Source organism: Orycteropus afer, unplaced genomic scaffold, assembly GCF_000298275.1.
Source record: "Orycteropus afer afer isolate SDZICR_OR568_19922 unplaced genomic scaffold, OryAfe1.0 scaffold00116, whole genome shotgun sequence".
In the NCBI taxonomy this organism is placed as follows: Eukaryota; Metazoa; Chordata; class Mammalia; order Tubulidentata; family Orycteropodidae; genus Orycteropus; species Orycteropus afer.
Genome location: NW_006921703.1, coordinates 9,542,815 through 9,594,859, shown reverse-complemented (window position 1 = coordinate 9,594,859; position 52,045 = coordinate 9,542,815). Strand labels below are relative to the sequence as shown.

Genomic DNA, 52,045 nt, shown 5'->3' with positions numbered 1-52,045 from the left:
AAACCCAAGGAGGGGTCGCTATGCGTCGGGTCTGACTCCACGGCACATAACAACAACAACAACAATTAATTCTTTAAGAATCATTATGATTTTGTGTTCCTATAGTACAAAATTCTCAGAAACTAGATGCCATCCTATTGGGTAGCTCCCTTTCTACTTTGGAACTGATTGGACCACAACAAAAAACTTCTCTACTTAGTGATCTAAGAGCTGGATCTCTTTGATACATAAAAAAGTTGCCATTTCAGAGATGAGACAGAAAGCTACATCAAAATAAGTAAAAAAAAAAAAAAACATAAGAATTTGGCTGTGATTGACAATAAAGAAAAATAGAACCTCAAAACTTCAAGAGAGATAGGTATTAACTTCCAAAAGTGATAAAAAATCAGGATTTGACAATTATCTATTTAGACTAAGCTCTAAAAGTAAGTTGTTTGGTAACTATTTAGGAATTTTTTTTTTTTTCCACACTAGTGTGTAAGGCATTTGACTGCTAACCAGAAGGCTGGCGGTTCAAACCCACCAGCCACTCCTTGGAAGGAAGGTTGGGCAATCTACTTCTGTAGTGATACTGCCTCAGCAACCCAAGGAGGGGTTGCTATGAGTCGGATCTGACTCAATGGCAGTGAGTTTTTACTCTTATTAACACCACAGGCATTGTCTAGTAGGAGAGAGTATACAGTAGCAATAAGACTTTTTTTCATTTTTCTTCTGCATCTGCTTTATTACACATGTACGTATAAATTGGCAGTATCAGTGCAAAAACAATGAAAAGCTATCCAGCACAAAATTCTAAAAATATATTCAAATGAAAACAATAGCTTTTGTATCATATCAATTTATTTAAAATTTCTTAGAATGACATTTCAAGTTGACATTAAAATGAGTTTTTATAAGATGTTACAATCAAATGTTTTATTTAACAATTCAACAATTAAACAGGGACTCCAATATCATTCTTTTAATTGTACTCCTAGAAAAAGAAGAATAATTGTTTGGATTGGGAAGGGTCAATAACAAGATAGTTTCCAATCTATAGACATAGGTTTACTGTCTCAAACAACACATAACATAACTAACAATTTTATGTAGTGTTTGTTAGACAATCTTGAATATGCTTTACAGATTTTAACTAATTTGAACCTCACAATAACCATGTGAAATAAGCACAACATTTCACAGATGAGGAATATGATACAAGTGCTAACTTGTCCAAAGTCACAAAACTAAGATGAGATAGAGGTGGCACCTCATGTACTTAATCAGGATGCTGTTGTGTCAGGTGGGAGCATATAAAATTTATCTTTGACTAGATGTTCTCACCAGAAGAGTTTGGGAACCATTATGACACATATTATATCAGTATCTCCATTTCAGCTTTCATAAACAAAATAAAAATAAAAAAATAAAACCAGAGTGTCTGTCATTTGATTTTAGGAAAGAAAATATTTTGGAGGAAGAAGACAACCACAATAAATTATACAGCCAAAGGATTGCTAGTCTCTTTAAAATTTCTTACTCTGATAAGCTAGCAATTTGCTTGTCATTCTATAAATTTTCCCCCAATTTGGAACAGTACATATATATACATATATGTGTGTAAGTATGTGTATATGTATGTATATATATATATATGTATGTGAGTATGTATATATTTATATATACACATAAGTATGTATGTAGGGAATAATAACCATAAGCCTGCAAGGAAGACCAGTTAATACTGCTATTATTCAAATTTTTGCACCAACCACTAATGCCAGGTATAGAAATTGAAGATTTTTACCAAATTCTGGTGCCTGAAATCAATCAAATACGCAATCAAGACAATCAAGATGCATTGCTAATTATTGGAGATTGGAATGTGATAGTTGGAAACAAAGAAGGAAAAGGAGTTGGATAATTGACCTTAGTGGTAGAAATGACTCTGGAGATTGCAGGATAGAATTCTGCAATACCAATGTCTTCCTCATTGGAAATAACTCTTATCAATGACATAAATGGTGATGATATACATGGACCTCATTACATGGACTGCACGGGAATCAAATAGACTACATCTGTGGAAAGAGATGATGGAGAAGCTCAGTATCATCAGTTAGAAAAAGGGCAGGGGCTGACTGCAGAACAGAAAATCAATTGATCATATGCGATTTCAAATTGAAGTTGAAAAAAATTAAAACAAGTCTGTGATTACAGACTTTACAACCCTGAGACCAGAATAACTTGGTGACCAGTACCATTGTTGACCACTTTGAAAGGGATCACAGTAGGATGTCCTGGATAAAGTGGGAGAAAATGTAGAACAGAACACAAAATAGTGAAAACACCAGCCTTACTGGTCTTATAGAGACTGGTGTAAAGTCTGAGACTATTGCCATTAGACACCCTTCAAGCCTGAAACTGAAAGCAACCCTGTGGTTCAACTTTCAGCTAAACAATAGAAAGGCCTAAAGGTGAACAATATCACTAGGGAGGTGTGCACTTATTAGAACAATCAACCACAGGAGATTAAAAGGGCAGCATTTGCCTAAGGATAAAGCTAAGGCGGCAGAAAGGGATAGGAAAGAAAAAGGAAGGGAAATGATAAACCCAAGGAAGAAGTGAGAAGAGTACTGTTACATTGTGGGGATTGCAATGAATGTCACAAAACAAAATGTGTATGAATTTTTGAGTGGAAACCATTTGCTCTATAAAACTTTCACCCTAATCACATTTTTTTTTAAAAAAGAATAAAAACAAGTCCACAAACACCAAAGTATGACCTTGAGTATATCCCACCTGAATGTAGAGATCATTTCGAGAATAGATGTGACACATGAAAAGGTCATTAAAAAGGCAAAAAAAAAAAAAAAGATTAAAAAATATATAAAAGAGACTCTGAAATTTGCTCCTAAAGATAGACTAGCAAGCAAAAGAGAGAAATGATGAAATAAAAGAACTGAGCAGAAGATTTCACAGGGCTGCTGGGGAAGAAAAAGTAAAGTATTATAAAGAAACATGAAAAGACGTAGAGTTAGAGAATAAAAAGGGAAGAATGATCTTGGCAATTCTCAAGCTGAATAAACAGAAGACAAAATTCAAGCTTGGAGTTGCAATACTGAAGGGTTCTATGGACAAAACATTGAACAATGCAAAAGTATCAAAAGAAGATGGAAGGACTACACAGAATCACTGTACCAAAAAGAATTGGTCAATATTCAACCATTTCAGGGGGTAGCATATGATGAAGAACTGATGATACTGAAGAAGAACTCAAAGCAGCACTGGAGGCTTTAGCAAAAAATACAACTCCAGGAATTGACACAAAACCAACTGAGATGTTTCAACAAATGGATGCAATTCTGGAGGCACTTAATTTGTGTATGTTAAGAAATTTAGAAGACAACTACTTGGCAAACCGACTGGAAGAGATTCATATTCATGCCTATTCCAAAGAAAGGCAATCCAAGAGAATTTGGAAATTATCAAACAATATCAATAATATCACATGCAAGTAAAATTTTGCTGAAGATAATTAAAAAATGATTTTGGCTGTGCATTGAACAGGAGCTGCCAGAAATTCAAGCTGGACTCAGAAGAGGATGTGGAACAAGGGATATCATTGTTGATGTCAAATGGATCTTGACTGAAAGCAGAGAATACCATAAAGATGTTTACCTGTGCTTTATTGACTATGCAATGGCATCAACTGTGTGGCTCATAAAAAATTATTGATAACATTGCAAGGAATGGGAATTCCAAAACACTTGATTGTGTTTATGCTGAACCTGTACATAGACCAAGAGGAAATCATTTAAACAGAACAAGGGGATACTGTAAATTTTAAAATCAGGAAATGTTTATGTCAGGATTATATTCTTTCATCACAGTTATTTAACTTGTATGCTGAGCAAAAAATCCAGGAAGCTGGACTATATGAAGAGGAACATGGCATAGCATTAGAAGAACCCTCACTAACAACCTGTGGTGTACAGATAGCACAATATTTGCTGAAATTGAAGGGGTCTTGAAGTACTTACTGATGAGGATCAAAGACTACATACAGCCTTCAGTATGGATTACACCTCAACATAAAGAAAATAAAAATCCTCACAACTGGACCAATAATGAAAATCATGATACATGGAGAAAAGATGGAAGTTGTCCAGGATTTAGTTTTACTTGGATCCACAATCAATACCCATGGTAGCAGCATTCAAGAAATCAAACAACATATTTCATTGTGCACATTTGATGCACAGGACCTCTTTCTAGTGTTAAAAACAAAGATGCCACTTTGAGGACTAAGGTGCTCTTAACCCAACCCACAGTATTTTCAGTCACTGCCTATCCTTGCAAAAGGTGGACAACAAATAAAGAAGACTGAAGAACTGATGCTTTTGAATGATGGTGTTGGCAAAGAATATTGAATATACCATGTAGTGCCAGAAGAATGAACAAATCTGTTTTGGAAGCAGTATAGCCAGAATGCTCCTTAGAAGCAAGGATGGTGACACTTCATCTCACATGCTTTAGCAATGTTATCAGGGGGCACAAATCCCTCGAGAAGGACATTGTCTTAGGCTAGGCCCTCTAAGAAAGCAAAAAGCAAAACCAGTAAAGCTTATATATATATATAGAGAGAGAAAGGGAGAGATAAATTTATCTTAGGAAAATGGCTTACACAGTTATAGAGGCTGGCAAGTCCCAAGCTGCTGGATCAAATGTCAAGCTGGAGGCTTTTCCCAACTCACACAGCTGGAGGGGCTCATGAGCTCAAGATTGGCAGACAGTATAACAGGCTGCTGACCTTGGCAGATGATGAATCCAAGATCAGCAGGCAAAATGGTGGAATGTTGGCTCACAGGACAGTTGTAGGCAGCACAACAGAATCCAGATCCACAGAAGGTTCCTGAATTTTTCCATGAGGTTCATTTATATATTGGAAGCAGACCACACCCTTAAGGAAACTCCCTTTCAACTGATTGGCTGTTCAAAGCATATACAACAGATCTCATTATGGGAATAACCACATCACAACTGCTTAAACCGCTCAGAATCATGGACCAGCCAAGTTGACATACAACCCCAACTATCACAGACATCATGCTTAGCAATGTAGAGAGTCAGTGACAAAGAGGAAACATTTAAAAGATCGATTGACTCAGTGGCTACAATAATGGGATCAAACATAGCAAGGATTGTGGGGATGGTGCAGGACCAAGCAGTGTTTTGTTTTATTGTACTTAGGGTCACTATAGGAGCTCTGGTGGCATAGTGCTTAAGGCATTTGACTGCTAACCAGAAGGCTGGCAGTTCAAACCCACTGGCCACTCCTCAGAAGGAAGATGGGGCAATCTACTTCCATAGTGATACTGCCTTGGAAACCCAAGGATGGGTCGCTATGAGTCAAAATTGACTTGACGGAATATTATAACAACAGGGTCATTATGTGCCAGAACCAACTTGAAGGCACTTAATAACATATGTGTGTATATATTATACACCTATCCTCAATGATGGGAGTTCTGGTAGCATAGTGCCTAACGCATTTGACTGCTAACCCACCAACCACTCCTCGGAAGGAAGGTTGGGCAATCTACTTCAGCAGTGATACCACCTCAGAAACCCAAGGAGTCGCTATGAGTCAGATCCGACTCAATGGCAGTGAGTTTGGTTTTTGTTTTATGGTATCCTCAATGATGAGAAATTTTTATTCTCTGAGGATGGATTTTATCTGGAGATAATCAAAAACAATTCAAAGTAAGATGGTGGATGAGGTAAGTGGGCAATACTAATTTGAAGTAAAAACGTTTTTACTAAAAAGAGTGAAATAAAAGTTTTAACATGCAATAACCAAATTTGACATTTTCTTTATTTAGCAAGGATTCAGATGTCTTTAGAATCAAATTCCATTATTATGTTGGTCTCCTCCTACCCCCAAAATGTATTTATCTATCTTTATTAATGAGGGCAATAAGTTGGAAATACAGACTGGAAATGTTTGTATATGGACCTTATACAGTTTTCTAGAGGCAATGCTAGTTACAATAATGCTAGAAATATTGTAAAAAGAACATTCTCAGATATAATGCTATATGAATGTAGACTTTTAGTCATCCAGAAAGTCCTATCTCCTTCATATGCAGGTCATCAGAAGAACTTTTTCCTTTTAGACTTGACTGAAATTCAGTTTTCCTTCATTATCACATTGTGGGAATAAAAATTAATAATTTACACACTTGAAGAGTGTTTGATCCATTTTGCAGCATGCACATGAACTTTCTCTGTTCTCAGTATTGTCTCTTTAGGCTTAAGCAGAGGAATTCTCTTACCCACTGCTGCCATCTTCTGGTTTTGTGACAGTTAGATTTTAGAAAAAGCAGTGCATAAAGCTCCAGTCAAAATGATGCAAAATGCAAGTATCATTAATAAGTAGTTTTGTAGACCCTGCATAAGAAACATAATAACTTTAATTAAAAAACAATTAAATATACAAAATTCATAGACTCAAAATTGCTGGGAACCTTACAGATCATCTGATCTAACTACCTGTAGTCTTTTTTTTTTTTTTTTTTTCGCTACCCCTCCAGGTAATCTTGCAAACTGTCCCTGGAAACTCACAAGATCCTTACTAGTTCACCTATCCAATAAATACATGTGGACACCCTCTATGTACTAACACGTGCTGGGTTAAAATGATGAGCAAAAGTGGGCATGGATTATGTCCTTCTGCAGCTAACCTTCAGAGAGACAAGAATTAAACAAATAATCTAAGAATGTTACAAAGTGAGAGGGATGCTAATAAGCAAAGGACCATAGATGTTTGAGAGTATGTTACAAAGAAACATTAAGTAGGTTGGTTTGAGGGATGGGGGCTGAGCTTCTAAGTATTAACAAATCAGGCAAGAGAAATAGGGTAGCAATTAGAGATACTAGGTAGGAGGAATTTTATGTGCAAAGCCTTTTTTTGTAAGAGAAAGCATGGTAATTCCCAGGGACTGTACAAAGGCCAGTGTGACTGCAGCAATCAGAGTGAGGCAGAGTAAAATGAGGTTGAAGGGCCATGGGCCGGAACATACTGGGATCTTACAGGCCATAATATGGCTCATGATTTTTTGTTTGTTTGTTTTTTTCTTTTTTACAAGTGAAGACCTTAAAGAAAAGGCTAGCTGGGTGTGATGAAAATACCAGATCTGAGTTTTGTAGAGCCCTCACTCTTTTGCCTGTGAACTGAGTGGATGCAAGGAAACCAAAGGAGGAAACTACAATTCTCCAGGGGGATGCACGGTGAAGTGCAGGTGAAGAGATGAGACAGGTTTAATGAATGAGGAAGAAACAGAGAGAAGTATCAAGAATAACTAAATCTGACTTGCCCTGCTATGTGTGAGAGCCTTGGCCCTAAAATGGAAAACACTGAGGACCATTTTTCAATTCAGCCCAGTTCATTTTTAAATTAACAAGGAAATATCTCCCTGTTTTCAGAAATATTTCATTCCCTTCAATTTTATCTCTAGGAATACAGACAGATCACTTCTAGTATCTCTTCCACAAGATAAGCCCTGAAATGTTGAAAAGTAGCTATATCCCTAGAGGTATCTCTTTTCCTGGTCGGTATTCCAGCTCCTTTGATCAGTTTTCATATGGAATGGTTTCCAGTTCCTTCAGTGTCTTGTTTGCAGGTTTGTCTGTATATTTTTTTAAATATAGACTCCATTACTTGTTACTCTAAGCAAGAACTCTTGGTGGTGCAATGGTTAAGTGCTTGACTGTGAACCAAAATTTGGCAGTTCAAATTTACCCCATTGCTCTGAGGGAGCCAGATCTGGGGATCTGGAGATCCATTTCCATAAAGATTACAGTCTAGACAAGCCTATGGTGCAATTCTACTCTGTCACATTGTGTCTATAGTTTTCAAGGCTGACCTTTCAGAAACAGATTGCCAGGCTTGTCACCCTGAACATATCAAGGTAGGTTCAAACCTCTAACCTTTCAACTAAGTGTGTTAATTTGCCTCTGTGTGATAAGCAAAGATAAGTCTTAGTACGTTATGTTGGGGCCAGGTAAATTGATTAGCTGATGCACTTTGAGCCTCCGCACCACAGGTTCAAATCTAATCACATGTTCCACATCTGAAAGTTAGTATCACAAAGCTCAAACAAACAAAAAAACCAAACTCGCTGCCCGTGGAGTCGGTCCCCACTCATAGTGACCCCTCCTTGGGTTTCTGAGGTGATATCTCTATGGAGTAGATTGCCCAATCTTCCTTCCGAGGACTGGCTGGTGGGTTTGAACTGCTAACCTTCCAGTTAGCAGTTAAATGCCTTACGCACTGCGCCACCAGGGCTCCCATCACAAAGCTCAGAGCAGCTTATTTGAACTCTCTCTTCTCTCTCGTACTTTAATCCTGCAGTAAGACTTTAGGTTTCCTAACATGTATTTAGTTTTTAAGACTGCATCTTTTCCATATATTCTAGTACTGTTGCAAAGTAGGCACTCAAGAAATATTTGTTCATAGAATGAATATACTCAGCTGTTTTCCAAATGTACATTGTGAATCAGTCAATTGATGTACTTATTTATGTAAGAAAAAGACAATATACTAGGCTTCAGTTATTAGCACTTTATGACCTAATTATGTGAATACTTTGCTATTCTATTTTATTATCTGTGTAGACAGATGAATAATGTTCTCAGGAAATAAAATATTTTTTTCCACTTTAAGGATAAAAATCTGCTAGAACTGTTTAGTCTCATAGCTGAGTGAGCTCTAGATTACTCTAGAGAGAAAGATTGATTATGTTTGGGCAAGAGAAATTGTTTTCCTTTGTCAAAGATAACAGTTAACTTTTGGAAAGATTATGATAACCTTTTCCCTGAAGCAAAACATTTTTAATTTGGATTTTTGAAGCAGCTACTAAGATGATATAGATCATTTCATTCTTCATTTGGGAGTAGCTACTGACCTATAAATTTTTGTGGTAATAACTCCTTGTGTTGGTGACATATTGACTAAAGTGCGATGCATATAATTTATAAGTAGCTTAAACTAAATGTAAAATTCTAAAACTTCCCAAAGAGTGACAGATACCAGATATCAAGAACATCAACAGTGTAATGAACCCAACTGATGCATTGATGGCATTAAAATTAAACAATGTCAGTAAGCTCTTTAATACAAAATGTGTCCATGTCTCTGCCTAGTTCCTACTGCTATGAATTGTACACTTGGAGGCCTGCTTCAAGACACGGAACTGATAGGATCTAAAACTCATAAAGATAAAGGTTTTGCTGTTGTTTCCTTCTTTAGAGCTTAGTTAGAGGGTTTTGTTTTGTTCCTAAAAAAAAAATATTTAAAAAATGTTCTGATAGGATTTTGGATTTAGTGTTTAGTTTATGACTCTTAAACTTGTTGGAATGTAAAGTATTTAAAGCTTTCCTTTAATCAGCTCTCAAGAGGCAATTAGGTATCTGTGCTGAATGATAAATACCTCTGGATATTCCTTAAGTTGTTTGTAGATAGACTTGTAAGTTGGTTATTTTTTTTTACTCTAGAAAGGTCAATAATTTATTCTTTGCTTTCACCTCAGCCCTCTCTCTCAATACTTGTGATTGTATCAGAGACAATTTTTCCAAAATAGAAAAGAGGAGATAAGCAATTCTAGTGTTTAAAAGTCTTTATTTTATAAGGAAACTGCTCGAACTTAAATTACATGTTTTAGGAATATGGGGCAATTTAGACTGTCATGTTTTATTTTGTTTAATTTTGGGGGTCTATATTTACTTAGTCAAACTTTAGAACCTACTCTCAGTGTTCCAAAAGTGACTTCTCTAGGATTTTATAGGATTCACACTGAATGTGAATGGTAGAACTGCCCTGGGCTTAATAGTGCACAATCCATCTGTCACTATGAATAAAACACTATTACAAAATACATTTCACGTATACTCCTCAAGTGAAGACTTTTTCCACCAATAAAAAAATATGGAAAATACTTTGTAACAATTTTTAATGAAAATATACATGTATACATACATATTTCATAGAACTATCTGATGAATGTAATTAAAAATTATCATCATCCCTAGATATGGGGTTTTTAGGGGAGTAAGAAGTTTTGGGATGTTGTAGTTGTCACCTGCTACCATGATGTTTTCTTATAAAGCTGTTGGCTTGATAAAAAGGCCTTTGGGAAGCAAGAAGACCATTAGAAAAATCTATTCCATAATTTTGTTTGCCTCAGGGATATTTTAACCTTTGGGATAAAATAATCTTTTGTCTTGCTTATCTTATACCTTGCTTGGGAGCTCTGGTGGCGTAGTACCTAAGGCATTTGACAAAATACCAGAAGGCTGGCAGTTCAAACCCACCATCCACTCCTCGGAAGGAAGGTTGGGCAATCTACTTCCAGAGATACTGCCTTGGAAACCCAAGGAGAGGTCACTATGAATCGGATCCAACTCGATGGCAGTGAGTTTACTTTTACAATAAACAAATTTCACTGTGTCATATTTTATTGAATTATTTGACTAAAATCAGTTAATGAAAATTAAAGTCAACTAAAGAATTTTTTTTTTAAAACTAGTGGGTAGGGAGAAACATGGTGTTTCATAATCATCATAAACCAAAACAACAAAATCAGTTGCTGTGCAGTCAATTCTGACTTACGGCAACATATATGCACGGTGTAGAACTGCTCCATAGGGTTTTCAAGGTTGTGACATTTTGGAAGCAAATCATCAGGTTTGTCTTCCAAGGTTTGAAATGACAGCCTTTTGTTTTCCATTTGTGCTACCCAGGGATTCCAACAATTAGCATAGCTCTAGTATTTTCTTTCCTAATTAGAGATAGTAACATTTTGAACATGAGGCCTATCAAATCTATGTGTTGTCTGCTCCTAGCTTAGGAGTCACATGCAGTATTCAGAAAATAAATAATATTAAATAAACATCATATTAAAAATCCATCTGCCTGGATTTACTCTATTTTCTAGATTTGCCCTTTCTTGTACATACCTGTATTTCCTTAAACATGAAGACACCCCACATTGCAGCTATAAATCCTGGACCCTTAAAGAAAAATAAAAATGTTAACTAAACTGTATGTTTTTCTATGAATACACTCTATATAAATATAGTAAATTGAAAGTTGACCTTTTAAGTAGCTTGCTATTCTAAAAGCAATATAACAATATTTTCAAGCAAAAGCACTCATAATCTTAACCTAACTCAACATTAACTATCACATTAAATAACATTAAGTAAAAAAATAAATAAAAAAAAAGACTTTTCTTCATTTTTCTTTATGCTCTCCAGTTTTATTATTTTGATGGTGCTATAATATTTTAAAAACTAGAAAAGGCTTTTCCTTAATGTGATATATTTATAATAAACTATATTTTAATGATGAGATAGCTTATTTTTTTCTATCAATCTAATTAGTTTCTTGTTGTTGTTGTTGTTGTTGTTATTTGCCGTCGAGTCAGCCCCGACTCATAGCGACCCCTCCTTGGGTTTCCGAGGCAGTATCACTACGGAAGTAGGATTGCCCAACCTTTCTTCCAAGGAGTGGCTGGTGGGTTTGAACCGCCAGCCTTCTGGTTAGCAGTCAAGTGCCTTAGCACTATGCTACCAGAGCTCCCAATTAGTTTCTTAGGATACTCAAAATGAAATTAATAAGAAAAAAGGATATGCGTAAACTTTTAGCTTTCTTTGGTATGAGATAATCTCATAACCGAATACATTTTAGTATGTTCTTTTGGGCCTGATAATTAATGTGTGCATATGGAAGTAGCACATGCACTTTATTCATTTGTTTCCCTTGACAGATGTTACCACAGAGTAATCAACTATGTCTTACATTACAAACCAATCAATATTAAAGGTCCTATTCTGGGAAGATAGAAAAACCATGCAAAGCAAAACAATCATCACAGGGTTTAGTGGGTTAAAACAAACACAAGCATGAAACAATATAGGACAAAGGAAATGAGAAAAAAATGAGATGAGGAAAATGAGTGATTCTATAATTTGAAAATGATGAGCTACTCAAGCTGAGTGTTATGTATTTATATATATGTATTTTTAGCTGAGAAGGAAAAGAAAATTGAATTTGGATTGATCTTGGCCTTTGCAGAGAAGGTATATTATATCAACATTTTTATGATTCTTCCTCAAACTCTGCATGAACTGTGGAAGAGTTTCAAATCAATAATTCCAAAATGTTTTTTTCCCATTTCATTATTCCAACTGTCTAAATGACTGGGTCAACAAAGTTTGATTTCACTCCTGGCATATAAGTGAAGCAATAAAAATATATTAGCTCTCTGTTTATCAACATCTGGAAAAGTCAACACCAAAAGAGCCAGACAAATAGTCAAAGGAACTGCCTTTTACCATGACAGAGTGTCCTAAGCCTCAAAGTCTAAATCAAATGAGAAGCAGCTGGATCTTTCAGGAAACCCCATCCTGATTTACAAAGAAATGACAGGAAACAATAAAAAAGAAGATATAATTACCATCATGCTAATCTCTCATAACATTTTATCCTCTGAAATCTGAAAATTCATCTCCCTTTTCATAGTGCATGGTAGAAAATAATACTAAAAAGTATCATTGGCCTTTAAAGATGTTCGTCTGATAATTTTCTAATTTTCAGTTTAGAAAGAATCTACGAGTTATTGCAAGGAGTAAAATGGTGGTGATGCTTTTCCCAAAGTAATGCAAGCATAGGTCAAAGTGGTACAGACTCTTTGATTCAGACTTTGTCCTAAGTCTTTATCAAAATCCAAGGTAAGAAACAGTCATGCAACAACCATTTGTGTATTATAAAAATTTGTGAAGAATATAATTTATTTGCTATCCTCTGACTGCTGCCCTTTATCCTCTGTGGTCCTCTATCTTCCGTTCAATGACCTTATATGATAAATTCTGTTAAGAATTGGTATTTTCTGAGGAAATAACATACTACCAGTAAATAAGAATTAGCTGTTTCATCATATTACCCTTTGGAAGCAGCAAGCAACATTTAATGTTTAATCATAGTAACTGTTCTCTTTTTGCGCTATTTGCTTCCTTCCTCTTTCTTGCCATGACTTCCACTGTCTGCGTTTGTATTCTTATTAGTCTCGTGTAACCTAATTCTTCATGTACATTTTACTTTAAATTGCCTCAAGATCTTTCTGGAGAATCTATATTTGTTCAAAGATATAATAAATAAAAGAATAAATTACTACAACATGATAGATAAGGCTTAAATATGGCACAAGAGTTCATCACTCGGCTGCTAACTAAAAGATTGGTGGTCTGAATTCACCCAGCAGCTCTGTGAGAGAAAGACCTGACAAGCTGCTCCCATAAATTTATTGACTAGAAAATCCTATGGGCCTTTCTAGTGTGTCAATGACAATGGCTTGATCTACTTTAATAAATACTATTCCTTTCTATATAGTGGGAGCTCTGGTGGCATAGTGCCTAAGCATTTGACTGCTAACCAGAAGGCTGGGGGTTCAAACCACCAGCCACTCCTCAGAAGGAAGATTGGGCAACCTACTTCCGTAGAGATATTGCCTCAGAAACCAAAGGAAGGGTCGTTAAGAGTGAGTAGACTCAACAGCACTAAGTTTTGTTTTTCTATGTAGTAAGATTTAACACTGTCAAATATTTGTGTTGCTCAGCAATAATGAAGAATGTAAAAATGTATGTTCTTTAAATTGGGGATGGGTGAAAAGAAACTGTTATTTTAATTTAGTTGTGTTTGGAAACTGTTTTATAAACACAGTATAAATGTCAAAAATTCATTATTTTGAAACCCAGAATTTATATTACAATTTAAATATTTTTCAAACTTTTCTGCAATGTGTTTTAGACCAGAGAACATTTCCCAAAAAAAAATCAGTTTTCAATTGCACAACTGAGCCACTCAAATTTTGTTGGCAAATGTTTTTTGTGGTAATGAATTAGGTAGCAGAGGATACAGTGAAGAACCACTGGTCAACAATCAAACATGGCTAGAGATGCAAGAGCCCAAGCATTAAATCAATTCCTTGGTGTGTATATATTAGCCGTAGTCCCACAATGAACCTAAGGCAAACTTTAAATTGGATTTTATACTGATGGCAGAAAGTAGCACTGTGCACTGGAAAACTTCCAAACTCAGAAGTCTTGAGATTTCCAAACTAGCTACGTAACTTTAGACAATATTCTTAGCTGACTAAACCCATGGCCATCCAGTCAATTCTGACTCACAGTAACCCTACAGGATAGAGTAGAACTGCCCTATGCTCTATAGGGTTTCTAACGATAGAAATCTTTATGAAAAGTGAATTGCCTCATCTTTCTCACACAGAGCAGCTGGTGGGTTTGAAATGCTGACGTTTTGGTTAACTACTATGCCACCAGAGATCCTTCCTAGCTGACTGTGCCTCGATTTTCTCATTTTCAAAATGGGGTTAATCCTTGTCTTGCCTCTGAAAATGGAATATATATATATATATATATATATTTACTTATGTCTCAAATAATTGGCACCTAAAAAATCAGATGGAGAAAACTCCATTCTCTATGTCATGATAAATGGCATTTTCCAGATATGAAAACCCACTGCTGTCAAATCGAATCTGACTCATAGTGATCCCTTCTTGTGTTTCCAAGGCAGTATCACTACAGAAGTAGATTGCCCAACCTTCCTTCTGAGGAGTGGCTGGTGGGTTTGAACCACCAGCATTCTGGTTAGCAGTCAAGTGCATTAAGCTCTACACCACCAGAGCTCCTTTTCCAGAGAAAATATCTTAAAGATATTGTAATACCATTTCAAGCAGAGTCTGAAGTACATACCAGCTCACGTGGTTGCTATGAGATTCAAATGTGATAGTATGCACAAAGCAATTTTATATTTATAGACTGTTATGAAAATAGGAATTAATATTATTATAAATAGAAAATTAAAATGTATCAAAACTAACATCAGGTAAAATAAGAAAAATTAAAAAAAAAAAAAACCCGCAAGGACATTAAAGCTGAATGAACTTGCTAATATGAGTTGATAAATGTTCCTTAGCAACCAAAGGTATGAGGATTAGAGAGTCAGTTTAGCTACTTGAATCTATTGATAATAGTTGTATTGCCAACTAACAATAAAAATCTTTAGTGATTCACTAAGAATCTCAGAAAATTTATATTTACATTGAAAAACAACAAACTGGGGGGTGTGTGGTGGGGAGATAAAAACATTCAGGTACTTACAGCAGTGATTATTGGAAAACTGACCACAGGACTTAAAGAGTGATTAGCTATGAACCAACAACAGGTGGCTATTGCCCAAAGTGTTCCTGAAAGGAATCCTGAAATGCAGACATGACACATTTACAAACCTTTTCTCCTGAAAAATTCACACTTCAGATACATGAAGAATGCTAAAGTTCACATATATAATGCATTCCTATCAATGTTGTAGACTAACATGGATTTTTGATCTATATTTTAAGGTCATTTTGGAAACCAACTGATTCTTCTGCTCTTAACTGCTGTGGGTACAATTATCAACCTTTTCAGATTACTGATATTAAATAAAGTAGTAGTTGATGTAAAGATAGGATAACATCCTATAGAAGATATTAGATCTAAACATTCTCTACAAATATCATTTACTCTAAACTAGGAATTTAAAAAGAAGTGAAATATAGAATGATGCTACAGCTAAGAAATGAAAATACAAGCTAAATATTTCATGATACTTTGGCAAAGCATTCAGTTAGTATTCTATCATTTTCTATAATGTGAATGCTTTGGCTTAAATGAAGTAACCAAAGAAAACCAAACTCACTGCCATCGGGTTGTTTCCGACTCATAGCGACTCCCACTGGGTTTCTGAGGCTATAAATCTTTACCGAAGTAGATCACCCCATCTTCCTTTCATGGAAAGGCTGTGGGTTTAAATTGCTGACTTTCCATCAGCAGTCAAGCGCCTTATCCACTACGCCACCAGAGCTCTTTAAGTGAAGTAGTCATTTAAAATGAACCTGACTTATCCTTTACTTAGATCTTTAAGAAATTATTACTTGTAAACCAAGTTGAATGATTCCAAATTGAATGATAATAAACTCTTAAATAAGTAAGAAATAGTGATTTTACCACCAAGGCTAATGGATTTAGTCTGAAAGCAGTTTCTCCAAAACTACAGAATCCTATGACATGATTTGTTGTTGTTGTTGTTTTTAAAATAGAGTCAAAGGACTCAGACTTTCAATATGAATCTTTAAAGAGTAAAGAAGAAATAGTAAAGAATGATGGCCAATATACAAGCTGCTTTGTCACAGGAAAAGATCTGAGATTCATTGAGTTTTAGGTTATATACTAATGATCTGGATTTCCTATTCAGTTTTGTGATTTTTAAATACTTCTTATTAAGTGATAAACTGGGAGCCAAAGCAGTGAAAGGAATGACAAATACACACGCAGAGACTCCCCACCCCCTCCACACACACCAGGTAACCTAATTTCCAGAATATAATTATGTTGCCTAAATGAGTAAAGAATTACACTTTCACATAGAACATTTTCCGTAGTAAATATTCTTACCTGGTAAGACTGCTTCAGGGTATAGTTTAGGACTATTTTTCATGGCTATACAGTAGGCCAAAAAGTAGACTGTACTTGCAAGAAAGATACCACTGAAGTGTGCAAAGACATAATCTAAATCTGAAAACATAGATATAAAACTCTCAGATCATTTTAGTTATTCCAAGCACATTTAGATTTCTGAAAGTAAATGAAATAAAATTTTAAAAATTGACTTTAAAAATAATCATTAGTTACCTTTAATCATTCTATTTTTTTATATGGGCTCTGTAGTAACGTAGCGGCTAAGACATTTGACTGCTAACCAGAAGGCTGGTGGTTCAAACCCACCAGCCACTCCTTAGAAGGAAGATAAGGAGCCTTGGCAGTGCACTGGTTAAGCACTTTCCTGATGGCTTAAAGATCAGTGGTTCAAACCCACAGGAGAAAACTATGGCAGTCTACTTCTTCCCAAGATTACAGGCTTGGAAACACTATGGGGCAGTTCAACTCTGTCACATAGGGCTACTATGAGTCTGTATCGACTGGATGGCAACAGCTTTAACCCACCCACTTCTGACAAGTCGGATCTGACTCATAGTGACGCCTCCTTGGGTTTCCAAAGTGGTATCTCTACAGAAGTAGATTGCCCAACTTTAGCAGGTGCAAATGGTTAATGCACTTGGTTGCTAACTGAAAGGTTAGAGGTTCTAGTCTAGACAGAGGTGCTTCAGAAGAAAGATGATCTACTTCCAAAAAATCAGCCATTGGAAACACTATGAAGCATGGCCCTACTCTGGCACATGTGAAGTCACCATGAGTTGGAGGCAACTGAATAGAATAAAAAATATATATGTATGTTAAATATCTTTTTTTAAAGAATATTTAGACCAAATGACTAACTATAGTAAATTACCAGGTGGATTGTGGTGGTGTCAGGAGGTGTGGGAAAAAAAAATTGGGTGCTCTTATGTGGTCTACTGGTCAGTGTGGAGACCAGTATATCTATTGTACATGATAGCCATGTTGTTGTTGTTGTTATGTGCTGACTCATAGCGACCCCTCCTTGGGTTTCCGAGGCAGTATCACTACGGAAGTAGATTGCCCAACCTTCCTTCCGAGGAGTGGCTGGTGGGTTTGAACCACCAGTCTTCTGGTTAGCAGTCAAGTGCCTTCAGAAAGTTATTCCAAAGAAGGTTTTATTCAATTATTTATTATAAAACCAGTTACATGGGGGAGTTAGTCACACAAGATAATTGTGCAATCTCCAAGAAGCCTCAACTCCACTATCTGCTAAGCAGACAATACTCTGGCTACACTGATAGGTATCTTCAGGGCTTTTGTACACTGGGATCAATGTTTTTCTCACCTAAAATTCTGACAAAGATAAACCAGTTGTTGCTGGGTCGACTCCAACTCATGGTGACCCCCATGCTTGTCAGAGTAGAACTGTGCTCCTTGAGTTTTTCAGGGGCTGATATTTTTGGAGTAGATCACCAAGTCTTTCTTCTGAAAAGCCTCTCGGTGGATTTGGACATCCAACTTTTTGGTTAGCACAGAGTGTGTTAACCCTTTGCATCACCCAGGGATTGGTTGATAAAGATAAGTGGCCAGCTGTGGTGTAGGGAGGAAAGCTTGGATAAGGAGTTTGCTTATTCTAACATCTTAAACTCTACTTCTGAATCATATAAGGACTAATAGCTCCACCTATGGACCACCACAAAAAGGCAGCGTAGCATAACAATTAAGAGCACAGACTAAAGCAATAAAATCAACCCACTGGCATAAAGTCAATTTCAATAGGGTTTCCAAGGCTGTAAATCTTTATGGAAGCAGAATGCTTCATCTCTCTCCTAAGGAGTGACTGGTGGGTTTGAACTGCCAGCCATCTGGTTAGCACCTGAATGCTTTAACCACTGTGCCACCAGAGCTCCTTGAGCACAGGCTACTTGGGTGCAAATCCTCATCCCCATTACGCAGTAACTTGGGAACTTGCACAAGTTATCTAATATATGTCTCACTTTTCTGAACTGTAAAATGAAGATGATAATAATAATTAATTCATAATATTTTTATGAGGATTAACTAAGTTAATATATGAAAAGTGCTTATAACAGTGATGAGCACAGAGCACATACTACACATGTGTTTGCTATTTAAAAAATAATGCCCCCATGACATCAAGCTCAGTTTGCATAATATACTACACAAAACATTGTTCCAATTCCTACTTTGGCGAGTAGTAACTAGGATCTTAAAAGCTTGCAAGCTGCCATCTAAATGCAACAATGGGTCTCTCCTCATCCAGAGAAAAGAAGAATGAAGAAAACCAAAAATTCACGGAAACAATTAGTCCTAGCGATTGGTACACCATCCGATCTTCAGCCTATACAACTGAGACCAGAAGAACTAGATGGTGCCCGGCTACCACTGTCAACCACTTGGTAGAGGATCTTTGTAAGAGATACTGGATAGAGAAGGAGAACAATGTGGAACAAAACTCAAAATCATTTGGAGAAAAAAAAAAAGGGGGGGACCAGGTTTGCTGGTCTGAAAGAGCCTGGTGGAACCACTGAGATTATGGCCCCTAGCTGCCCTTCAGGTCTGGAATTGAACCAACATCTGTGGCTTCCAGCTGAACAAAAGACAGGCATATGAGTTGAACATTTACCTGAGGTAGATACACTCCTTGGAGAGAACAATCGTGGGAGAAAGAAGGGCTGCTTATGCACTGGGAGACAGCTCAGGGGGCAGGAGTGCATGGAGGGTGGACACAGGGAAGAGGTAACTATTGGGAGGAAGTGGGAGGGGAGCTGTTGCATTGTGGTAAATTGTGGTCAATGTCATGAGATAAAGTGTATGTGAACTGCTGTATGGAAAGTGAATATTCTCTGTAAATTTTCATGCAAATCACAATAAAAAAGTAAAAAAAAAAAGAAAAAAATTAAAAAAATAATGCCCCCATGTAGAATTGTTTTTTAATAATCTGTACTAAAGTGTGTTGCTATCAGATTAGATTCACAGTTGTCATAAGAAATATTCATTAGAACTCATTTGTTCTAATATGTAAAGATATTATTAAAGACATTGTTTATTATGTCTCAGTACCAAGAACACTGGTAATCCTGAAAAATTGGTTGTTTTCATCTTGTGTTCACTGAATCGTAGAAAATGATTTGATTTCCCTCATAAGCGGGATACAAGAACTCTTGCAGTCAAATTTATGGCTCATTGCTAGCAAGTGGAGAAATGTGATATAAAGTTTTTAGACTTATTCCTGGTTCTGTATGATTTCATCACCCTCGCTTTTATTCATTTTTTTAATGAATAAAAAGTTTGAATAGTGTACATATACACAAAGGGAGAAGGAAGTTGTCATGGATTGAATTATTTTGTTCCCCCAAAATTTGTGTAAACTTGGCTAAGCCATGATTTTCAGTGGTTTAGTAGTTATGTAATGATGTAATGTGGCAGATATGTAATGATATCCAATGATGTGATCTGAAATGATAAGCTAATAAGGTAATAACAAGATTAAAGGTAGTATGCAACATCCCAGGAGCTCTGGTAGCATAGTGCCCAAGGCACTTGACTGCTAACCAGAAGGCTGGCAGTTCAAACCCACCAGCCACTCCTCGGAAAGAAGATGGGGCAATCTACTTCCATAGTGATATCACCTTGGAAACCCAAGGAGGGGTCGCTATGAGTTGGGTCTGACTCCACGACACATAACACCAACAGCAATGTACTAATGAGTTCATTAAGGAGCTCTGGTGGAGTAGTCCCTAAGGCATTTGACTGCTAACCAGAAGGCTGACAGTTCAAAACCACTGGCCACTCCTTGGAAGGAAGATTGGGCAATCTACTTCCTTAGTCATATAGCCTTGGAAACCCAAGGAGGGGTCACTATGAGTTGGAGATGACTCGATGGCACATAACAACAACAACAACAACAACAACAACGAGTTCAGTTATAAAGTGAAATAAATGAAATTTTTGATCTTACCATATTGACTTGCTCCTGCATATGCACTATCATTTCTTTTGCTGTGGTCCTTGATATAAATGATTGGCACAAATGTACATCCATAGAATATTCCAGATATCACTGCAAGACTACATCCCCTTAAAAAACAAGTAAATCTCTGTTAATCTTGATCCAAAACAATATGTTTGACATACATACAAATGGAGTCATAATTAAAGCATGTCTCCAAATGTAAATAACAAGAACTTATACAGAAATCATTGCATCTATCTCAATCTATAACTAGCAGAAATCAAAGAAATACTCTGCAGTATCAAAGTGGTACCAGAACTAAGAGTCCAGCTTCTGTCCACCACTGCACATGATTTGTAGAAATTACAATGGGTTATCATAATAAATTATATAAATGAGATTATTATTATCATTTTATTATGCAATACACATAAAATATGGCTTTCTAATTAAATGATGAGGTATTTGTGGCCCAACACTATGCCTTATGCTTTCTTTTAAACACCCTATAGTATCTAGCAAGGGGTTGTGATAGACTAAGTACTAGACACATTTTTTTGTTCCAAACAACCAGAGAGGTCCATAGACTTATCTATGCTTAAGTTAATTATGTCATGGTCAAAAGGAAGTGCTGAATTACTCAAATAACCTGGATTTTTCAGGTAAAACATTTCTTTTTATAAGAAGAAAATATTTAATTTTAAGTACTATAGCCATGCTCACTCCTCAGACTTAGGCCATGCCTGCATTAAGCAAGAATTTCCAGTGATTTTGAGGGGAGGTGATTAATGTTTTATAACAGGTAGTTCCTTTAACTTAATACAAAAGACAATAATGTGAAACAGGAAATATTTAGCCAAAAACTATTCCCTTCTAAACTTATAAACAATCCCCAAAGTTTATATTAATAGTATTTTAAAGAATATGAGGCCACAGGAATCCAAACAACCATGTGGGCAACAGGAGCTCTGGTAGCATAGTGCCTAAGGCACTTGACTGCTAACCAGAAGGCTGGCAGTTGAAACTCACCAGCCACTCCTCAGAAGGAAGGTTGGGCAATCTACTTCCGTAGTGATACCGCCTCGGAAACCCAAGGAGGGGTCGCTATGAGTCAGGTCTGACTCGATGGCACGTAACAACAACAACAACATATGGGCAATGTGTTGTAGTCACCCTGGAAATCTCTGCATTATATTGAAGCCTGGATTTCATATTCCTGGAGGAATGTTCTAAACATAGACCAGACTAATAGATCAGGACTGACTAATAATAAAACAACCACAAATTTTTTTCTTAATAAATAACAATGGAGGAGAGATTTTTTAAAAAACAAATGTTTTATTTGAGAATGCTGTTTTATTATGAAATGCCACTTATAAAAATAACATTTATTTCTTCCAAGTTTGTTTGTTAGTTCATTCACTCATTCTCTTAAATATTTATTGAGCAGTTGCTATGTGCCAGTCAGGGAGTTCCTGAGTGGCCAAATGGCTAACATGCTTAGCTGCTAACTGAAAGGCTGGCAGTTTGAGTCCATTCAAAAGCCCCTTGGAAGAAAGGTCGGAATCCATTTAACCGCAATTGGTTTTGTTTTGGTTCTCTGTGGGAGGCACTTCATATTCTGCACTATGAAGATAGTGCATATACCATCAAAGGAAAAGCTTTATATTGTTGAGGCAAAAAAAAAGGTGTCACCACATTAAGTTCAAAAGCCATTAATTGTGTGATACAACAAGATGGCCTGCACAGGGCCTGCAACATTGAGCTCAAATATAGCAATGATTACGAGGATAGTGTAGGGCCAGGCAATATTTTGTTCTATTGTACATAGGGTCACTTTAAGTCAGAACCAACTTGATGGCACCTAACAACAACAAATGAGTGTATATTTTCATAGCTCCTTACAGATAAAAAAAGAGCCCCCCCCCAAAAAAAAGAACTGATATTGAACCTAGTTCTCCCAGTTTTTATGGAGACAGTATAGATACAAAATATTGCATTGTATGTGACAATGAATTGTGGGATTATAAAATTGTCCTACACACCCACGGAGGAACTGCAAGTATAGGGCAGGCATCATGAGTAGTGCAGTACTAGAGAATTGTGTTGCCTTGTTCAACTGTGATTGCTGAGAGCATGTTAGTGCAGTCTATCTCATTTACTTTAGGCACAAGAGTCTTGCAAAATGAGGTTGCTTTTGTCAACTACTTATTGTCTAGAGAGACTACAATAAAGCAACTAAGCACTTAAGGACCTCTGAACCTAAAAATTCATCAGGGAACAAAGAAAACCTCTCCTCAATGGAGCCAAGGAAGTCAAACCTTGTGTTACCATTTTCTTGGAATTCAGATAAATATCACTTCAAACTGATAATCCTTATACTGGTAACCCTGGTTTAACCAAAATAAGAAACAGAGTAATAGAGAAAAGAAGTAACTTCTGCTTACACTATACGTTGCTGTACTGTAGAAAGTTTATCCACCCAGGAATAATTAGGACAGGTATCTTCAGTTGTGTTGATCACCTGTTGAAAACATTGGAACAACAACAACAAAAACAAAACGAAAAAAAAAAAACCAGCATTTCATTGATAATCATGCTGGTGAAAAAAATTTCCAGTGATTCCCTCTCCTTTCTCAAGTGTACTTTAAAATCTGCACATGTTACATAGTGTACTTGATATGCAGATGACACAACATTGCTGGCTGAAAGTGAAGATGACTTGAAGTACTTACTGATGAAAGTCAAAGATTTTAGTATGGATTACACCTCAGCATAAACAAAAAACTCCTCACAAGTGGACCAAAAAGCAACATAGTGACAAACAGAGATTCAAGTTGTCAGGCATTTCATTTTACTTGGATCCACAATCAACGTTCATGGAAGGAGCAGTCAAGAAATCAGACATTGTATTACACTGGGAAAAGATGCTACAAGAGAGCTCTTTAAAGTGATAAGGAGCAAAGATGTCACTTTGAAGACTAAGATGTGCTTAACCAAAGCCACGGTATTTTCAGTCACCTCATATGCATGTGAAAGCTAGACAATGAATAAGGAAGATTGAGAAGAATTGATAAATTTGAATTGTGGTGTTGGCAAAGAACCTGAAAATACCATGGACTGCCAGAAGAATGAACAAATTTGTCTTGGAAGTAGTACAGCCAGAATGCTCCTTAGAAGTAAAAATGGCTAAACTTCATCTCATATACTTTTGGTCACATTGTCAGAAGGGACCAGTCCTTGGATTGGGATATCATGCTCCATAAAGTGGAGAGTCAGCGAGGAAGGGGAAGACCCTTAGTGAGATGGACTGACATAGTGACTAAAATGATGGGATCAGGCATAGCAAAAAGATTGTGAGGATAGTGCAGAACCAGGCAGTATTTTCTTCTGCTGCACAAAGTGTCACTAGAAGTAAGAGCTGACTCAATGGCACGTAACAAAAGATCACTAAATATACTCTCACTCTGTGGGTATCCCTAGGCTTGACTATTTCTGATTCTGTTCCTATTTCATTTAGAATAGTTGGATGTGAAGGAAGGAAGATGTCATCATACAGATAACCTGCACATTTAACCCCTCTTCCAAATGAGACTCTGAGTAACTGGGTAAAACAGATAAAAATAATGATACTGGAGTTATGAGCAACTAAGGAGAAGATTAACTATTAGATTCAATGAAGGCGGAGAAAGGGGGCAGATTAAACCAAAAAAAACAAACAAACTCACTTCCATTAAGTCGGTTCCAATTCATAGCGACCCTCCTTGAGTTTCCAAGGAGGTGTCTCTATGAAAGTAGATTGCCCAGTCTTCCTTCCCAGGAGTGGATGATGGGTTTTAACTGCCAGCCTTCTCTTAGCAGTCAAATGCCTTAGACCCTATGCCAGTAGATTAAATAACTGGGAAAAATAAACAAACCTGCTCAGCTGGCGGAGAAGAAGACAGAGAAGAGTTATTAGAAATGCAAAAGAGATCAAGGATGAGGAAGAAAAAAAAAATCACAGAACCCACAGGCTTTGGGGACTCTGAGTAGTCACACAAAAAGTTTTTCGAGGTGATCTGGGCTCTGAGTGAGTATAATAACTTTACTGGGAAACAGATTAAGACCCCCATTGGCTTGGGCTGCCGTGGGGTCCAGAAAAGAGTTGGGGAAAGGGAGAAACTCTCTCCAAGTAAGCAGAGCCCTGAAGTGGGTACATGGCAGTGGGCTTGGTACCAAATCTTGGATGACCCTATTTGGCACAGAATGGACCTGAGTATTGGAATTTTGCAGCTTCTCAATCAAAGCAGAAAGTGGTGGCCCTCTATCCACTGGGGTGTCTGTTTGTTTTGAACCATGGGTCTTTGATTGACAGCAGAGTGTCATCATCAGTAGAAACATCATAAGGACCCAGGCTGCCCTTCTCATGCCTACATCATTGACTGAATTATCTCTTCCTAAATGCAGAAAACTCCTTCTACCTTTCTATCCTGGGGTTTGTTTCTGGTGTTTCCCTCCACCTCCTGTCTTTTTCTTTCTTCCTTTTCTCCCCTGCCTTGTCTAATAGGAGGAAAACATTAAACCTCCACCTGGCAAATGGAGCTATTACACTGAACACTTCACCCAATAGACAGGTAACACCAATAGCTCCTGTGCCACAGGATCAATGACAGACGGTGAACAACCCTGGTTGTCCTAACTCCAAATTCTCTTCACAATGACAGAGACCTGCATCTGCATCCACACCAGTGATTCCACCAACACAAAGAAAGCTGGAGAGCAACCCAGTACAGCTGAGTTAATAACCAAAGAAGTACACCTGCCCCACACTTTCAGATATAGTAAAACATAAAATCAAGGTGAAACAAATTGATACATAACTAATAATTAAAGACAACAACTTCAAAATGTCTAGGAAACAACAGACAACCTCAAATCAAACAGAAAAAATAGGACAAGACAAAAGAAATAATAGCCCTGGGTAAAGAATTATCTATCATGAAAGAAGAACAAGTAATGGAACTATCTGAGAAGGAATTCGGAAGGTCATATATATGGGACACTCTAAGACCTCAAGGAAACCATAAACAGAAACAACGAGAAGACAGACAGTACCTTGGAAGAATTCAGGAAAATCGTTCAAGAACAAAATAACAGGATAAATACACAATTAGAACTCATACATAAACAGCAATTAGAAATCCAGAAGATGAACACTAAAATTACGGAGATAGATAGCACAGTGGAAGGATAAAAGAGTAGACTAGAACTGGCTGAAGAATGCATTGCTCAACTAATAGGCAAATTCCTTGATGCCAGCCTGTATGAAGAAAAATCAGAACAAAGATTTAAGAGAAATGAAGAGAACATAAGCATTACATGGGATGACATGAAAAGAAACAATATACGCCTGATTGGAATATACCAGAACAAGAGGAGGCAAAAAAAAAAAAAAAAAAGAAAACACTGAGAAAATTGCCAAAGATTTGCTAATACAATAGTTTGGCAAATTCTCTGTTTGAATGTTTCACAGCTTAATATATGGCTATTTTGAAACACCTATTAAAACTAACAAAATTTATTAACTCTTATGTTCCAGTTACATATTTTAATTATCTGTAAAAAAATTAGAACCCCAAAAATCCAATATGTCACTTTGAGGACTAAAGTCCACCTGACCCAAGCCATGGTATTTTCAATTGCCTCATATGCATGGAAAAGCTGGACAATGGATAAGGAAGACAGAATGGATGCATTCTAATTGTGGTGTTGACAAAGAATATTGAATATACTATGGACTGCCAGAGGAACGAACAAATCTGTCTTAGAAGAAGTACAGCCAGAGTGCTCCTTGGAACTGAGGACAGCAAGACTTGTCTCAAGTACTTTGGACATGTTATCAGGAGGCACCAATCCCTGGGGAAGGACATCATGGCTGGTAAAGTAGAGGGTCAGCAACAAAGGAAGACCCTCTCTGAGACAGAGTGACACAATAGATGCAAATTGGGCTCAAATATAATAATGATTGTGAAGTAGGTGTAGGAGTGGTCAGTGTTTTGTTCCATTGTACATAGGATCATTAGGAGTCAGAACCAACTCAATGACACCTAACAACAGCAACAGTAAATCTAGTTTGCTTACAGTCTTCCCTCATGCCTAAAGGAATTTAAGGCAATTAGCCTACTATATATCTTTTATCAAGTTATGTTTATATTATTTTTATCCTTTTTTTTTTTCCCCTTGCGTGGTGGATAATTAGGAGGCTCTGGAACCCTAAAGTGGACAAGGAACACCAGAAACCATCCACTCTCCCTGATATGCTGTGCTGATTACAGATGCCTATGGAATAATAAACCTCTTCTCTCTTACACTTAAGCTGATTATTATTCAACTTAGTGCCTAATCAACCAAAGCTTCAGTCACCTTAGTGGATAAGAGTTTTCCTAGGAGAAGGAGAAAAGAGTAATTTTAAAGTAAGGAGACAAGGTACCACCTTTGAGCAAGGCATCCATTAGTGGAGGTGTGAGGCTTCCTAGGTCAGCTAGAGTGCCCTGGGCCCATGGCAGACGGAGGAGATGCTTGAAAGAGAAAGACCTAGAGTCTGGGATCATGGAAAGGCAAGGCAGCCCTTGAAATCACTTTTATATATGTAGCCAACCTAAGTAACCCAGACTTGCCGTTACAGACTAATTTAGATTCTCCAAGTTCAAAACAGTGACCTCTTACATTTTCCTGATTTTTATCATTGAGTAGAGCAGGATATGGCATAAAAGAGAAGTAGAAAAGCAAAAGGAAGATCAAGTCCAATTTCTACTCTCACATGTCTTTTGTCTTTGGTTGGCTTCCTTTAGTCTATTTCTCCTCCTGGCATAGTAGAAAATCTCCTTCCTCCTCCTTTATAAGGTTACTTTCATTACCCTGAAGTATTTAGGGTTCCCCTGTTGTAGAAAGCTTTGAATCTCTCCAGAACACAAGGTTGTGTATTCCTCTCCTAGCAGAGATCTACTATTAATACAAGTAAGTCAACCTCTGTGGTTGCTGAGAAGCTTTACTATGGAAACATTGATTAACTGCTACACAGGCCTAGTCAAAATAAATATGCTAAGATATTTTATATAGGTGCTCTGGTGGCTCAGTGCCTAAGGCATTTGACTGCTAACCAGAAGGCTAATGGTTCAAACCAACTAGCCACTCCTCAGAAGGAAGGTTGGGCAATCTACTTCCATAGTGATACTACCTCGGAAATCCAAGGAGGGTTCACTATGAGTCAGATCCAACTCGACAGCAGTGAGTAAATGAAAAATAATGAAAAGCTGGAAATAGAAATACCATATGATCTAGCAATCCCACTACTAAGTATATATCTCACAGAAATAAGAACCATGACACAGATATATGCACACCCATGTTCACTGCACCACTGTATAAAATAGCAAAAGATGTAAACAACCAAAATGCACATAAAGGATGAATGGATGAACAAACTATGGTACATACTATACAACATTAAAGAACAACGATGAATTTGTGAAACATCATAACATAGATGAACTTAGAGCCCATTATGCTGAATGAAATTAGTCAATCACTAAAAGACAAATATTGTATAAGGCCAGTACTATAAAAAGTCAAAGCAAGATTTTCACACAAAAAGAAATATTCTTTGATGGTTACCAGGGGTGGTAAGGGAAGGCAGGGTAAACCACTAGAAGGCAGACACATATTTACTTGGGGGAAGACTAAGGCAATATACAATAAGGGGGAAGTCAGCACAAAATGATCAAGGAAAGGAAGACGCTGGGAGGAGCACAAGAATTAAAGCCAACAGATATAAATATTGATTCACAAATCATGCAATAACAGTAATAACAACAATCAATTATCTACAAGTGGATACACAGATGGACATAAGCTGAACAGGTATGGGAAGGAGAATGGGATGATACCACAAATATGTATTGGTTTGACAAAGGATATTTCTTCACATGTATTTGCATACGCTGCAAATATATCCATGAAGATAGTAGAACATACAGGGGGCAAAGTTATGAAAACTTCTTAGCCATAACCAAAAACCCTGAAGGGGTGAGTTGCTGGGCCTGGGGACTCAAGACCATAGTCTAGGGGGATATCAAGGTCAATTGGCACAACATAGTCCACAAAGATACCGTTCTACATCCTACTTTGGTGAACAGCAACTGGGGTCTTAATAGCTTGTGAACGACAACCTATGGTGCAACCATTGGCTTCTCCCTGTCAGAAGCAAAGAAGAGTGAAGAAAATCAAAGACACATGGAAACAATTAGTCCAAAGGATTAAAGGACCATGCAAGCCTCAGCTTTCACCCCCTTGAGACCAGAAAAACTGGATGGTGACTGGCTACCACTATCAACCACCCTGAAAGCAATCACATTAGAAGGTGCTGGATAGAGTGGGAGAACAATGTGGAAGAAACTTCAAAATCATTACAAAAAAAAACAGGCTTACTGGTTGCACAGTGATTGCTGTAACCCCCAAGACTATGGCCCTTGGTCATTCTTCTGACCTGGAACTGAGCTCACTCTGTAAGTGAATTGTTAGTCAAATAATAGACAAGTCTACAAGATGAACAATAACTCTAGGAAGGCACACACTCCTTAGGACAATCAGCCATTCGAGATCAAAAGAACAGCATTTGCTCGAGGACAAAAAAAACTTTCCTGCTTAGAAAGCAGGAAAGTATAGAAGAAAAGGAGGAATGGAAACAAGAAGCACAGGAAGGAAGTAGGATGAGTGATGTTACATTGAGAGGATTGCATTCAGTGACATGAAACAAGAAATGTGTGAATTGTTGAATGGAAAACTGATTTGCTCTGTAACCTTTCACCCAAATCACAATACAAAGTTTAATAAAAAAAAGAAAATAATAGCAAAAATACCTTCTCATTTGTGTTTGCAATCTATGCTTTCTCTTTTCACCTAAACATTGTTTCAAATCAAGTTGTCTTTCAGTATACTATCATCTATCTTATACCATACTCACATGCTCTGACATTAATGGTGTGGTATCCATGGAACATGTGTTACTTGGTATTTCACTTTTGATGAACAAAAATATGAAAGCACTGTGAAGAAAAGAAGTTTTAATGATATATATCATACTCTTGATCCATAATTAACCTGCCTATTTTTAAAGAGAAAACAACTTAAATCATCCAATCCTACCAATATGATGATTACTTCCAATGTATACCCGCCAGTGGTCTTGCCATTTCTCCAAAACTGCCATCTTCTTCGATGTCTCTCATTGAAGCTGGTCAAAATCTAAACTCATAATCTTTTCCCTCCAGTCAGTTCTCTCTCCTGATTTCATAAATGGCCTTATATTTCTTTTTTATTCCTGCTTAATCTAGAATCATACAGTAAGAGAAATGCAACTAACGAATATTTCTCTTCTTTTATATGGACAAAACACCAAAAGTTTAGCAACACACTCAGTTGGTAAAACTGTAGACGACAGGCATTTTCATATATTGCTGCTGTGTGTGCAAAATGGTACAGCTCCCACGTAGGGAAATCTGGGGCTATTTTCCAAAGCTACAGATGTGCCCATTCTTGGCTTGAGCCATTTTTCTCCAATCACTCTCACACAAGTGTACTGCCATCAGGTGAAGTGACCTCCATGTCCACACAATGGAATACTACACAGCTGTAAAAAAAAAAGAATGAAGACAAGCTCTATACTTTAATATGGAAAGATCACCAGGATATATTTTGAGACGAGAAAAAAAAAATCAGTCTAATTCCTTTTCCCCCTTTAGTATCTCTCATAACATACTGTCTATCTTTGTACAGTAACTTTGTAATAAATGCCTCAGCATTATTGACTTTTGAAATATTCAGATAATTTAAAATGGGTTATTGTATCAAATTCACTTAAGAAAACTAAGAACTTTGGTATAATTTTGACTTTTTTTTAAAGCACTTTTGAATCTGCATAGGTTAAAAGTTTTAAAAAGTAAGTTTTCAAAGCACTTATGAGAATGAAGTAGGGCAGCTAGGTGCAAAACAATGTTCTGGATAATATATAATGTTTTGTATAAACATTAAAGTTAGAAGAAATTTAACTTCTCTTTCTGATTTTTATTGCTTGTTACGTTTTGCTTCACCCAACATTCCTAAACATAATTTCCCACATGAACTTCTATTTCTCATCACTTCCTTTTCTAAGCCTGCTGTCATCTCCAACATTTCACAACCACTTCCCATATTCCTTCCTTAGCTAGCCACACTACTCCTTCTCCTCTTCCTATCCAAATTAGAGCAGAATTATAGTGCTGACCGTGAGGAGAGAACTGCACCTCAGGCTTTCCTCACTGAATCTTCCTGGTCTGAATTCCCACAACCATCACCACACAATCCAAATCATTTGCTATCGTTATTAATCTTTTCTCTCTAAAGATTTTTGAATTCAATAGAAGATAGGAGCTTGTGGTAGTTGTGCGTCAACTTGGCTGGGACTGATTTTGAGTGACTTGGTAGCTGGATGTAGTTATTCCCCATGATGAGATGTAATCAACTCCATGGTGGAATCTACTGTGAGCATCTGAGTAGCTGCTTTAAGGATTTGGTCTGCTTCCAGTATATAAGATGCCTTGAAAGTCTTGAGCTTTCAGCATGTCTGGATAACGCATTTGGCCATCTTCATCTCAATGGCTTGCCATGTTATCTGCTGATCTTGAGACTGTTAATGGACTTGAATTAGTGGCCTGCTGTGTTGCTTGATAATTTTCAGACTGTGGTATTTTACTTGTCCACCTTGAATTTGTCAGCCTCAGCAGCCAGCAGATGCCTGAGTTAAGAGAAGCCTCCAGCTTCAGTGGGCCAGAAGCAAGAGGCAGAGCTGAAGGGCAAGGTTGAGGGGCTTTCACCCAGCCTCTAGAGCTGGCACTTTGAATCTGGACTTCCAGTCTCCTAAAGTGTAAGAGAATAAATCCCTGTTTGTTTAAAGCCATCCACTTGTGTTATTACCTGTTAAAGCAGCACTAAAGAACCAAAACAGAGCTACATCTTATCTTTCTTTTAGGGTCCTCAAAGTACTTAACACAGTAAAATTGAGTGCACAAGACCTAATTAGATGTATAAAAACCAACAAAACAAACTCACCGCTGTTGAGTCAGATCCTACTCCTCCTTGGGTTTCTGAGGTGGTATCTCTACATATACACAGTCAAATATGTATGTATGTATAAATGTGTGTGTGTTACTATGTATGTAATTTGCAAAGCTAATATTAGATATTGCAGTTACATTTTTTTTTTTTCTCAAAAGTATACAATGCAAACCTACTTTATTTAGATTAGGGTGTTTCTCTAGTTAAAAAAAAAATACACTATGATATGCTAGGGAGCCTTCAAAGATTTTTAAACAAGAGAGTAACATGACTACATTTAATAGCAGATATGAACAAGCAGTAGTGGCAAAAGAAAAGAATGGAATAAGGTAAATTAGAGGTGAGATTATCACAAATGTGTGCAGCTGGGTAAGTAGTAAGGGACTGATGAAAAAGAAAGAACTTGGGAAACATTTGAAATAAATGTTAACAAATTTTATATATGGGTTGGGTTTAATGTCTTTCCTTTTATATATAAAAGGAAAGACATTAAAGATGACTGAGATTGTGAATTTGAATAAACGTTTATACAGAGAGGGAACTCAGGAAGGGGAAACAGTTTGCAGAGAATGGAAAACTAAGAAAAGTAATTCTGTTTGGGACATGTTGAAGGTACAGAGAAAGGAACTAAGTCTAGCGTCTGCAGAATGACCCTGCATGGTTCCCTTACACACGATATCTCACGTAATGTTGAGTAAAAGGCACATGTAAGGCATTTGTGTAAAGATGTCTATCCTGGTTTGTGGTTAGGTAAAAGAACTATAGTTCTGAAGGAAAATAATGGGTAAACAAAGATTTTGGTTTCCTTATCACATAAAATAATAGCTGAAGCTGTGAGGGTTAACACAATTCTCTAAGGAAAGATGATTGAAGAATGGCGAGCTCAATCTTGGGGATAACCCAAAGTACAATTTTCCTTGAATGAAAAGAAAACCTGCATTTTTATCAGCTCTGATTTCTGGATTTTAATTAAAGCAAATATTTAAAAGGGTGTCCTGGATACTGCCTCTTTCTGTCAGCTCCACTCCCACTTTTATATATTCTGTCCTGAACCTAGGCCTGTTAACTACTTTCAAATTGGCTACAACTCACGATGATCACAACAAGCACAATGGAACAAAATCCTGCATAGTCCTATACCATAATTGGTTGGAGATCAGACTGGTGTGATCCATAGTGCTCTTGTTGGCTATTTTTCAGAAGTTGATCACCAGGTTGGTCTTCCTAGTCCATCTTAGTTTGGAAGCTCTGCTGAAACCATTGAGCATTATAGCAATACACAAGCCTCCACTGACAGACAATGGTGGCTGAGCATGAGGTGCACTGCCTGTGAATCGAATCAAGGTCTCCTGCATGGAAGGTGAGAATTCCACCACTGAGCCATTGCTTCACCTAGGTACACCAACTGGTTTCACAAGGAGCTAGGTGACAACTGCCCAAAGGGGAAATAATAACTGGACATAGAGTAGATATTAATAAAAATACCTATTAGAAAGGAACTAGCTAACATATAGAACATTACAGATTCCTAGTACCATGCAAAGCACTTAAAAATTTTTTATTTAATCCTCAATATATCTTAAGAGATTGCTACGATTATTTTCCATTATACCCACTTTAAGGAGCTCTGGTGGCATAGTGCCTAAGGCATTTGACTGCTAACCAGAAGGTTTACTGTTCAAACCCACCAGCTGCTCCACAGAAGGAAGATGGGACAATCTACTTCCATAAAGATTTACTGCCTCAGAAACCTAACGGGGGTTCTTATGAGTCAGAATCAACTCAATGGGAGTGGGTTTTGGTTTATCTCCATTTTACAGAAGAAGGCTTAGAGAAATAATTTGTTGTTCAATATCACAAAAGAATATAAATAACTGATTTTTAGTTTTAAAGAATATACTATTTCTAAAGAAATATGGAGCAAAACAGTGCTTGATAGACTGGGAGACTGGCCTTAAGTTACCATAAAGTCAAAATTAAGGTGTGCAACATTTGGGTGTAAAATCAATGTTTTTAAGAGAGCTATTCAAAGCTAGAATGTTGTGTGAATTGTATAAAATACATAAAATTGCCTTAAACCCAAAATGTCAGGAATCTGACATTTTAAAATAATCTATGTTATTTCTTCTCCAATTGGCCTGGGGCCACTCTCTAAAGCACCATTTCAATGACAAAGAGATTGTTCCAGTATGTGGCTGGGGAAAAGCCATCATTGCTGGAGGAAGGAAAATATACTGCCTTTCCCTAAAGAATAAAGAAAGTACTAAAATTTCCAGGCAATGCTATCAATTATGTGAAACTCTGACAGAGAGTATAAATGGAATCCAGAGAGGAAAGGATACTGAATTTAAGGTGACCTAGTTCCTGCTAGATGGAGCCCAGGTGGCACAGTTATTAAAGTTCTTGGCTGCTAACAGAAAGGTCACCATTTCGAACCTACTAAAGACTGTATGGGAGACAAATGTGGTAGTCTGCTTCTGTAAAACTGAAAACCCTATGAGGCAGTTCTACTCTGCCTTAGAGGGTCATTTTGAGTCAGAAGCAACTGGAGAGCAAAGGATTTGGTTTCTGGATTTAGCTCCTGTTAACGTTTTATTGCCTGAGAGAACGAAAGTCATTTTCATCCTCATGAAGGTACCCACACTTAGGACATTGATTCAAGAGTATTCTAAGTATTCAAAAGAATATGTGTTTTCACAGGTAAGAGAGTGGTTATCTAGATGTATCTAGATTAGGAAGAGTGACTTAAGTGACAGTTGATATGGGATATAAGATCAAAAGAGGCATCTGCTCTAATATAAAAATGATTGAACTATTGTTAACGGCTCAGGGTGACCTGTCACACAGATTTAAACCCTGTTGCTTTGGAATCAAATAATTAAGGCTCTGTGGTTAGGCAAAGATTATGACTCTATAACTAAACCTTATCAAAATTCTTTGTGTTAGAGCTTGGGAGATCTTATGCCCTGTGCGTGGTAATATTTAATAACAGTATCTGGCATTTTATCATCATATTATTATTTGTGACTGGTCATAAGATGCTGTTTGTAACCACAGATGTTTGTCAGTAGATTTTTTAGTCAATCAATTTATGCCATTTGTAAGGAGCTCTGGTGGTGCGGTGGTTAAACATTCAGCTGCTAACCTAGAGGTCAGCAGTTTGAACCCATCAACAGTTTCATGGCAGAAAGATATGGCAGTCTGCTTCTGTAAATATTTACATCCTTGGAACCCTTTAGGGCTGCTATGAGTCAGAATCAACTGATGGCAATGGATTTTGTTTTTGTTATTAATATAACCAATAATGTTAAAAATCACTTTGTTTTGTTCCAAATTCAACTGACTTCATTGCTGTAAGCCAATCACAATATTATATGTCATTAGTTTCTGGTTTAACAATTTAAATGTTGTCTATTTGCATACAATTCCTAGGAGCATTTTACATTTTGCAGTGTTTCCCTAGCTAGAGCTGTTCCTAGTCCCTCAATAAAACTGTTATGTACTTCATTTTTAACTAGGCATCATGATTTTGCTCTACAATACAGGGAAGAGGAAGTTGGGGGTAAGGGGTAACTCAGTAATAAATAGAAGAGAGAATCAATGGTTATTCCAAGGACCTCAGGAAGCCATTATGTATGTATTTGGATAACTTTTTCGGGAGTCCCAGAGGGGGCAAACAGTTAATGCACTTGGCTTCCTATTAAAAGGTTGAAGGTTTGAGTCCACCCAAAGGCATGTTGGAAGTAAAACCTGGAGATCTACTTCCAAAAACTCAGCCCTTCAAAACTCTGTGAGCACAGTTCTAGTCTGACATGCATGGGGTAACCATAAGGCAGAATTGACTTAATGGCTACAGTGGTATAGCATTTTTTAGTTTACATAATAATTTTAATATGTCTTTTGCTTCTAATTTATGAGCTATATATTATGAAAACTTTAAGAATAGGAGTGAAACATTGTCTGATATAGTGTCTGAAGATGAGACCCTCAGGTTGGAAGGCACTCAAAATATAACTGGGGAAGAGCTGCCTCCTCAAAATAAAGTTGGCCTTAAGGATGTTGATGGAATAAAGCTTTCAGGACCTCCATTTGCTGCTGGAGCATGACTCAAAATGGGAAGACACAGCTGCAAACATCCAATAATAATTGGAGTATGGAATGCACAAGGCATGAACCTAGGAAAATTGGAAGTTGTCAGAAATGAAATGGAACACATAACACATAAAGATTGATATCCTAGTCATTAGTAAACTGAAATGGATTGCTACTAGCCTTTTAAAATCAGACAAAAATACATTATACTATGCCAAGAATGACAAATTAAAGAGGCATGGTGTCGCATTCATCGTCAAAAAGAACATTTCAAGATCTATTCTGAAGTACAATGCTGTCAGTGATATGATAATATCCAATATACCTCCAAGGAAGACCAGTTAATGCTACTATTATTCAAATACTATTAATCAAACACACCAACCACTAAAGCCAAAGTTGAAGAAATCAAGGATTTTTACCAACTTCTGCAGACTGGAATTGACAAAACATACAATCAAGATGTATTGATTATTACTAGTAATTAGGATGCAAAAGTTGGAAACAAAGAGGAAGCATCAGTAGTTGGGAAATATGGCCTTGATGACAGAAATGATGCCAGAGATCATGTGATAGAATTTTGCAAGACCAATGACTTATTCACTGCAAAAAACTTTTTTTCAGCAACATAAATGGTGATTAGACACGTTGACATCACCAGATAGAATACAAAGAAATCAGATTGACTACAGCTGTGGAAAAAGACAGCGGAGAAGCTCAATTATCATCAATATCATCAGTCAAAACAACTAGGAGCTGATTGTGGAATACACAATAAATTGCTCATATGCAAGTTCAAGTTGTAGCTATAGTTAAATAAAATTAAAATAAAGTCCATGAGAGCCAAAAATATGAACTTGATTATACCCAAACTGAATTTAGGGACCATTAGAAGAATAGACTCGATGCATTGAACACCAATGATCAAAGACCAGACGAGTTGTGGGATGACATCAAGAACATCATACATGAAGAAAGCAAAAGGTCATTAAAAAGACAGAAAAGGAAGAAAAGACCAAAATGGATGTCAGAAGCCTCTGAAACTTGCTCTTGAATGAAGAGTTGCTAAAGTGAATAGCAGAAATGATGACATACAAGAGCTTAATAGAAGATTTCAAAGGGTGGCTTGAGAAGACAAAGTAATGCGTTATAATGAAATTTGCAAAGACCTGGAATTAGAAAACCAAGAAGGAATAACATGCTTAGCATTTCTAAAGCTGAAAGAACTGAAGAAAAATTTCAAGCCTCAAGTTGCAGTAATGAAGGATTCTATGGGCAAAAAATATTGAAGGACACAGAAAGCTTCAAAAGAAGAAGGAAGTGATACACAGTCACTGTACCAAAAAGAATTTGTCAACATTCAACCATTTCAGGAGGTAGCATACAATCAAGAACCAATGGTATGAAAGAAGTGCAAGCTGAACTGAAGGAATTGGCAAAAAGCAAGATTCCAGGAATTGACAGAATGTCCACTGAGATGTTTCAACAAAAGGATGCAATGCAGAAGGCACTCATTTATACCAAGAAATATGGAAAACTGCTACCTGACCAACCGACTGGAAGAGAACTGTATTTGTGCGCATTCCAAAGAAAGGTGATCCAACAGAATGTGAAAACTATTGAACAATATCATTATTATGACACCAAAGTAAATTGTTGCTGAAGATAATTCAAAAACTGTTGCAGCAATACATCAATAGCAAACTACCAAAAATTCAAGCTGGATTCAGAAAAGGGCATAGAATGAGGGCTATCATTGCTGATGTAAGCTAGATATGACTGAAAGCAAAGAATACTAGAAAGATGTTTACATGTATTTTATTGACTATGCAAAGACATTCAATTGTGTGGATCATTACAAATTATGGATACCATTGAGAAGAATGAGAATTCCAGAACACTTAATTGTGGTCATGAGGAACGTGTATGTAGACCAGGAAGTTGTTTTTCAAACAGAACAAGGGGGAAGTACATGGTTTAAAATGAGGAAAGGTGTGGGTCAGGTTGTATTCTTTCACCACACTTATTTGATGTGTGTTGTTGTTGTTTTGTGCCGTCGAGTTGTACCCGACTCATAGTGACCCATCCCCGGGTTTCCAGAGCAAATAAACTGAGATGTTGTTGTTGTTGTTATATGCCGTCGAGTTGGATCCAACTCACAGTGACCTCTCTCTCTCTTGGGTTTTCTGAGGCAGTATCACTATGGAAGTAGATTGCCCACCTTTCTTCCGAGGAGTGGCTGGTGGGTTTGAACCACCAGCCTTCTGGTTAGCAGTCAAGTGCCTTAGGCACTATACTACCCAAGAAGCTGGACTAAATGAAGAAGAACATAGCATCAGGATTGGAGGTAGACTCATTAACAGCCTGCAATAAGCAGATGACACAACCATGCTTGCTGAAAGTGAAAATGACTTGAAGCACTTACTGGTGAAGATCAAAGACTATAGTCTTCAGTATGGATTACATCTCAACATAAAGAAAACAAAAATACTCATAACTGGACCAATAAGCAGTATCATGACAAATGGAGAACACATTGAAGTTGTCCGAGATCTCATTTTAGTAGGAACCACTATCAACACTCATGGAAGCAGCAGTTAAGAAATCAGAGAAGGTATTGCACTGGACAAATATGCTGAAAGTGACCTCTTTAAATTTTTAAAGAGCAAAGATATCTCTTTGAAGACTAAGGTGTGTCTGACCCAAGCCTTGGTATTTTCAATTGCCTCATATGCATATGAAAGCTAGAGAATGAATAAGGAAGACTGAGGAGTTAATGCCTTTGAATTGTGGTGTTGGAAGAATACTGAAAATACTATGGACTGCCAGAAGAAGGAACAAATCTGTCCTGAAAGAAGTGCAGCCAGAATGCTCCTTAGAATCAAGAATGGCCAGGCTTCATCTCACCTACTTTGGTCATGTTGTCAGAGAAACCCAGTCCCTGGAGAAGGAGATCATACTTTGTAAAGTATCGCTGGAAAAGGGGAAGGCCCTCAAGAAAATGGATTGACATGGCTGCAATGATGGTCTCAAACACAGTATTATGAGGATGGCACAGGACTGGGCAGTTTTATGTTCTTTTCTGCATAGGGTCACTATGATTTGGAGCCAACTCAACAGTACCTAACAACAGCAACACATTATGATTGTCTATTTATATGTTATACTGAGCTGCCAAGCAGTCAAACAATTTCCTCACAGTCTGAGAGACTAAAGCTGTGAATTAAAGCTAGAATTCCTGATCTCAGATTTTGTACATTTTGCCCTCTAAAGCCAACTTTGTGATTGTAAATGAACAATTTGAGGAAAAGTCATGCATATTTTATGAAAAGAAGATTTAAAAAAAAATGTAAATACATAGAAACCCAAAACCAAGTCTGCGTTGGTTCCGATTCAGGGCAACTCCATGTGTCACAGTGTAGAACTGTTCTATAGTGTTTTCTTGCCTGTAATCTTTACAGTTCAAACCCACCAGCTGCTTTGCAGAAAAAGATGAGGCAGTCTGCTTTCATAAAGATTTATAGCATTGGAAACCCTATGGGGCAGTTCTACTCTGTCCTAGAGGGTCACTGTGAATTGGAATCAACTTTATGGCAGTGGGTTTGGTTTGGAATATTTATGGAAGCAGATGACCAGATTTTTCCTCCTTGTTTCCACTGGATGGGTTCAAACTGCCAAACTTTAGTAGTTGACTGCAAACTTTTTGTGCCACCCAGGGACCTTTAAAAAATGTATTTTAAATGCTTGGGAGAATAGTTAAATCACTAGAAATGGCTGTATACCTTACTATCGATAGTCCTGCTCCAATGTAATTTAGCAGTGGTTTTGATACTTCCTGTGCATCCATTCCAAACCAGCCAAACCTAGAAATTCAGAAAGTGATATTAAATTAGATATTCTTAAAAATGTGCTAATTCATAACATTTAAGGGTTTATTTAGACTTCTGGTCAGATTCCTGGGTTCAAATCTTAGTTCCTACACTTACTAATTGTGACTCTGGATAAGTTACTTACTTTCACTGTGCCTCGATTTCTCTAATTTAAGATGGGAATAATAATTGTACCTATCTCCTTATGTGTTATAAAGATTAAATGAGTTAATATATACAATAGTACTTGCTAATGTCCCTTTCTTAAGACTAAGGAAAGAAGAAGAAAAAGTAGATCAAGTGATTGATTTGAATGCTAATTAATTGGCAGCAATTATGTATAGTATTTGAAGAAGAGTTTTAAATAACTGTTTAGTTAAGAATCCTTAGTCTCTGACAAGGAGTTCTGGTGGTGCAGTGATTGTTAACCAGAAGGCTGGTGGTTCAAACTCACCCACCACTTCTTGGAAGGAAGTTTGGGCAATCTATTTCTGGAGAGATACTGCCTCGGAAACTCAGAGAGGTAGCTATGAGTTGGATCCAACTCAATGGCCGTGAGTTTGTTTTGGTTTTAGTCTTTGATATCACTCTAAATTCTCTCTGTCTTTTTTCCCTCTATGCCTTGACTTGTAGTGCTTGTTACCAACAATACCAACAATCACTGAGACCATTTAAACAAACCCAAACTCACTGTCACTAAATCGATTCTTACTCATAGTGATCCACATTGGGTTTCCAAGGCTGTAATCTTTATGGAAGTAGATTGCCTCGTCTTCCTTTCACAGAATAGCTGGTGAGTTTGAACCACTGACCTTCTGGTTAGTAGCCAAATGCCTTATCCACTATGCCACCAGAACTCCTTGAGACTCATTTAGGAGCCAGACAAAAAGGAAGCAAGAAATATAAAGAAGATAGCATTAGTCAAAAGCAGAGCATGAAGTAGGAGAGAAAGGACAGGACAGGATGTAATGGAGGCTAATTTGTTCTGTTGTTATTGAGATTTTTGTAACTTTTTTTTTTTTTTTTTTTTTTTGATAAAGAGGGGCAGGAATGTAAGGAAAGAGTAATATCCTTTAGGTTATTCATTTTTCCAAACTCGAGTGTTAATCTTAAGGCTAACTGAGGACAGCAGCACTTTGTGGCACAGTGTTATTCAACAGAACTTTCTGAAATGGAACTCTTTTACATTGTACTGTAAAGTGGCTATGCACTTGAAATATGGCTAGTCCACCTGAAGAACTGAATGTTCAATATTATTGAATTTCAATAAATTTAAACATAAATAGTCATATGTGGCCAGTGGCTACCATGTTGGACAGTGCAGCTCTACAGCAGAGTTCGCAAACTTTTTCTTAAAAGGCTAGAAGGTAAATGTTTCAGGTTCTGTGGGCCAGAGAGTTTCATACTACTGTTGTTGTTGTTGTTGTTATGTGCCGTTGAGTCAGACCTGACTCATAGCGACCCCTCCTTGGGTTTCCGAGGCAGTATCACTTCATACTACTACTCCATTGAATTCTGGGGATTGTTTACAAAATTGTTATAAGGCCCAGTGGAACAAAGGAAGGAAGAAGGCATCACCCAAAGCTCTGGGACCTACACTGTGGACAGCATTGTGGGAACAAATGCTGTGTCCTGAGCTACCATTGCTGCTGAAACTACTGGAGGCCCCATCAAAATAAAATGGCTTCTCCCACCTTTTAACCTTATAGGCAGTTTGTAACTTTATAGAAAATATGTAAATAAATAAACTGTGTTTCAAGAAATTTATTTTTAAAATAATTGGGGTCTGGATTTAGCCGGTGGGCTATAGTTGGCTGACCAAGTTCTAGAGGGAAAAGCATATGCTTTAGAACTACAAGACTTGGCGTTGAATCTTGTCTTATTAGCTCTGTGACCTTCAGCACATTTTCAACCTCTTTTTGAATTAGTTTTCTTATCAATAAGATTGTGCTTATTTCACATATTTTTTTTGAAAATGATATGAGAATGATATATACATATGTCCAGGAAATTGTCACACAATAGATAGGAAAAACGCAGTTCTTTTTCTCCCACTACATTTCTGTTCCCTAAAAATTCTTTACTATATCTTGATCAAATATCTAGATAACTTCTTTAGAATTTAGGACAAATAATAACTGAAGGTGGCATATTTTATGGGTATGTCTTAACCAGCTGTGATCTCTGTGAGGGTAAGAACCATATGGTGGTCCTCTCAGTAAATTTAATCCCTAGCATTTGTGTTACATATAGTATGGGCACAAGGAATCTTAGTTGAAATAGTTATGTTACCTTGAGCTTGCCCAGCCAGTTAATGCATTAAATGATCCCCAAATTAAGATGCCAAGGCCTAAACCAATGGTTTTGATAATTGGGACAACAGCAATATTCCCTGTGGATGTAACACACAAAAGAAAAGTGTTATTTCTGATACAGAAAAGACATACGTAAATGGAACTAGCTTTTAACCTAACTTCAACTGAGACTTAGCAGATTTGGACAAATTTAGTACTTTATGTATAGTTCCCCATTTTTTAAATTAAAATAAAACACATTTCTCTGGCATTAAATTCATAGTTATGATTGCAAAAGGAATTAAGCTTAGGGCAAAATCTTACAAAGAAAAACATTTAATTAGCTCCTTGCCTAACTGGGCAGACGCTCTTCATCCTTAACACAGGTCTCTGTGGACTTTTTGAAAAAGCTGCCAATGATGAAATTACTAGTAAATCTTCTTAGAGTCAAAACAGGGCAGAAGTCTTCACCTCAATATGGTCCCAGATTTTGTTCTTTCATGCTCACTGACACTTCCTCTAGATTTCTGCATTCATGGGTCACTGTTGACCAAATCTATGATGATCCTTTTCCATAATGTTCAACTACTCTGCAGGCCTGCTATTCATAAGGTTTTCAGTGGCAACTTTTTTCAGAAGTGTATGGCCCCATCCTTCTTCCCAGTCTGTCTTAGTCTGGAAGCTCTACTGAAATCTGTCTACCATGGGTGACCCTGCTGGTATTTGAAATACCAATGACATAGCTTCTAGCATCACAGCAACAAACAAGCCAGGACAGTATGGCAAACTGACCAAAGATACCATGGACTGCCAGAAGAATGAACAAATCTGTCTTGGAAGAAGTATAGCCTGAGCGTTCCTTAGAAGCGAGAATGGTCAGATTTTGTGTCTTGTATTGTGGTCATGTTCTCAGAAGTCCCTAGAGATGGAATATCATGCTTCATAAAGTGGAAGGTCAGTGAAAAAGGGGAAGACCCTCAATGAGATGGATTGACACAGTGGCTGCAATGAGGGGCTTAAACATAGCAAAGACTGTGAAGATGACACTGGACCAGGCATTGTTTTGGTCTGTTGTACATAGGGTTGCTATGAGTCAGAGTCGACTCAATGACACTGCAAACCTGCAACCTCTGCCTTCATTCCTGCAATCTTTTCTTGAAACATTTCTTCTCCCAGCTTCCAGGATGCCTTCATGTCTTGTTTCTTTCATCAGCTCTTTCTCTGGCTACTCTTCCTCATCATACCTTCTGAATTTAAGTGTCCCCTAAAGATCTACCTTTGAATGTATTCCTCCTGTTGGTATATTCTTCTTTGTGTACTTTACCTGAATTCAGCTGTCAGCACATGCTCCTAGTGCCATAGCTCTAACCTGGACCTTTAGAGTTTTGGTGCTAAGCTCCAAACCACAGGTAAGACATCTCTAACCACATGTCCTACAATGTAGGAACTTCAGAAACTTCAAGTGCAGAAAGTTCCAAGCTGAACCCATCATTTTCTCTTTCAAAAATATTCTTTTTTCTATTTTCTTCAAACATGTTAATGATACCACCATCTCCTAATCACCTAGAAAGAAACCCTACATCATCATCATTGGACCCTCCTTTTCCTCTATTCCCCATATCCAATCAGGTGCAAATTACCTGCAGCTTCCACATCTGCATCATTTCTCTAATTATACCCCTTTCACCTCTCAATCCTGTTGGGTGAGTATAAATACTCTGGTGGGTTTAAGGAACTCCTAGGTGAATGAATGCTTTAGTGCTTCTCCCCACAATACACGATAAACATACCAAGATATAAATGAAATATAATAATTTAAATTGTATTGAAAATGTAAAAGCTTAACTCTTAGTTCTGTCCTCCAACTCACGAATTCCACTAAGTCATTTAATCTCTTAGAGATTCGAAGTAAATGAGTTTGCAATAAGTAACCTTAAAATTTATTTGGTTTTAACCAAGTTATCTTGAAAGATCCTTGATACATGGAAATTCTTTTGGCTTAAGAAAGAAAGCTTTCCTGGGACTGTATTTACATTAATGGAAGGAAAATATTCTTGACTGGTCAAGCCAAAGGCCTGCATTTTAGTTATATAATCTCAGGCAACAGAGGGAATTTTTTTGTTTTTCTGCTAACCAATATTTTTGATATGATAACATATCAATGTTTGCCTTCTTTTAGAGCAAGTTATGAAAATGGTATTAGTAGAGACTATCGAATTTTAATAAATATGTTTTAATAAACATGCTTTAGAAAGAAAGTCTAAATCATTTAATATATCAGTTATACTGGAATAGATACAGAGTAATTGAAACATTTTCACTGGGATAATTTACTGCTAGGGACTTAGCAGGAAAGTATTAAGAGGAGAGAGTTCAAAAATGCACCAACAATTTATATTGAACATCTAAAAGAAAGAAATATTAATCTTTAGTATCTATGAATAAGGATTCACAATTACTGTTTGTGCTATTTCTATTGTGAATGAGAGCTATTTTGATTATAGTGTTAAATGACTAAAGAATAAGGTATATCATACATTACCTGTTGCCCAAATGCAGCCCCCAAGCATTGCAAAAGGCCAGAATTTTGGACAATGTAATATCAGATTGGCCACCAAGGCAACCAACCATATTGCAGCACAAAGAACCCACTGGAGAAACATTCCTGGAAATGAAAGAATTAGGTATCAGTGGTCCACATTGATTTAATTAATTCAATACTGAGGAGCATTAAGTGACAGGTTATTTTAAAAATGGCCACAATTGACTGAATGCCTATATGTCAGGTATTTGACACATTTCATTTAATTCTGACAAGTGCTTTGTAACATAGTTATCTCTTACAGGAAGACAGAAGAACTATCTGAGAGAGATTAAGCAACTTGTCCAACTAGCTTATAGTTTATAGAAGTGAAATTGAAATCCATGTTGTTTGATTCTAAAGCCTACTATACATGGTTTGTATAAAATAAAACATTATTTTTTGTCACCTATTAGGCATATTCTCTGGTAGTGTAGTGCCTAAGGCACTTGACTGCTAACCAGAAGGCTGGCTGTTCAAACCCACCAGCCACTCTTAGGAAGGAAGATGGGGCAATCTACTTCTGTAGTGATACTGCCTCGGAAAGCCAAGGAGGGGTCGCTAGGAGTCGGGTTTGACTCGACAGCACATAACAACAACAACAACGTTGTTATGTGCCATCGAGTCGGACCCGACTCCTAGCGACCCCTCCTTGGGTTTCCGAGGCAGTATCACTACGGAAGTAGGATTGCCCCACCTTCCTTCCGAGGAGTGGCTGGTGGGTTTGAACCGCCAGCCGTCTGGTTAGCAGGCAAGTGTCTTAGCCACTATGCTACAACAACATTAGGCAAATTAATTTTTTTTTAATCGAGGAGATGTTAGCAAGACTTAATATTTTCATTTGGATGCTTCATTTAGTGCCATCCACCACCAATGTCATGGCATTGTGAACTTCAGGATAGCCTAATAGTAATTGAAACCTTTAGGGATTGTTTATGCTGTATCTGGAATGAAAACTAAGTTATTTATGGTCACATGTAGACCTCCTACTATTAGAGTTCCATGCCTGCCACGAACTAGACATAAAGCTGAGGATTAGCCTCATTGCTGTTGTTGTTATGTGTCGTGGAGTTGGATCTGACCCATAGTAACCCTTCTTTGGATTTCCGAGGTGGTATCACTACAGAAGTAGATTGCCCAACCTTTCTTCTGATGAGTTGCTGGTGGGTTTGACCTGCCAGCCTTCTGGTTAGCAGTCAAGTGCCTTAGACACTACACTACCAGAGCTCCTGATTAGCTTCATAGGTCAAGGTTACTTTATTTCTATGTTCTGGGCTGCTGTTTGTCAGTTATCTGAAAATCACCTGGTGACAGGAGATATATCGTACCTTTCTGAAACTTGTGTACCTAGGCAGTTGTAACTCAACATAGCCCTCTGACTGTCACTTTGGAAGATTTTTGCCTATTTCAATTCAATCTCACAATGGAGGAGAGAGAAAAATCAGTTGTTAACCCCTAACGACAAAAAAGTAAGATCATAAAGGTGAAATGAAACTTCATTTTGCAATTTCTTTGTTTTACCAATGAGAAACTGAAAGAAGAATAGCTGATAAGACTTGCCCAGGATCACGTAATGACTATGAAAGACCTAAAAGCTATCCCTCTAACACACAGTATGATTTTTGTTGTGCTTCTAATAGTTTCTATTTATCTCACAACTCCAAAGGAAAAGAAAAAATAAAAATGGGATCTAGGGGGAACGATTTACCATCTTTATGTCTAAGTAATCTCAAAACATAAGGAACTGGGGAGATGAAACAAACTGTTATCAGGTAGTTACTTCCCAACAGGTGTTCATCTCTAATTCCTTCCCCTGGCTTTGATATGGAAGGCAGGTAGATGTAAGTAATACTGGCTTCTTCTTCCCTAAAATTCACATTACAGTCAGTTCTGCTATAATGTGACATTTGCATTCCTAAAAGTTTTATGCAAAATTGTGTAATAAAAAACACAGGGCTTGTGGGGAAAATAAGGTCAGGGGAAACACTCAAAATTTTATCAGTGATACACTGAGTAAAAAAAAGAGAATCTTAATAAAAATGGCAGCAAAGTTATATGCAGATTAAAAAGTTAAAAAATTAATAAGTATTTCAATAAATAATATTTTTTAACTTGAGTAAGACTTGAAGTTTGCTTCTGTAAGTGGGCATTGGAAGGGTTGCAGCTTGTGAGTTATTATGAAATTGGAGGATAAAGGGTTATAACCAGATGTGGATGAGTGACTGAGCAGGTAGATGTTTGAGGTGTGTGTGTGTTGTGTGTGTATGCACACGTGCATGTGTGCAAGGATGTGTGTCTTGTGTATTGCACATTTTTATTCATTTAGGTTCAATTTTGTATGTTCATCTAGTGTTTTCTTGGGGATAAAACTGCACATAAGCAAACACAAAATTCACCTTGTGCTCAGATCATTCGCTAATGTATCAATCATGTTGGAAATTCATGTTCTCAAAACAGATGGTATAGTAGAACTGACTGTATCTTCTTTTGCAAACATAACAGATATAGCTGAAAAACTTTCCTGACCGTACCCAAGCTAGTTTTACCATGAAGCACAATCATAAGTGTTATCCTATACTAATTTCTCAGATGAAGTGGCATAAGCATTATCAGTAAATTTATTATAAACTATATTCTTTTAGGCACTGGGATCAACAAAATTTACTTCTGTAGCTGCCATTTTAAAGAGATCAAAACACAAAGCCTTACATTCAAAAATAATTTAAAGTTAACAAAGAAGGAAAAAATCATTACCATCACCAGTATCATATTTTTTAAGTGGTACAAAGTTTGAGCCAAACAAAAGGATAGATACAGAAGAGGAGATGAATCCAATGGTTAGGTCTGTTCCATTATTGCTCATGGTGCCAGTAACGCCAGAGAACAAGCTCCTTCGCTTTAGACTGCATACACCTTTCCAAGAGCTTCTGAAATATAAGAAATAAAAATGCAACAATAAAAAAGTAGAGAATCTGTGAACAAATTGTGATTCTTATATTTACTGACTTTTTTAAAAGTATGATAAGATTCCTTCTTGCAGATAAAAAGGACATTTTGAAATTATGTATTATTTTCACACTACATGTTCATGCATTCATTTATGCTATCCCAAAATATTTTTAACACGACCTACACTTTTTTTTTTAACTTTGCCTTCAGAGCTTGAACGTCTAACTTATTCCAAAATTTGGATATGAATTTTATTATAAGAAACGTCTCCTAGCATAATGAAAGACTTCTGGACTCAGATTTTCTTTCCCTCAGTAGATTTTTCTGAGAAGCAAATAAGAGAGGATCTGGGAAAAGACTTCCAGAACTATAAAATGCCTCACAAGCAAAAGCTTTTGTTACATTTCAGACAGGTGTTCAAAGGGCATATTTTGGTGGTTTTGCTGCTACATTCTCAGGGTCCCCTTGAGGTAAAGGCAATTTTCTTCATCAGCACTACTCTCACATTGTGCTAGTTTAAATAGCTTATAAATCCTTACATCTTATTGACCTTTGGAAAAGCTGAACAGATAGGAGAAATGCTGCAATAATCTCCTACAGCATAAAATCAGGAGTGTCGTGTTGCACAATTCTATAAGCCAGCAGAGTAAAGCAGTGCAAGTAGTCAGCAATCTGTGCTAGCAATATGGTAGCCACTAGCCCTATTTTCATTAAAATTAAAGAAAAAGTTCTGTTCCTCAGTCACACCAGTCACATTTTCAGGTGTTCCAATAGACACAGGTGGCTAGCAGCTACTATACTGGATAGCACAACTATAGACATTTCCATCACTGCAGCAAATTCTATTGAACAGTGCTGCTAGACTTAATGAAATGGTCTCCTTCCCCTATGAAGAAAAGGACCAGAACCTCAAATAGCCAAGACATTTGTCACATGGTAACATTCGGAAAAGGTCATTGAACACAATTTACCTTTTTAGCTGCAGCAGTCATATAAGAAACTAATAATACAGAAGAGTCATTTTATCGCAGAAGATAACCAGAGGCTCCTCACAATACCATCTTGAGTTCATATATTGCATGTTGACCTTCTGGTTTACTTCACCTTTTAAGCCCTCTGGAATGGAATTTAGGATAATCCTCTTCCCCCACTCCAAATTTAATGATGTAGGGATAGCATCTATGGATATGTACTGAACAATAATAAAAAGTTGCTGTCGGGTCATTCTGACTCATGGAAACCTCACGTGTGTGTCAGAGGAGAACTCTACTTTTCAGGATCTATTTCCACTGGCTATGATCTTGTGGAAGTAGACTGCCAGGCTTTTTTCTGCACTGCAACTGGGTGAATTCTAACTGCCAACCTTTCAGTTAGTTGCTGAGTGAAAACCATTCGTGCCACCCAGGGACCATACATGTACTAAATAAAGTGCACCTGAAAGCACCTTTCCTTGTTATTTTACTTTCCAGTGATAAGTATTTATTTTAAGGTATTTTATTTTTCATGTATTAGTCCTTATGCACTCTTACAGAGATTAATAAATACATAACTACCTATAAAATATGTTATTTGGCATTATTATGAGTAATTTAACTCAAAATAGGGATAGTTTCAAAATTAGTCAACAAATTTTAGTAAGGAAAATCTCTATTTGAAATTGTGTGTACTTTCAAAAAATGCTGGTGAAGGTGAAAAAACATCATTCATGGATATGAAGTTAAGGAAAAGAGACACTGAAGTATATTTAAATATTGACACAGTACGTTATTTCAATTTTTTTAAAAATAGCAATTTTATTGTTAACCAGCCTCTTTGCCTAGTCTATCCATATGTTGTTGTTGTTTTTTGCCGTGGAGTCGGCCCCGACTCATAGCGACCCCTCCTTGGGTTTCTGAGGCAGTATCACTACGGAAGTAGGATTGCCCAACCTTCCTCCCGGGGAGTGGCTGGTGGGTATAGTCTATCCTAATTCATAGCATAGCGACCACCTTTGGGTTTCCAAGGCAGCGTAGAGCCTAAGGCACTTGACTGCTAACCAGAAGGCTGGCGGTTCAAACCCACCAGCCACTCCTTGGAAGGAAGGTTGGACAGTTTACTTTCCTAGAGATGTTGTTGTTGTTATTTGCCATCGAGTGGAACCCGACTCATGGCGACCGCTCCTTGGGTTTCCGAGGCAGTATCACTATGGAAGTAGATTGCCCCATCTTCCTTCCGAGGAGTGACTGGTGGGTTTCAACCGCCAGCCTTCTGGTTAACAGTCAAATATCTTAGCCACTACACCAGAGCTCCTACAATACTGCCTCGGAAACCCAAGGAGGGGTCGCTATGAGTCGGATCCCACTCGAAGGCAGTGCCTTTCTCTTCATTTTCTTTTTTTTCCTTTCTTCTGCGGAGTGGATGGTTGGTTTGGACTGTCAACCTGGTTAGCAGTCAAATGCCTTAGGCCATTTGCCACCAGATCTCCTTATTTTCGTGTTAACCAAAACCAAACCAAACTCACTGCCAGCTAGTCAATCTGACTCAACATTTTACTGTTAGGCTCAGCATTTTAGTGTTAGGCTTGAAGAAATGTTTAGCGCTGCAGTGGCTGCCTGGACTATTGCTTGAAGATCTAGAAAAGCTATCTAGGGATAAGCAGGTAGATTGCTGTTAACATACTGGAGCTGTTCAAAGGCACAGAAGATATTTGAGAAGGATATTATGGGACTAAAAAGACACATGATTAGATGTCAGCTAAGAGAACATTTTTTTTTTCCCCTTTTAATTTAAAACAAGCAAACAAAGCAAAGTAAAACCTGTATAAGCACATTGGTATGAGAATGCCTAAACCTTAAAAGTGATAAATTACTTTGGTGAAAAGATGAATAAACTAAAGAAAAATGACCACAAATCCAAACCCACTGTCATGGAGTCTATTCTGACCAATAGTGACCCTAGAGGAGAGAGTAGAACTGCTCTGTAGGGTTTCCAAGGCTGTAAATCCTTACGGTAGTAGATTGTCTCCTCTTTCTTCTATAACCACCAACCTTCTGGCTGGCAGCCAAATGCCTTCACCACTGGGCCACCAGAACTGCTAAAGAATATTGACAGATAGCCCTAAACCTCTTAGATGTCATGCTAGACTAAAAGAATAATTTGAAGTACTAACCAGAGCGCATGAACTGCATTCTGATCACTTCATGACCATCATCAGTGTTAATTTACTTAGTTATTACCTGTAGATAAATGAGACTGCTAACCAGAAGGCTGGTGGTTCAAACCCACCAGCCACTCTTCGGAAGGAAGATGGGGCAATCTACTTCCATAGTGATACTGCCTCGGAAACCCAAGGAGGGGTCGCTAGGAGTCGGTCCAACTCGTCGGCATAACAACAACGTAGATAAATGAAGTCTATTGTATACAGCGCTTGTACATTTCAGAAAACACGCGATCTAATTTCAATGTGGACTGACAATGACAATATTTTCTATCTTTAAGAAGAGTCCACCTCTTTCCTAATCAATGAAATTTTTGTGGAAAAGGAAAAAAATAAATCATTATCTAGCACATTACCCTCAATTCTTTTTAGAGCAAACCTGTTAACATGTCTTAAACTACTTTCAGGTAAAACCAAACATTATTTTAATGTTTACTTTTCTTTAATAAACTACATTCCTTTTTATTTTACTGCTTTAGTTTCATTTATTGGTAAGTATTTTTCCTCTATAGAATTTTCCCAGCAATATAAACACATGCAGATTCTGATCACTACTGCTTGTTCTACTCCAACTAAGATTTCATTTTTAGTTTCATGTTAAATTCCTCAAATCTCCCAGCAAGCCCTGTCCGCCTCTTGGTTAAAATAACCAATGCTTGAATGTGTTTATTCGGAGTCCTGATTTTTCGTTTTAACCATGGACACGTTTTGAAAAACCCTGACACCCCACCCCCGCCAAGCTTCTTGGCTTGCTTCTGAGCTTTTGTACTCACCGAGCTTCTGGCTGACGGCGGAAACTCAGCCCTAGCTCAGCTTCCGCGCGATCCGCCTCCAAAGCGCCGTGGGGCAGGCGCCTTGCTCATTACCTGTGCTCCTCCGGGCGGCCACGCCAGCCTTTACTTCTTGCCTAGACAATTATTTAAAGACTGGGCGGCAGGAGAGCGGAAGGCTTTAGTACCCAAGGTCAGCAGGTTAAGAAATACCTTCCGTCAGTAAGCGTCAGCTATATTGTCATGTGACTCAAATGAGGCCTCCCTAGGACCTTTGTCAGTCAACCAGCAATCTAGAAAGGCTTTTGTGCGTTTTAAGAGATAATTGTTCCGGGAACAGGGAGCATGTCACCCTCTCTAAATGTCCCAGAGGTAGTTTTTACTGTTTATGTACAAAAGTCTGAGGAACTTCACACAGTTGTAGAACATATTATAAAGCTGATTTTTTTCTACTGATTATTAAGAAATTCATCTGAACCACTGATGTCACGAACATCTCTTGTGACTTCACAAGTTTTGATGGTGTAGTGCCTAAGGCATCTGACTGCTAAACAAAGGTTGATGGTTGAAACCCACCAGCCACTCCACCGAAGAAAGACTGGGCAATCTAGTTCCATAAAGAGTT

General features: G+C 37.3%; 1 protein-coding gene across 1 annotated transcript; it reads right to left on the bottom strand.

Annotated features, from left to right (window-relative positions):
- Positions 1-6,348: 6,348 nt before the first annotated feature.
- On the bottom strand, positions 6,349-47,368 carry TMEM144 (transmembrane protein 144). Its single transcript, XM_007943986.1, has 11 exons — positions 47,260-47,368; positions 44,467-44,589; positions 41,923-42,022; positions 39,544-39,624; positions 29,541-29,622; positions 22,987-23,063; positions 20,546-20,664; positions 16,561-16,680; positions 15,226-15,323; positions 10,999-11,052; positions 6,349-6,432 (listed from the first exon to the last, which is right to left on the bottom strand). Exons 1-11 carry the CDS (start codon positions 47,366-47,368, stop codon positions 6,349-6,351), a joined length of 1,047 nt encoding a protein of 348 aa, XP_007942177.1.
- Between the last annotated feature and the right edge of the window lie 4,677 nt (positions 47,369-52,045).

Coding starts and splice junctions, on each gene's coding strand:
- TMEM144 (XM_007943986.1), bottom strand. CDS start 47,368: ATGAGCAATAATGGAACAGACCTAACCATTGGATTCATCTCCTCTTCT. Junction 39,625..41,922: donor ACTGGCTGGGCAAGCTCAAG/GTAACATAACTA, acceptor CTGAATTTCTAG/GTTTGGCTGGTTTGGAATGG. Junction 6,433..10,998: donor TCATGTTTAAGGAAATACAG/GTATGTACAAGA, acceptor TTTCTTATGCAG/GGTCTACAAAACTACTTATT.